The sequence below is a fragment of the Podarcis muralis genome, chromosome 11 (assembly GCF_964188315.1).
Source record: "Podarcis muralis chromosome 11, rPodMur119.hap1.1, whole genome shotgun sequence".
NCBI classification, from domain to species: domain Eukaryota; kingdom Metazoa; phylum Chordata; class Lepidosauria; order Squamata; family Lacertidae; genus Podarcis; species Podarcis muralis.
Window position 1 is genome coordinate 53,107,912 of NC_135665.1, and position 72,089 is coordinate 53,180,000.

Consider the following 72,089-nt stretch of genomic DNA (forward strand, 5'->3'; position numbering starts at 1 on the left):
ATGCAGCTGGAGTCTGCTGGGATTTCAACCAGACGCATGAACATGGTGCTCTACAGTGCCTCCACGGAACAACAGAGTTGGAACAGAGGCCATCCACATAGACACAATAAATCTGGGCCATTAACAATCAAAAGCAGAAAGGGGATGGGAAGATGGCAGGATCCAGCTCAAGCACACTTATGCCCCGCTGACTTCAGCAGGAATGCATTAAGCACATGATTTAAATCTCCAGTTGAGGTTAATGGATCTTAAAAGTACTCAGCTGTGGCTGGATCATGCCCAAAAATATAAAACATTTAGATATTTGCATTTCTGGACAATGTGTGCTGTTTGGTTTGAAGCCACGAATCCAGGATGGCTTGTAATTCATATTCTTTCCCCCTCCCCCCATTCTAGTCTTTCGTGGTACAATCACACAGAATTGATACATATGGTGTGTATGATGAAAAAAAAAACACAAATTCCATAAATAACTAGTTCACTGTTCTATTAGTCTAATCCTGCCCTGAAAATCTTGGCGTTACAGCCATTAACCAATTTGTTACTGGTGTCTGTGCAATATACTGGAGCTTACAGCGCAGAACACCTGGCTCCATTAATAACCCCATTCATTGAATGTTTCATTATTACCATTCCTGGTGTAAAAAGTGACCCCAAACTTACAGGTGTAGTTTAATGAGGCACATGTTGCAGCCAGATGTCCCACGGAGTAGATATCACATATACATCTTTGTCTGCACATAATCCTGAAATATTCATTAAAGGTATATTCATAAGATCAGACTCGTTACTGGAGTCCTTATATTGCACCTCGTTTGGAACATATGGGGGTGGGGGTGGGGGGAAACACACAAAACCATGGACAAATACATTTCACATTCTTGCTGTATTTTATTTTATTTTTTTAAATAATTACGTGATTATTATTTTTAATGCCAAATGCCAATTTTCAGTTTTCTTTCAATTCTCACCACTGGCAAAACTGTCGTTAACTTGGCAGCCATGCAACGCCATGGAGTGATGATGGAATTCATAAAAATGGCAGTGAGGCAAATGAATATTAACTCGAGCACGCAAGATTTAAGTACCGTCCAACCTCGTTAATTTACAACTGCAGTTTTATGCAATAATCATAACATACCATAAATTGCACATTAGGCGCCTTTTATATTGTGAATTTATTACTACAAAGGAATTTCAGAAATAGACTGGAAAGAGAAGCTGCTGAATTGCAAATCATTACCAAACTTAAAACCATGGAGACACCTGGACTGAATAAAGACATTGGATTCTTATCTCACTATACATGACAAAGCCATTTTTCACCTTCTCACCCCTTGCTTTTTCCTGTAAGACCTACTGCAGTCGTTAATAGTCGTCAACAGGCTCATCACAGCTATCTGCCAATCACCCATTCCCACCCCCCTCTGAGTAATACCCCTCCCCACCTTCTCACTATATAGAAGGATCTGGCAACTTCTGTTTCAGTGTATCTGAAGAAGTGTGCATGCACACGAAAGCTCATACCAAGAACTAACTTAGTTGGTCTTTAAGGTGCTACTGCAAGGAATTTTTTTTGTTATTGGAAAGCGTTCAGCATGTGATGAGAGAAGAACATGGAAAGCTCACTATGTTGTGTCAGATGCACCCACTCAGAACTTTGAACCATGTAAACAAAGGGCCTGCTTGCACCAAAAGATAAATATGTAGAATTTACAGTGAAATTTAAGCCTGCGGGGAGGGTAGTTGTGCCCAAACTGAAATGGAAAATCCAAACCCAAATCAGCTTCTCTGTGTGGTTCCAATGCTGGACTGAGACTTGCACATGCTTCATGCATTCATGTGCAGAGCATCAAATGCAGATATCATGTAATATGAGCACATAAAGTTTGCAAATTTGCATCCATGCACCTTAAACTGGGCCCATAAATGAACTGGTAACCAGTGTGGCTGTTTTCAAATAGGGGTTTGTGAAATATGAATGGAACCCCAGCCAGTAATCTGGCTGCTGCATTTGGGGCCGACTGAAGCTTCCAAGTCAAACCCAAGGGCAGCCCCACATCTTCCCAGGCAGAGGCAGGGTTCTAAGTCAGGTGGGGACGGAAGAGGAGTAGAAGCAGACAGTAAAGGGAATGGGGAGAGCGAAACTATCATACTATACTTGTTCCAGTACACACACGTCTCTCACTTATTAGCTCTCCCAGTTACCAGAAGAGTCCCAACACTCTCAGTCTAGGTGGGTGGTGCCTGGCCAGATTCTTGGCTGCTACACCACACCATCTTCTACCGGCAAGGCCCCCTCCCCAATGGCGATGTAATGGCCACTGTAAAAGTTTCTGAAAACAAAATGGGAGACTTAAAGCACAACACAGTCAGTCTTATGAGCAGATATGCTCACAATCTTCTTCAGCTATCTAATTTCAAATTATTTGTTACAAGCCAAAAAAAAGAATGTTGTTTTTTAACCTGAACATATAATCTTAGTAAATTGATCCAGCTCTAACTAAATATAATCATAATTACAACTAGTAATTCCTTTCACTGTTGTATTATTTGACTGCTTCAATTGTTTAATTGTTTCCTTGCTTAATTATTTATTCCTTGGTTATTGCTCTGGTATTTTTGAGGGGTTCTTTATTGCTACTTTTTGTTTTGGCCTTGAACAAATCACTCAATCCATTACGGTGTAATCAACAAAATCCCACCATGTATGGATTGGTAAAAGCACTGGGGTCCTGGACTTGTAACCATAATTGCTGTGATATATATTCAGACCCAAAAGTGCATCTGCAGCCCTTTGCACATCCAGGTCTTCTAGAGCTGGATCAAGGCCAGTTTGTTTATAGCATTCACCTGCACTATTGGTGCTGGCATTTGTTTTCTCCTGTTATTGCCGATTCCAAGCCACATAGGGATAGGCAGCTAGAAATTCTACAGTATGAAATACATCACTAGGCATCTTGGAGGATATTACAGAGCTGGGAAGAGTTTCAGAAAGACACAACCAAAATCTTCAAGGGGTTGGAGCATTTCCCTTACAAGAAGGGGATACACAATTTGGGGCTTTTTAGTTTTAGAAAGGGGGTGAGTAAGGGAGGACATGATATCAGTAGTGGCATGGGGGCCACCACTGCTCTCCTAGCTACTGAGCGCAGCAAGTCACTGGTGAAGGGGACACGGGTGGCGCTGTGGTCTAAACCACTGAGCCTCTTGGGCTCGCCGATCAGAAGGTCGGCAGTTCGAATCCCTGTGACGGGGTGAGTTCCTGTTGCTCTGCCCCAGCTCCTGCCAACCTAGCAGTTCGAAAGCATGCCAGTGCAAGTAGATAAATAGGTACCGCTGCGGCGGGAAGGTAAATGGTGTTTCCATGCACTCTGGTTTCCCTCACACTTTCCCATTGTGCTAGAAGTGGGTTTAGTCATGCTGGCCACATGACCCGGAAAGCTGTCTGTGGACAAACACTGGCTCCCTCAGCCTGAAAGCAAGATGAGCGCCACAACCCCATAGTCACCTTTGACTGGACTTAACCATCCAGGGGTCCTTTACCTTTTAGCTTTTTATTGGAAAGGGAGGAGCAAGGCATGGGGAATCATAGAAGAGTTGTAAAGCTGGAATGGACCCCATGGGTCATCTAGTCCAGTCCTCTGCAATACAGGAATCCTGCCCCCAGCTGTCCCTGGGTGGGCTCAAAGCACCAGCCTTCTGGTCAACAGCCAGACACACTGACCCATTGTGCCACCTGGAATGGAGCTCTGGTCTGCGGATTGCAGTGGAACCAATTATCTAAGTGCACATAAGGCCCCTGCACCTCCTCTCCCCCCCCCCCCCCGGTAAATGCCAGTGACACTAGAGCAGTGGTGCCCCACCTATACCAGTGCATGAGCTGCTACTGCCTGATAGAGATGCATGAGTTTGTGTGTGGTACGGAGATGGTAAATCAAAGTAACAGTCTTGCTCTATTCTCTGTTGGTCAGATCACACCTGGAATACTGTCTCCAGTTCTGGGCACCACGATTTAAGAAGGATATTGATAAGCTTGAATGTGTGCAGAGGAAGGTGGCCAAGATGACCAAGAGTCTGGAAACCAAGCTACATGAGGAATGGTTGAGGGAGTTGGATATGTTTAGCCTGAGAAAGGGGAGACTGAAAGGAGATATGACAGCCCTCTTCAAATATCTCAAGGGCTGTCACATGGAAGATGGCGCAAGCTTGTTCTCACCTGCTCCAGAGGCTAGGAACCAAACCAATGACTTAAAACTTTTTACAAGAAAGTAAATTCCGGCTCAATGTCAGGAAGAACTTTCTGACAGTAAGAGCTGTTTGACAGTGGGACGGTCTCCCTCAGGAGGTGGTGGACTCTTCTTCCTTGGAGGTTTTTAAGCCGAGGTTGGATCTGTTGTGGATACTTGAGATTCCTGCATTGCAGGTGGTTGGATAAGATGTTCCTTGGGACCCCTTACAATTCCACAGTTCTATGATTCTCCATCTGTCATAATACTACAGCTTGGGGCCAGTCAATAAAGGTGAATGCTAGAAGATCCAGGGCAGGCATAAGAAAGCCTCTTTTTCAAAGAGTTCATAGTTAAATTGTGGAATTGACTCTCACAAGATGCAGTGATGGCCACCAACTTACATGGATTTGGAAGATCAGACAAATTCATGGAGGATGAAGCCTGTCAGTGGCTACTAGCCTTAATGGCTATGTTCTACCTGCACTGTCAGAGCAGCGAATACCAGTTCTGGGAATCATAAGTGGAAAGAGCACTATTATGCTCAGGTTCTGCTTAAAGGCTTAGTATAAGTGTTATGTGGTTGACCACTATGAGAAATGGATACTGGACTAGAAGGATCTTTGACCTGACCCAGCAGGGCTTTTTTATGTTCTTAGGACATTTATTCTGTGATTCTTTCTTTCTTTTTCTTTTTATAGCCGAACTCTTCAGAATCGGCAGTTTAATTAAGCTGTGCATTTAATTACACCAAAAGAGAGGGGGAGGGGTTAGAGGTTCGTCAGCATTTTATTTTATTTTTTTTATCTTAGAAGGACAGGAGACTTATGAAATTTATGGACCTCATTTAACATGCTGCTTTGCTTTGAAGAGGCAGGAATTTACATGTGTTAAGTGCTCCTACAAATCTCCTTTACCCTTTCTTGGGAAAGGGCAACACAACAATAATGGTGAAATTTATGTGTCAAGACGTCTGTACTGTAGATCTGTGCAAATCCAAGAGAGAACGGAGTATGCTCAACTATCAGCATCTATCTCACATTTTATCCTTTAACTATCTCCCCTTAAAATGTCTGATTATCCCCGCTATCTCTCTAATGGAGTAACTGCTGGCACACATTCAACCTTCTGTTTCCGTGCCTGTTTACTATACCTGGCAAAGGGGCTTTGAAGTTCAGAAAGCTTGTATTCCTGTATTTTACACCAACCGAATTTAATTATGGAGCCAGCCCATAAAGATGGGGTCCTAACGAGCAGTATGCATAGAAGAGTGGGATAATAATAATGTTTTGCATGGGACTTCAGCTACACTGAGGCCCCATGTAAAGAAACATGTAAATAAAAAATGCATTTATGTGGGTTTCTCTCTGTGTGTATGTCTAACAATCCAGGAAGGATTTCTTTACAGAGACATTTCAACAGCTAGCTGAACATTCCGGTCTCGGGCAAAGTGAATGCAATACATTTAGACAAGCTCCATATATAGATTAGATGCCAAGAAAGAAAGAGGAGCCAGCTTATGTCCATCTTCTGGGTCTTTCCAAGCTCTGGGGTCATGGCCTTAAACACCGCACTCAGCAGGGCAGGCGTTCTGTAGATGACACCTTTATCTGTGCCATAATTTCATGCTTGGACCTTCTCAAAGAGTCCTTGCCTATCACCACTTTGCAAAGTTGCCTCAACATTCCATTCCAAGCAGTGTGAGAAGGCAGCTACTCTAAATAGTGGCTAAATGTTAAGGTTGGTGCTAATTGCTGTTTATTTACTTCTCTCCTTAGAGACCTTCAAGTGAACTACTTTGAACCCTGGAGTGATCTTTTATGATTTGATAACACAGTCCCCAAGAGTGATGAGTATCCAGGGAAAGAGACGGCTTGCGATCTTCTCCTGCACGCCTGCCGGCAGACAGCCTGGCCGAGCTTGTGTGTGTCTGTTGGAAGCACTGATAGCAGGAACAGACACGTTTTTGAGACCGACCCTGTCATGTTTTGCTTGTTTTAAGGGAAACTCTTCTTATTCCCACTCCACATTTGTATACAATGGCTATAAGCAGCCCCTTGCTTTCCCCCAAGTCGCAGGAAATGTCCTTGTGAGGAATGGGCAGATGTAATATCTGCGTATCTTGCAAATATAGAGCACCTGAATGCAGGCAGGTAGCGCAAGTCTTTGTACAGCTTTGTCAGTTCCTCCACAAGCAAGCAGCATACACCTGGATGGTCATATGTGTGAAGCCAGCGACATTTTAGCCAATTATGGGGTGACTGCAGGGAGAAAAGTGAGGCCACAGTAAGGGGTGGTTGGTGGCAAAGGCCCATGAGCAGGACCATGCTGAGGGCACTCTGAAGTACGGCACTAGCCCTCCTCTTCCCCACTTTCACTAATAAAATAAAATCATACTTTGTCTATAAGAGTTTCCCTCAAATTTTATCTCCCCTTTGATCATTTCTCCCTCAATCTCTTCTTTCTTTCTTCTTTCTTTCTTTTATTTTATTTCACAAAATTTATATCCTGCTTGATTGTAAAAATAAATAAATCTTCAAGGCGGTTTATGAGGGAATAATTGATGAAGAATGGTTTTTTAAAAGTGTGGATGAAGTTTTCAGCACAAGGCTAGTGAGTTCCATAAATTAATTGAGTGTTTGTGTGGAGAAATACTTTCTTTCATCCACTGCCAATCAACGTTATTGAGTAGCCAAACATATCTCTCTCTCTCTCTCTCTCTCTCTCTCTCTCTCTCTCTCTCTCTCTCTCTCTCACACACACACACACACACACACACACAAAGAGAGAGAGAGTGTGTGTGTGTGTGTGTGTGAGAGAGAGAGAGAGAGAGAGAGAGAGACCCTGTTGTCTGAAACAACATGATCTGAAGCAAGACTGAGCTTAATCTGTCTGGAGCATCTTCTCTCCAAATCGTTTTTTCAAATGGTGATTTTTCACAAGAGTGCAACTGCTGAGCTGTTTTCCCCATTGATTTCAGTGGGACTGACACAAGCGATGCTGGCAGAGGATGGTGCCCTTTTAAAAATTAAAAGCGAAAGGGACTGTCTTTCCAATTGCTAAGCAGCTTCTGTTAATCCCACATTTTGCATGGCAAACATCACTAAAGCCTAAAGGATTCCAATAACTACGATAAGTAACAAAGAAAGATACACCAGAGCCATTTAGAAGTTAGCATTTTGGCCTTATCTGAGTTTCCTGGCTGATAAGGTTTGAAGTTACAGTAGACTTTTGCCATCATTGCTAAATAAAAGGATTTACTATCTCCCTGTTAGGATTGCCTCCCCTTCTTCAATGCAGGCTATCAGGCATATAGACCCGTTCATGTGTTTGATAGGTTTCCTGTTACTTTGAAGAGAAAGCAGTCCTTGAATATCTCTCAGCGTATTATATGAGCACCCTAATCCAATGTCGGAGGCATTCCTGTTTCTCTGTTACATTCCTGGAATACCCCCCATTATATACAGAGATTTGCTTTGATTCAATCATGGAGTCTCAGGCTGCCATTCACTGACACTTACCTGGGAGTAGGCTGCATTGAATTCAATGGAATTGAATTTCTGAGCAGAGGTTTATCAGGATTTGTGTTCTTGATAACTAGTAGTCTTTGTGCATCAGGCCTACACACAACAAATGAAAAATGCTATAGGGTTGTATCCAACCAAGTTGTCTCCCTACCACAAGGACTTCCATCTAGGTAGCAGAACCTACTCTCCTCTATATTCATGCCCCCCACACTCTAGCCAAAGAGCTGGAGGGATCCCCAGAACAGATATGGGGACAGGAGACGTGCAGGGAGAGGAAAGAAAATCCCATTGGGCAGGTATGAGTTTTTGTGTGAATGGATTCCCTTGGCTACTTATAACCCATAATGCCTCAGTGTCTTAGTCCATGTGCTCAGAGAAATCTGGCAATGAGAAGTTTAGTAATGTCAGAGCAAGTGTCCCTGAAAGACTGCTTCCCCAACTTTGGCAGGTGTGTTGTGTGAAACCCTCCATATGTCAATCAAGTGATGTCACAAATAAATTCACAAATGAAGACTGCCCCTTGCATGCTGCTAAAATGAAGATGAAAACCTTTCTTTTAGCAGCACATTCCTGCTTGCAAGCTCCTTTGAAGTCCCGCCTTTGGGACTTCAAAGCACCAAATCACCTGAGGTCATCTGTAACATCACTTGAATGGTAGGTGGACAGCTTTGCTCCACCTGTTAGAGTTGGCCAGAAGGGCAGATCCTGGTATAAGGGGAAAATGTGTTGAAACAATGTCTTTATTAGGTAACAAGTGTATACATTAGGAGAAATTTGCACTAAAATGAGGACGTGTGTGTGTGTGTGTGTGTGTGTGTGTGTGTGTTTACAAAAATTACAAATTGATTTGAGAACATGGAGAACTGAAATTGAAGAGTGGAAAAATGAGAAACAAAAATTGTCAGATTCACCCATCCCTAGCTTCTGCACTGATCTCTGAAAAAAAAATATATATATATATCATTGCTAGTTGCATCTGAATGGATATGTGACTTCTTTGCAAGCCTGGCTGTCAAACCGATCCTTGGAGTCCTTCCTAGGCCCTCCCGCTGAGCTTCTGTCACAGAGCAGCCTGTCGTCAGATGGCAGAGAAGAAGCCCTTTAGATTTCTTTTATGTTGCACCAATATAATTAATTGCCCAACCATTTTAGGTGAATCAAAGCTATCATTTCGCAGATATAACTACCTCAAACTGTTACTAAAGGTTACATTTCCACTAGCCAACTCGTTCTTAAACTGCACCGTAGCACCATCTGCTAACATTAATACGTGGAATTTAAATCTGTGTTTCTGTGCCAAGAGCTCTTCCTCCCCCACACCCGAAATTGGATACCTTAATGAATCTGTGTCTGTAAAGGTGTCTGTAAAAATAATAATAATACTCGTTAGAATTTATGTAGCACATTCCAAGCATTCAATGCTCTTCCATGTACGTGATATCTAGAGTTGCCACATCGTTTTGCTAAATGTGGGAGGCAAATTTGGAGGTTCCAGTTTGGACAAAGTGTCTGTCGGCAGGGGCTGACAGGTGAACTGGGAACCTCTGGACCAGTTCCATATGCTCCCTATGAGGCAAACTACAGAACTGCAGTTCAGAGCATCTGGCTAAGCCAGAAATGTGGAACCTCCAGTCTATGAGCCAAGTCCGGCCACCAGGCCTTGTAGTCCAGTCCATTGGACTTCCCTCAGGCCACACCTCCTGTCTCCAGTCTGTGTTCCCCACTGGCTCCACTCCTCACAGGAAAAGAAGGGAAGAACAAAGTAGCTTCATTAGCCCCAAGCTTCCCTGATGCCAAATTCATCCAGCCCAGGGTAGAGATGATCCTTAAGATATCTCAGTCCCAGGAGTCAGAAGCTACTGACCACTGCCCAATGTGGTGAGCCTGACAACTTCAGCCATTCCTTAGCAAACCTTTTGTCAGTAACTGATGACTGCTGCCCCATGTGGTAAAATACATAACTGCACCTCCTCAGGGGAAACCCCTCCAGGTATAGAGTAGCTCCATCCATCTAAGCCAGAGTTTCCCAAATGTGGGTCTCTAGCTGTTTTTGGACCACAATTCCTATCATCCTGTTAGCTAGGGATGATGGGATTTGTAGTCTTAAAAACAGCTGGAGATTCAAGTTTGAGAACCCCTGGTCTAGGCTAATCACTGTATGACATAATGGTTCAAGTGTTGGAGACCAGGGTTTGAATCCCCACTCAGCCACGAAGCTCTGGCCTGTCACCATCTCTTAGCCTAACCTAAGGCACAGGTTGCTGTGAGGATGAAGATTGGGAGGAGGAGAAGAACCAGTCACACTGCCTTGACACCCTTGGAAGAAAAAAGTGGTATATAAGTGCAACAAACAAGGGGGGTCCTGTGTTTGCAATTTGGTACTGACTCCTGTTTGCACCTTGACTCACTCCGGACTGCTGCCCATGGTCTAGCACTGACCCCCTGGACCATTTACCATGCCGAGGACCAGCACTTTGGACTTGGACTGGGAACAAGTTGGTGTAATAATAATAATAATAATAATAATAATAATAATAATAATAATAATAATTTATTATTTGTATACCCCGCCCATCTGGCTGGGTTTCCCCAGCCACTCTGGGCAGTTTCCAACAAAAATTAAAAATACATCAAAATGTCACACATTAAAAACTTCCCTGAACAGGGCGGCCTTCAGATGTTTTCTAAATGTCAGGTAGTTGTTTTTCTCTTTGACATCTGATGGGAGGGCGTTCCACAGGGCGGGCGCCACTACCAAGAAGGCCCTCTGCCTGGTTCCCTGTAGCTTTGATTCTCGCAGTGAAGGAACTGCCAAAAGGCCCTCGGCGCTGGACCTCAGTGTTCGGGCAGAATGATGGGGGTGGAGACGCTCCTTCAGGTATACTGGAATAAGCCTACGTAGCTGCTTAATACTGACTCAGATTCCAGTTCCATCTTAGCTCAGTATTGCCTACACTGTCTGCCTGCAGCTCACCAAGGCTTCGGAGTGGACAATGCCAGGGACTGAACCTGGGACCTTCTGCATGCAGACCAGATGCCCTACCACTGAGCTCCATACATTATACTCCACCCAATGGAAGTTTCTGAACACTCTTTAAAAGCAGCTGCAAGTTGAGTGCACTACAGTAGTTCCTGTCTGGATTCTCCTAAGGCACAGATGGCCAGGGACAAACTTGTCTTCACCATCCTTCATCCCACCGCAGGCAGACATGGAATCAGCCAGCCAGGATATTACACATCCTTTCTTTTTTCCAGGTCATGTACAAAGCTGGTGGATCAGTGTGTGTTTGTGATGCATTCTTCCCTCAGAGTTGAGCTGTTGCGTCTTGGCATCATTCAGCTCCCCACCTCATTCCCACCCCACCCCCACCCACTCCTGGGCTGTTTTGTGGAGAACCCAAGCTCCAGCATTTAAAATCTATTACAGCTGCTCACTGTCAAACCCGCACGCAAGACTTCAACGACAATCCCCAGTATACAACTGCAATTGCAAATCTGTACAATCCAACCCTGGCTTCTGCCAAAATGAGCTCTCTCTCTCTCTCTCTCTCTCTCTCTCTCTCTCTCTCTCTTCCCTTTTTGGTCTTCCTGATTAATGCACAGAGCACTCACGTACTGAATGTGGCTGATGTTTATCGTCCTGTAAATCGTACACAAGCATTTGGCAGCATTTGGCGAAAGGAAGGCAACAAGTTGAGGGCCCAGGAGCAAATCATGTGTGTAATTAAAAGCTGGGCTTTCGTTTTGTTTTTTAATGACACATGGTCATACTTCTTACTCTATGGATCAAAATGTGTATTGTGTGCTGAGTTGTCTGGGATTAAGTCATGTGCCTGAAGTGAACTTCATGCGCTTAAGTGTTTTATTCAATAGGTGACAGATCCATGGTTGTCATCCATCTGCTTTGGGAGACCATGAAGGAATGCACCTTTGGGGGGTGAAGTCAAACTGTTAGAAGGTTGCGGCGCCTGCTGTGGCTGTAAAGACCAATAAGGGAGAGACATGTTTTGTTGCAGCTGGGGCAGATGAAGGCATCCTGTTGTGCTGATGCAGATGCACCATGGCTTTTCTTCTCTCTGCACTCCTCCCAATGGTCATTCCTCCTCTGTTCACCACTATGGATTCACCACCTGTCTGCCTCCAAACAGTTCAAGAAAATGTCTGCTTTCCCAAACCCACATTCCCAGCATGCTTGCACTCCTGTCTCAGCGACGTCTAGACTGGTTTGGTCATGTCCACAGAATGGAAGAGGGCAGGATCCCCAAGGACATGATCGATGGGGAGCTGTCAGGATGGATCTGTGAGATTGCTTGCTCCCCTCTGTTGTCTATGTTGAAGCCTGCCTCCAAACTGCAAACTTCATCACCCTGTCCTGTGCCTTCTTCTGCCTCTTTGTGATCCCTCAAGCTTTCTGCTTCTAGTACCTTCCAGCTTGTCCCCTCCTCTGAGGTGTGGCCAGTGTCCCACCACCACCAGGCACTAGGATCTAATTCTTCTTCTTCTGTGCCTTCCCTATGAAGCTCTTAGGAGGCCAGCTTCTACCACTCTCCCTCAGCCAGCCAGCCCCTGACATTGGGTATGTTTAGCTTGAAGAAGAGAAGACTGAGAGGAGATATGACAGTCATCTTCAAATAGCTAAAGGACTGTCACATGGAAGATGGAGCAAGCTTGTTTTCTGCTGTGCCAGAGGTAGGACCCGGAACCAATGGATTCAAATTACAAGAAAGGAAACCCTGACCAAACATTAGGAAGAGTGGACAACCTTGGAATGTGGTAGACTCTCCTTCATGGGAGTTTTTGAAACAGAGGATGGGCAACCATCTGTCAGAGATTCTTCAGTTGTGATTCCTGCATTGAAGGTGGTTCCAATACAAGACCCTTGGGATCCCTTCCAGCTCATATGAGTTGGACTTATATGATTCTATGCAATTTTGGGAGGAAGGGCAGAGCTAAGCACCTGTCTTCCCATCATCCCTGACCACTGACCAGACTAACAGAGAATGATAGGTATTGGAGGCAATCAACAGCTGAATGGCCATAGGTCTCCCATCTCTGACATATGGTGACATCCTGTTTGTCACAACAAAAACCAATGGAATTTGCCCTTAAGGACAAAGCAGAGCCATTTGGAAAGAGAGCGGCTCTTTGAGCAATTCTTTGTTCTGGAACCACAACAAATTCCATTGGTTTTTGTTGTTTTTGTTCTTGTTTTTTGGCATTACACATGTTAACACCATTCAAATCAAGAAAATCCTTCCCATGACGCTTGCAGGCACACCCTGTTTTGGTCCTCTCTTCCTCCGCCCCTTTGTGAGAACACGAGGACTGAAACCCCGGAGAAATGTGTCGGTCCCAGTAAGAGGAGAGGAAGAATACTCAATTCTTATCTAACCCATCGTTCTGTGGGTTAGCAACTGACACAGCTGAATCTGTTAAGTGCTCACTTGTGGTTTCTTCAGCCTGACCACAATGTAACTGAAATCAAATATTTTACAGACGCCTCACCCTGAGTGACCAGGCTCCATTTCTTTCAAGCGTACCACATCAACACCCTCGGCATGACACAAAGCTTCCTGTTTACTGCACAGCTTTAGCCTTTTGCCATTGTTCAGACTATTAGCATTGTGTCAAAGTCGGAGGGCAGAGTCCCAACTGTTCTATTACATATCACTTCCTCAGCGGAACAGCTATATGAAGCAAAGGTACAGTGCAAGAGGATCTAGGCTGGATCTGAATATCCTGTTTTGCTCTGCTTATCGGCTCTGAAAAAGAAGTCACATAGCTGAGAAAGAAAAAGCTTCCTTCAGGTGTCATGCCTCATCAGGGAATGCCAGCATGAGTAGGGGGCAGGGGGCACATGCTCCAGCCCCACCTCAGATGCCCCCATGTGCTCCATTTATTTTATTTATTTATTGGATTTATATACCGTCCTACACCTGGAGGTCTCAGGGCGGTTCACAGAAAATATTACAATATATAAATCAAAATAAGAACAATTACCCAATAACAGCCCCCCTCCAAAATGAGCCACATTTTAAAAGGGTAAACGATGTAGGACAGGGGCCAGTGTCTTCAGCGCAGATCGCACGGTGGGCCAGAGGGCGGGGGAGCGCATGCCCATACGAGTGCGCACACGCTATTTCCGGCGCACTTCCGGGTCGGAGGAGCACCAGAAATAGCTTGTGTGCATGTGCATGAGCCTCTCCGATCTGAATGTGCACCAGAAATAATGCTTGTGCATGCACACAAGCAATTTCCGGTGCTCTTCCAACCTGGAAGTGGGCAGCCATGCAGCGCAGCGCCGGTAAGAGCAGGCAGCGGCAGCAGGTGGCGGGGGTCATAGGCCTTATCTGGCACGTGGGCCATAGTTTGGGGACACCTGATGTCAATCCATTCAACCAAAGACCTGGTTAAAAAGGAACATTGTTGCCTGGCACCTAAAGATGTATAATGAAGGCGCCAGACGAACTTCCCTGGGGAGAGCATTCCACAGATGGGGATCCACTACAGAGAAGGCCTGTTCTCGTGTTGCCACCCTCCAGACTTCTCAAGGAGGAGGCACACAAAGGAGGGCCTCAGAAGATGATCTCAGAGTCCAGGTAGGTTTATATTGAAAGAGGCGGTCCTTGAGGTATTACGGTCCTGAGCTGTTTAAGGCTTTGTTTTACGTAAGGCGTGTATACCGACATTCGGTGGAGTGTTTCTTCACTATCACCCATCTGGATGCATCAGACTGGAACTTTCTATTCAAGAGAAATCGTACCATGGGGAGATTCTGGGCTCTTGTTGTCCAGTGCTGAGCTTAGTAATGAAGGGAAATACAATAATGCTAGAAAAATGCAATATCAATATACGTATCAAGGCTTTGAGATTAGACCACTGAAGAAGCCCTGAAAACTACCTTGGGAGTGTGCTACCTGCAAGCCCCAGTAAAAGGGCCCCATCAGGGGCAAACAGCGGCCTCTTGATTACTTGGACTGCCAGGGCTTCTTCAGTGGTCTAATCTCAAATGCATCCTGTCTACAACTTCATTAACATCCATCTACAACTTCACTAGCATCTCTCGGTACAGTGGTACTCAGGTTAAGTACTTAACCTGAAGCACCACTTTAGCTAATGGGGCCTCCCGCTGCTGCCACGCCACCAGAGCACGATTTCTGTTCTCATCCTGAAGCAAAGTTCTTAACCTGAGGTAATATTTCTGGGTTAGCAGAGTCTGTAACCTGAAGCGTATGTAACCTGAAGCGTATGTAACCCAAGGTACCACTGTATTGTGAACAACACCCAACTTAACCTTTTGTTGGTATCTTCATGAACTTACCTAAAAAGATAAACAAAAGACTGGGTTAAGCATTTGAGAAGTACAGTGGATGCTCGGGTTGCGAACGTGATCTGTGCGGGATGCATGTTCACAACCTGCAGTGTTTGCAACCCGCAGCAGCACGTATGCACAAGCGCGGGTTGCGATTCAGCACTTCTGCGCATGCATGACTGCTGAAACCCGGAAATAACCCGTTACGGTACTTCCAGGTTTCGGCGGTCCATAACCCGAAAAAATGCAACCTGAAGTGTCTGTAACCCAAGGTATGACTGTACCACAAAGAGGTATTGTTGTCAGCCATGCTTTCTCAGTACCATCTGTTTGTTAAAGCCCACAACTGGGGGAAGAGCAGGCAGCAGGCAGCCAGGAGGAGAGTGTGATGCAGCAACCTTTTGGCACTGCTGCCTTTTCAACTGCTACTGTTAATTTGCGCGGGTCTTTCAAGTGCAGCAAGTAAATCACATTATACATAGAAATATATGAAGAGGAGTGTTCTATGTATTGTGCTGGGTGCATATTAAAGTCTCTGTTTCCTCTTCCACCCATCCACTCTTCCCCTCCTGGGATTTCTCCCGCCCTCCCTCCAACACACACACACTCGCTTCTTTTTGGTCTGCCTGTTTATCTACAATCTGTCTATTTAAATTCCTTCTAAACAAGATGGGAATATCTTTATGCCTGTTTGTAAGAATATTCTGCCTCCATCTGTTATTTACATCATTCGTTTTCCTGAGGTGTCTCCAACAAATCCTGGCTGGATGCGCTGTATGTGTTATTAATAAAACAGCTGTAAAAATATTAACTGTATGGCCTAATTGTCAGCCCTGATTAAGAGCCAAATTTATCCCCGAACGGATGCTAAGGTGCAGAACATGGACTCTTACCCAGTTTTGACCCTTTGCGGCTCATTTTGCAACTTGAAGCGGATTCAGGCGATAATGATGATAAGCGGGAATACAGGAAGTGCAGCTCACCCTCACTTCCTGTGTTGGTGCACATTATGAACATTCGCTCTTACTGTTCTGTGAACAGTAACAACTGGGATGAGGAGCCTGTGGGCCTCGTATCACCCCTGACTATTGCCCATGCTGAGTTCATAGAATAGTAGAGTTGGAAGGAACCACCTGAAATGCAGGAATCTTTTGCCCAACATAGGGCTTGATTACAAGTCTCATGCTCTACTAACTGAGCTACCCACAGGGCCAGAGTCCCAACAGCATCTGGAGGGCCACAGGTTCCCCATTCCTCACTCATGGCATAGATCGAGCATATGCCTTCCCCACTTTCATATGCAAAAGGGACGCAGGTGGCGCTGTGGGTTAAACCACAAAGCCTAGGACTTGCCGATCAGAAGGTCGGCGGTTCGAATCCCCGTGACGGGGTGAGCTCCCGTTGCTCGGTCCCTGCTCCTGTAAACCTAGCAGTTCGAAAGCACGTCAAAGTGCAAGTAGATAAATAGGTACCGCTCCAGCAGGAAGGTAAACAGTGTTTCCGTGCACTGCTCTGGTTTGCCAGAAGTGGCTTAGTCATGCTGGCCACATGACCCAGAAGCTGTACGCTGGCTCCCTCGGCTAACAAAGCGAGATGAGCGCCGCAGCCCCAGAGTCGGTCACGACTGGACCTAATGGTCAGGGGTCCCTTTACCTTTAACTTACTTTCATATGCATTTTTGGTACGAATGGAGATATACTTATTTTAATGGAGTTTCTTGCCCAGGAGACTTCTTAGCCTAGAAGGTTCAGGTCCTTATGTGGCAGCTGGCCAGCAGAGATTCTTGTCCTGTTTCTGCAATTCAACACCACATGCAAACCCTTGAACCCAACTCCCAGATGGATTGGTTTCCCGGTAAGAATGATGGTAGTTTTATTGATATATACTCCCACCACCACATCCCTCTGCCTGGATTGTTGATGCTGCAAATACTCAGGTGAACAAAGCTGGGTACTGTCCTGTAATCTCCTCTTTTGTGTGTATGTGATGCATAAATAGGGATTGACGTATATGACCATTTCAGGTTTTCTCACTTTCTCATTTTCTCAGTCTAAAGTTCGGTTCACCACATCAGTTTCTGGTTCATTTTTATTTTTAAAAAAGAAGTCCTTGTGGAAATTCATCAGCATTTTAGTATGACATACCCCCCAACATTTCTCTCACAAAAATAGGGACATCCCATTCAATTAGTAGTAGTAGTAGTAGTAGTAGTAGTACCCTGCCCATCTGACTAGGTTGCCCCAGCCACTCTAGGTGGCTTCCAACATATATAACAACAACAAGAACAATAATTTTTTATTTGTAACCCGCCCTCCCAGGCCAAAGCCGGGCTCAGAGCGGCTAACAACAAGTAAAAATAGCACAGTGTACATAAAATCACACAGACAATTAATTAAAATACATTCTAAAATCAATTCAGAATCAAATTAATGGCAACCATTGGCTTAGAGTTCTATGAGGATTACAGAAGGAGAGAGGGAGTCAGACTATGCCTTGGCCAAAGGCCTGGCAGAACAGCTCCGACTTGCAGGCCCTGTAGAAAGATGTCAAGTCCCGCAGGGCCCTAGTCTCTTGTGACAGAGCATTCCACCCGATCGGGGCCACGGCCAAAAAAGCCCAGGCTCTGGTCAAGGCCAGCCTAACCTCCCTATGGCCTGGGATCTCCAAGATGTTTTTATTTGAAGACCATAAGGTCCTCCATGGGACATACCAGGAGAGGGGGTCCCGTAGGTACGAGGGTCCTAGGCCGTATAGGGTTTTTAAAGGTTAAAACCAGCACCTTAAAACTGATCCTGTATTCCACCAGGAGCCAGTGCAGCTGATATAGCACTGGTTGAATGTGATCCCACGACAAGGACCCTGTAAGACATTAAACAGTTTTAAAAACTTCCCCTTACAGGGCTGTCTTCAAAAGTCTTCTAAAGGTTGTATAGTAACCTATTTCCTTGGCTTGGGGGTTGCATATCTCCATACCCTCCAACATTTATTTGATGAAAATAAGAAAAGCTGGACATTCCAGGATCAAATCAGAAACCAAGACAGCTTCTGTAATTCTGGGACTGTCTCTGGAAAATAGGGACACTTGGAGGGTCTGGTATGACTTTCTCTGACTGTATGTTTGAATGAAATTTTCCTTAATATACGAAGTTTTGCAAAGCTAAAATGTTTATACCAACATATGTGCTTTTGTGGATGATTTACCCCAGCATATGCATTTCGGTACACCCGAGCTGCATTCCAAAAGTCAGAGAACTACGAATCACTATGGACGGTTGCATTTAAATCCCTGTATTGTTTTGGATTAGGCAAGTACGCCTTTAAACGTGAACAGAATTGAATTTCTCGCCGTCCCTTTTCATAAGTAGTGACCCCCAAACACTGCACAAGCCTCCTGGGCACAAGTGAGTGTGCTGCGAGAGTTTGACTAAATTCATCACAGAGCCTTTGTTCGCAGAAAGAGTTGAATGAATGGGCAGAGAAGTGGCCTTTTTCGGGTGTTGCCTGCTGGAAGGCTGCCTGCGAAAACAGTTCCTGTGTGCTGGTCAGTGAGCAACTGTGTTAGAGGGAACGCTTGTTGTCCCCGATGTATAGCAGCCCCCACCCTGTGAATATAAATAGCGGTTTCAGTCTGCAGGCCCAACCGGCGAGACCTAATCTCACATTTCCTGTACGAAGAGGAAAGAAAACAAAATTAGCACTGCCTCTCAATTTTGCATGCCCTGCGTGGTCCTCTTGATGAGGTGAGGCCCAGTTCTTGAATAGCTGAGTTGTTTTAGGGAATGCCACTCAGAACAGAGGTTGATTTATTAGAGCAGTATATATCGGAGTTTGTAAGGCACCTGCTAACATTTTGCCTACTTTCGCTCACAGCTGTTTCAACCGCTACTTAGTGTAAGATCAGGTTCCTAAATCTATATGCAATTAACCTGGAATGGAACCATTAATCCCTGACTAATGTGAGCAATATGTGAATCACAGACACGCAGGGCTGGTAGGGAACAGGAGTCCATTAAATGCAAACCCACTGCCCCAAGACAGCATTTTCCACACATCACAGCACCCTACTCCATCTCCCCCCCCCCCAAAAAAAAACCTGCCCACACTATCTACAAACCACAATGACCTCAAATGGAGAGCAAGATACATGGAAGGAGGGTTTGCTTTGGTTACTGCCCCACACAACTAGGGAAGGAAGGAAGCTGTGTGGCACCCCAGTGCAAGATGTCAGCATGCCCCTAAACTCCTCTGTGGCTCTTCCCAATGGGTCCTAGCCAGGCTATCTCCAGAATCAGAGACACCAGTATGCTTCTGAAAACCAGCCATTGGGAAACAGCAGCAGGAAAGGGCTACTGCCTTTGTGCCCTCTATGTTGGCTTCCTGGGAACATCTGGTTGGCCACTGTGGGCAACAGGATATTGGACTGGATAGACCTTTGGTCTAACTTAGTAAAGGTAAAGGTAAAGGGACCCCTGACTATTAGGTCCAGTCGTGACCGACTCTGGGGTTGCGGCGCTCATCTCGTTTTATTGGCTGAGGAAGCCAGCGTATAGCTTCCGGGTCATGTGGCCAGCATGACTAAGCCGCTTCTGGCGAACCAGAGCAGCACACGGAAATGCCGTTTACCTTCCCACCGGAGCGGTACCTATTTATCTACTTGTACTATGATGTGCTTTCGAATTGCTAGGTTGGCAGGAGCCTGGACCGAGCAACGGGAGCTCACTGCGTTGCAGGGATTTGAACCACCGACCTTCTGATCAGCAAGCCCTAGGCTCTGTTGTTTAACCCACAGCGCCACCCGCATGGGCTCTTCTTATGCTCTTGTGAGATCATACAGATTATGGAGCTGCCAGCCTAATTTGAACCGGGGGGGGGAGCCATAATGGAAATTTTCAAAGAATGTGAGTCAGTGGAGTATTGCAGCCTGGGTAGACACACCTCATGTGAGTTTATTGGAGGCCAGCTCTGAGCTGGAACCATAGTATGAACACATAATGAGATATCAGGAGATGTACACACAACATGTGAAACAGCACATAGATATGAGCATGAGATTTCAAGCTCCATAGGCCAGGGACCTGTTTGTTTGCGTGTGTGTGTGTGTGTGTGTGTGGATTTTGCTTTAAAGCACATATCTATGGCACCATAAAAATAATAAAGAGAGGTGCCATCACTCTTGCTCTACAAAAATCAGAAGAAAAGGATTTGAGAAAAGAGGGACCAGCAAGGATGATGAATCTGTCAATTTTGGTTTCTCTCAGTTTAGCAATTTTCTAACCTTAAGTTCAGTTCTCCACATTTCCATATCAGATTGCATTCTTTTAAAGAGTCCACATGAAAATGTATAAGCAAATTTCCCCTAAGATTGCATGTTTATATGCCATTTTGCCTAGCGTGCACATTTTTTGCAAAGACGTGTTTCCTCATATAATGTATTTTTAACACCATTTTCACTAGAATATTCATGTTTGTGCACCATTCATACTGGTACATGTATTTTTGTATGCATCAGGGCCATGTTGGCCAAAAAGACTCCTGCATTGCAAAGGCTTGGACCAGATGACCCTCATGGTCCCTTCCAACTCTTCAATTCTAGGATTACTTGGCCAAAGACTGCATTGCAATATTCAGATATTAGCGAATTTTGTAGGATGACTGCGTTTTCACTCTCATGTTGTTTCAGAAGGTGCAAATGAGGCAGGGTCACCCTTAAATTCAAACTGAATTAAATCCCCCAGGCCTGTCTGTAGCAAACTCCTACACCCTCTGCAAGAACCTTGAAAATACCAGGAGGAAAGAAGTGAGTACACACAACAGTTGTTGCAATCTATTAGTTATCATAATTTCACAGTGATAGGTTGATTTTTCAATGAATGAACAAACAAAAGAACAAGGCTGATGCTTGCTTCAGAGCCTTCCTTCATTTCCAGGGGGCTTCTATTAGGATTGCTAAATATCACCAAAAACAGACGGGGAGATTGAATAGATTGTTCACATATTTGAGGCTGCTTCGGACTTTGTTCTTGCCGCATGGTGTTTGTAACTGAACTCTCCCCCCGCCGTCCCTAAGGCTGTCTTGGAATCTCTCTCTCTCTCTTTGCCTGTTCCTCCCATCCTTTTGAAAGACTTGAAAGGGCCTGTAGCCTCTTATAAATCAATGTCTCTCTCCAAGATCTTATTTACTGGCTTCTTCTGCCTCTGCAGTCAGTGAAACCTATAATTGTTTCTTGGACAATTCTAAAAATACAGTGCATTATTAGAGAGCAAAACAACTCCTGCCTTAAAGAGAGCACTGTACATTCGAGAGAAGAATGATGCAGTTACTGTACCACAAATGCTAAAATGTTTCCTGTTACTAACAGCAAGCTCAAAATGCAGGACTGTGGACCTCTTTATCAAGTTCAGCCATTAGCTTCGGGATTGTTTGAGAATTGTCTTAATGGATCAAGCCAAAATATAATACTCTGTCTCCGAAGATGGCCAAACAGTTATCTGTGGGAAGTCCAGATGTTCCTGTTGTCTTCCCCAACATCTGTAATCAGGAGATCAGCCTCTGAAGGTGCAGAATTCCTTTGGATATCATGGCTTACGATAATGAGCTTTTAAACTTCTAAAAAGAAACCTAATTTCTGGAATTCACTGAGAAGGTAAATTCCGCAAATTAATTATACTTGGTTCATCTGATTTCCATGCAGCAGGAGTTAATCATAGGAACATATTAAAGCCGTTCTGGATCAGGCCAAAGGTCCATCTAGTCCAGCATCCTGTTCTCACAGAAGACAACCAAACTTTTATGAGAAACCCAGAAAGAGAGCCTGAGTGCAACAGAACTCACCACACTTGCTATTCCCAGAAAAGGTTATTCAGCAATGCTGTCTCCAACATAGGATTTGGGGGCTAGTTGGAATTCCTTGACTGGCCCTTACAACCCCTTCTTTTTTCACCTTCTGCACACTGCTGAGACTAATTCAACTGGCATCTGTGGAGTAGCATGGGTTGGTTGCTCCTGAATCACTGAGTACAGGCAGGTGATTAATTCGGGGAGAAAACCCTTAGGTATGAAAATGCATTATTAGGTTAAGGGGAGTCTTTAGGGATCTTCCAATGCTTTATACCTGGTGGGACTTCACAGGGAAGCCTTTGGGCCTGACATATGCATTTGGGGTGAACTCTGGGTGGCAGAGTTTATAACCAAGGCTCACCTAGTAAGGTGGAAGTCGTTTCCCCCCATCCTTTTGGAGAGAGCCACTGTCTGCTGTTCTATCACATGCCCACAGGGTTGGAGAGATGTTTTCTTGCCAGAGGCAGATAAAATCTTCTCCAGCCTGTACTTTCTGAATTTGGTTAATTTGCTTGCAGTTCCTCCGAGTTTAATAAATACAGCCATTTCCCCAAACGTAGGCCTCATTTGTCTTCCTTGCAGGTGTGCTTGTGAGCATCACCCCAAGAGGTGGGTGGTGAAAGGTCCATTTTGTGAGTACAATTTTTTAAAAATCATTTTTATTAATTACTGATGGGGTTTTTTATATGTTGTACTTAAAATATATGTATGCAACCCAGATAATGTTTACTGATGGCCAAATACAAAAATTTCATTAATAATAGCAATAATATTCACTCACGTGCTGTTTTAGTTTTTAGGATTTTTCAATATTTTCATCAATTCTGACTTTTCACATGTTATATGTTCTTGATAGATGCTTTGTTTTAGATAGAAAAGTAGAATAGAAATGACGAGATGAAGATATACATAACTAGATATACATAACTACATTCAAGGGTTAACAAGAACCCTGGGACCTCAAATAGAATGATACAGTCCACGCCAAAGAAAATATTCAAATTTCTTCAGATATGTATTACTGGTATATGGTTGCAATCCTATACTGGTTGCAATCCTATGCTCCCTGAGAGAATGTCATGGGGAACATAGGAGAGTGTAGCTCTCTCTGTCCTTGGACAGAAAGAGAGATCCACAGGCAGAGAAGGAGATCTGCCAATGGAGGCAGCCTACTTACAGATGCAGAAACTTTCATAGCTTATCATCTCCTCCATCATCATTTTTTTCATCATCGGGGACCAAAAGTCTTTTTCCGCCTTCCTAGCTTTTGCATTTCCCACCTTCCCCCCTGCTGGTGTGAGCTCAGTAGGGCTTTTGATGGGGTGGTTTGTCTACCTCCAGTTCCCCTTTCCCCCACTTTTGGATTGCTCTGACAATAAAATTAAAACATCCAAACTTTCCCAATGCAAGTTTATCTAAAAAGCGTTCCTGTTCCTCCAAGTCTATAAAAACAAAACTGTAGTTTTTTTAGATATTCCCTAAGGGCGTACATAATTTAGTCTACGGGATTATATAGAAGGAAGCAAAATCGGTCTGTCGAGAGGGCTGGAATACTACTGTTTTATGAGCCATGTCACTTGGTTTCATAAGCGAGAGGATCACCTCTTCTTCTTTTCCATAACTTTCAATACCGTTTAAATCTTGTTGAATTTAGAAATCAAAATTACCTCAGAGGTAAGTTTCTGCTTCGCTCACACTGGAGCTCTTGTTGTTGTTGTTGTTTAGTCGTTTAGTCGTGTCCGACTCTTCGTGACCCCATGGACCAGAGCACGCCAGGCACTCCTGTCTTCCACTGCCTCCCGCAGCTTGGTCAAACTCATGCTGGTAGCTTTGAGAACACTGTCCAACCATCTCGTTCTCTGTCGTTCCCTTCTCCTTGTGCCCTCCATCTTTCCCAACATCAGGGTCTTTTCCAGGGAGTCTTCTCTTCTCATGAGGTGGCCAAAGTATTGGAGCCTCAGCTTCACGATCTGTCCTTCCAGTGAGCACTCAGGGCTGATTTCCTTAAGAATGGATAGGTTTGATCTTCTTGCAGTCCATGGGACTCTCAAGAGTCTCCTCCAGCACCATAATTCAAAAGCATCAATTCTTCGGCGATCAGCCTTCTTTATGGTCCAGCTCTCACTTCCATACATCACTACTGGGGAAACCATGGCTTTAACTATGCGGACCTTTGTTGGTAAGGTGATGTCTCTGCTTTTTAAGATGCTGAGGGAGCTCTTCTAGAGGGGGTTTATTCTTGGAGGACGGCTGTTTGTGGCAATTTCTGTGTTACCATGGGGGTTGCTATAGTAACGATTCTCCCCTAGCCCTCTATTTATTAAGTTAGTTTGATGCAAAAGTAAAGGTAGGCCACAAATCCTCCGAAGACACAATAGCTTTGAAGGGATTCTGCCATTGAGGCAATCCGTGTCTTAATGTCCTGATGAAGCTGCCCCTGAGTGTCAGTTTAAAGGACAACATTTACAGATAATTCAATACAGTCAAAGAAATGAGATTCCTGCGAGACTGGAAAACAACAGCTGATCTATGTCATAACACATTATAACATTTGACAACGTAGCAATCCTTTTACACGGCTCCCCCAGGCAGCTCCCTGCATCCCATCTCCCCTTCCTGAAACAGGCCCCTTGCTTTACAAAGGGATTAAACAAGGTAGCGAAAAGAGCCACCTCCTCCCAAATGGCTACAAGAAATTAGCCAACTTGTCACAGATACCTTGAGGAACATCTGGGGAAAGTTAAACATCTGTGGTAAGCGTGTGTGTTTTTTAATGAATACTTTAAAAGGGGGGGGGGGAGAGGACCAACCTTACCCAGCCTATAACTTTCAAAGACTCTGTTGTTCAGACAAGCAGAAGGAATCTGCAATCCAGATGCAGCATTCTTGGGAATGGTAGCACGAGTACGAGCTATACATAACAACAAGAGAAACACCTTTCAACTTTGGTGGCATAAGAACAAGAGAAGAGCCTGCTGGATCAGGCCAATGGCCCATCGAGTCCAATGTCCAGATATCACAGTGGCCAACTACCGTATTTTTCACTCTATAAGATGCACCAGACCACAAGACGCATCTAGTTTTTGGAGGAGGAAAACAAGAAAAAAAAAATTCTGAATCTCAGAAGCCAGAACAGCAAGAGGGATCGCTGCGCAGCAAAAGCAGCGATCCCTCTTGCTGTTCTGGCTTCTGGGATAGCTGCACAGCCTGCATTTTCTCCATAAGACACACACACATTTCCCCTTATAGAGCAAAAAATACGGTAGATGCCTGTGGGAAACCTGCAAGCAGGACTTGAGCACGATAACACCCTCTCCTCCAGTGGTTTTCAGCAACTTATGTTCAGAAGTGTACTTCTACCAATAGTGGAGGTAGAACATAGGTATCATGGCTAGTAGTAGTAGTGGTGATAATAATAATAATAATAATAATAATAATAATAATAATAATAATAATTTATTATTTGTACTCTGCCCATCTGGCTGGGTTTCCCCAGCCACTCTGGGCAGCTTCCAACAAAGATTCAAAATACATTAAAATGTCACACATTAAAAACTTCCCTGAACAGGGCTGCCTTCAGATGTCTTCTAAATGTCAGGTAGTTGTTTATCTCTTTGACATCTGGTGGGAGGGCGTTCCACAGGGCGGGCGCCACTACCAAGAAGGCCCTCTGCCTGGTTCCCTGTAGCTTTGCTTCTTGCAATGAGGGAACCGCCAGAAGGCCCTCAGCGCTGGACCTCAGCGTCCGGGCAGAACGATGGGGGTGGAGACGCTCCTTTGGGTATACTGGGCCAAGGCCATTTAGGGCTTTAAAGGTCAGCACGAACACTTCAAATTGTACCCGGAAACATAATGGGAGCCAATGTAGGTCTTTCAAGACCAGTGTTATGTGGTCTCAGTGGCCGCCCCCAGTCACCAGTCTCGCTGCCGCATTCTGGATTAGTTGTAGTTTCCGGGTCACCTTCAAAGGTTGCCCCACGTAGAGCACATTGCGGGAGATAACTAGAGCATGCACCACTCTGGCGAGACAGTCCATGGGCAGGTAGGGTCTCAGCCTGCGTACCAGGTGGAGCTGGTAGACAGCTGCCCTGGATGCAGAATTGACCTGCGCCTCCATGGACAGCTGTGAGTCCAAAATGACTCCCTGGCTGCACACCTGGTAGCCATTGATAGCTTCATCCTCTAAGAATTTGTCTTCTAAAGCCATCCAAGTTAATGGTCATCATTGCCTTTGTGAGAGCAAATACCACAAACAGTGTGGATTTTCTTTCTTTTTAAAAAAGAAGGAACCACATTTTAAAAAATGCCCATTCAACCACTTTGAAGAGATCCTCTTGGAGTTCAGTCTCTTTTTGTTTTATTTTTGTTTTATGAAAAGTTTGGTGTCATCTACAAACTTGGACACCTCACTACTCACCCCTCACTACATATCACTTATTAAAAAGTTAAGATGTGCTGGTCACAATACAAAGTTTTGCATCCTTCCATTATGAAAACTGTCTATTTATTCCTACTTTCTGCTTTCTGTTCTTCAATAAGTTAACAATCCACAAGTGGACCTCTCCTTTCCTCTCAAATATCCCTAGTTAAGGCAGGAGTTTGTCACAAGTTTGTAAAAGTCTTAATACACAATGTCTACCAATGCATCCCTATCTATATGTTTGCTAACACTCTGAAAAGAGAACCAGTGTGGTGTAGTGGTTAAGAGCGGTGGACTCGTAATCTGGTGAACTGGGTTCGTGTCTCTGCTCCTCCACATGCAGCTGCTGGGTGACCTTGGGCTAGTCATACTTCTCTGAAGTGTCTCAGCCTCACTCACCTCACAGAGTGTTTGTTGTGGGGGAGGAAGGGAAAGGAGAATGTTAGCCGCTTTGAGACTCCTTAGGGTAGTGATACAGCAGGATATCAAATCCAAACTCTTCTTCTACTCTTCTTCTGAAAACACCAGTGAGGCAGGACTTACCTTTGCAGAAGCCATGTTGATTCTTCTTCAGCAAGACTTGTCCTTCTATACGTTTGGTCATTTTATTTTAATAATGCTTTTCACCAATTTACCTGTAACAGACATTGAGCTTACTGGTCTGTCATTCTTTGGATTTTTCACCCCACACTGATGTCGTCTCTTTTTTAATGGTGATGCATTCATCACTTTCTAGTCCTCAGGTACAGAAGCCGACATTAAAAACAAGCTACATATTTTTGTTACACTATCAGCCACTCTACACTTCAATTCTTCGAAAAGGGCTTGAGCAGTAGTCAGGTGATTATTAGACAAAGTTTTTGGAACCTACAGCAATATGGAATGGGCCTGTAGTAAACTCTGAAGGACCATTCCCCTCTGTACTCATGTTCACCAATTTTAATTAAGCTTTCCCTTGGCATGCAAGTTTGCTCTCTCAGTTGCTTCTTCCAAGGTCTCACAACACCACAAATAAACAAGGAGATTCTTTGCACTTCAGAGACCATCGCCGTATGGCTTCCCACTCTCACCCATGAATCTAGACTAAAAATGCAGGCAGACCACATGGATTTATGAACTCGCTGGATACAGCAAAATACCATCTCAGAGCTTAAACAATGCTCACATTGCACAAAGCTGGAACAATTAAAAAGCTATGGATTTGGAGGGACTAGGAGGTTTCATCGTACCATACCATTGCTTGATGGGAAAACAAAGGTAGAAATATAAAGAAAAACTACTGGAAAGTATTAAGCGCTTTTAAATGCCTGATTTTATTTTACAAGGTGTAAATATTACACATTGCAGTTACATAGTAAATACCGCATTACTAGGTAATTATGCTTAAACATGGCCAACTACAGTACCTGCAAAAATAATTGCTACACTAAGAGCCGTTATTCCGTCCCTTGATAACCCTATAGTTTAATAGTTGGGAGTGGGGGCAAATCATTTATTCCATCCACATATTTAAAAGAAAGAAACCCTGCCAGCCGTCCAAGGAACATGCACGATCAATAGAGGTTTATAAGGGGAGTGCTGTTGATGTAACCTAATAACCACAGCATTACAAAAGGCAATAAGTGGTTTATGATAAAATGAGATGCAAAAGGGTGTCTAGCAAATGTTGGAGCTGTTTGGGGGCCCCAGGGGGGTCTGCGAGTCACTTGCTTTTTAATGTGGCACAAAGTGACTGTGTCAAAACAGAACTCTGCATTTTAAAGTCATTAAAACTTCACACACACACACACACACACACCACCGCCTAACCCTCCACTGTAAGAAAACATTCAAATCCATCTCATAAGGCATCAGTACCAAAATGGCTGGTGTGGTAATGCAATTTCTATTTTGCTGGTTTCAGACTGCAAAAACCCCAAAACCCTTTTACAGTGGCACCTTGGTTTAAGAACAGCTTAGTTTATGAACAACTTGGATTAAGAACGGTGCAAACCCAGAAATAAATGTTTTGGTTTGTGAACTTGCCTTGGAAGCAGAACATGTTCCGCTTCCTGTTGAGTGTGTTCCATTTGTAAATTGAGTCCCCCACTGCTATGGGAAAGCACGCCTTGGTTTAAGAATGCTTTGCTTTAAGAACGGACTTCCGGAATGGATTAAGTTTGCAAACCAAAGTACCAATGTACAGTGGTACCTCAGGTTACAGAAGCTTAAGGTTACAGACTCCACTAACCCAGAAATAGTACCTTGGGTTAAGAACTTTGCTTCAGGATGAGAACAGAAATCGTGCTCCGGCAGCAAAGCAGCAGCAGGAGGCCCCATTAGCTAAAGTGGTACCTCAGGTTAAGAATGGTTTCAGGTTAAGAACGGACCTCCAGAACGAATTAAGTTCTTAACCCGAGGTACCACTGTATATTGATCTATTAAAGAGACACTAGGCTCTTCCACTTGAAGCTTTTGCTCTGCACTTTCTAGATACTGGTCCTGGCTTTCCAGGTCTGTGTCTAACAGCTTTCTCTCTCCACCCCCCCCCCCTTTCTCCAAGAAAATCTTGTGTTGGGGTGGGGGGGCATTATTTGGTTGTTTTTGTTTTTATTATTTATTTTGTACATATCAGAGACACTTGCATGCAAATAAATAAAAAAGCCAAAAATATATACAGGGGTTCCTTGGTTGTCAAACGGCTTGGCTCTCAAACAAATCGGCTCCCGAACGCCCCAAACCCGGAAGTGGGTTTTCTGGTTTGCAAATGTTTTTTGGAAGCCGAACGTCCAACGCGGCTTCCGTGGCTTTCAATTGAGTGTAGGAAGTTCCTGCAGCCAATCGGAAGCCACATTTTGGTTTTTGAACAGTGCCAGGAGTCGAATGGACTCCTGGAATGGATTAAGTTTGACAACCAAGGTAAAAAGGTAAAGGACCCCTGACAGTTCAGTCCAGTCGCAAACGACTCTGGGGTTGAGGCGCTCATCTCGCTTTACTGGCCAAGGGAGCCAGTGTTTGTCCACAGACAGTTTTGAACCGCTGATTGGCAAGCCCTAGGCACAGTGGTTTGGACCACAGCGCCACCCACTTCCCTGACAACTAAGGTAAAGCTAAAGGGTAAAGGGACCCCTGACTGTTAGGTCCAGTCGTGGCCGACTCTTGGGTTGCAGCACTCATCTCGCTTTATTGGCTGAGGAAGCCAGCGTACAGCTTCCGGGTCATGTGGCCAGCATGACTAAGCCGCTTCTGGCGAACCAGAGCAGCGCACGGAAACACAGTTTACCTTTCCGCTGGAGTGGTACCTATTTATCTACGTGCACTTCATGCTTTCGAACTGCTAGGTTGGCAGGAGCAGGGACTGAGCAATGGGAGCTCACCCCGTTGCGGGGATTCGAACCGCCAACCTTCCGATCAGCAAGCCCTAGGTTCTGTGGTTTAACCTACAGCGCCACCACTGTACAAATAAACAGCTATGCATCACTACTCAATCTTATTGCTATTTAATCCAGGGATAAGATTATACAGGGAAGTGGTTAACCAAAGAACATAGATTTTGCCTTAGGGTGCAATCCAACACCCCAAGCCCACGCCACCAATGGGGCTTTGCAGAGCTGTGGAGCCATTTCTGCCCCCACTGTCCGGCTGTACATGCAGTCCTGGAAGAAGAGAAAGGGGAAGATGACTGGGCATGAAGTTGAGCCTGTAAATTATATTTTTGTTTGCTTGTTTGCTAAGGAATTACAAAGCTGCAAAAAGAAGACCTTTTTTAAAAAAAGAAAATAACGGTATGTCCCTTTGTGAAGATACACAAGTCACCGAGAACCAAATGCTGTTCTGCATATTCTTCTGTAAACACAAGTATGTCACCAGCAGAACAAAAATTACTCCTTGGTGAAAGTTAACAGGGTCACAATGCAGCTGGGGAAACATGGAGGTGAAGGGATGAAAAAACCTGCGCTATCATATCTCCAAAGCTATATGGGGGGCAGGCGGGTTACTTAAAAAAATAAAATACAAAACCCAGTTTTTTTAATTCCATCCATGTCAAAGAGAAGAAAGAGCCCAAATTTCACATGCAGAAATGGGTCCTCCTGCAACAGAATGGCTCGACATTTTAAACAAGGTACAGTGGTACCTCGGGTTAAGTACTTAATTCGTTCCAGAGGTCCGTTCTTAACCTAAAACTGTTCTTAACCTGAAGCACCACTTTAGCTAATGGGACCTCCTGCTGCCGCTGCACTGCCAGAGCACAATTTCTGTTCTCATCCTGAAGCAAAGTTCTTAACCCGAGTTACTATTTCTGGGTTAGCGGAGTCTGTAACCTGAAGTGTATGTAACCTGAAGCGTATGTAACCCGAGGTAGCACTGCATACTGCTTCAGTGCTTAACGTGTTCAGTTTGAGAACTGGGGGTCCGAAATTCTGTTTCTGGAGCAAGCAAGCCATTTTGCCCAGGATATTTTCATTTGCCTACTAGTAAAAGGTAACCGCAGGTGACCTACCCAAGGTAAAGTTGCCCCCCCCCCAGGCATGATGTGGGAGAATTCACATTAGGGTGGTCATGTGACCTAAATTATAGAGATTAGTACTGTGGTACCTCAGGTTACAGACGCTTCAGGTTATAGACGCTTCAGGTTACAGACTCTGCTAACCCAGAAATAGTACCCTGGGTTAAGAACTTTGCTTCAGGATGAGAACAGAAATTGTGCAGCGGTGGCACAACAGCAGCAGGAGGCCCCATTAGCTAAAGTGGTACCTCAGGTTAAGAACGGTTTCAGGTTAAGAATGGACCCCCGGAACGAATTAAGTTCTTAATCCGAGGTACCACTGTACTCTGTTGGAAGTGCAGAAACAGGACAGAAGTCCTCTGTTTGAAGGCCTTTCCAGGCCAAGTCAAGCATAAAGAGCCCTAAGGAGAGGGATAGCAGGAGAGGTTTTGAGTTTCCCCACCAACAGTTAGCACCCGGAGAGCAGACCGAGCAGTTTCTTAAGAGTGCTAAGTGTTGTTAGAAGACCCTTCATCCCCTAAAAACATTGCAATTCCCATGGAGGTTTAACAACCAATTCCTCCTCCCAGGGAACTCTGGGAAATGTAGCTCCGTGAGGGGAATAAGGGTCTCAAAACACCTCTCAGCACCATTAACAAATTACAGTTTCCAGGATTCCCTGAGGGGGAGTGGAGCTGTGACTATTCAGAGTGGCATGATACTGCTTTAAATATATAGTGCAGATGGGGTCTAATACTAACCATATTTGCTTGGAAGATGAGTCCCAGTTCTGTCCTCCTCGCTTGATGTTACAGCAGGTTTGGGGAAAGATTCTGAAATAATATTTATTTAATCTAAGACTAGAAAGAGTAGTAGTTCCAACAAGGTTTTGCAAACCTTTAGGGGTTGGTAGAAGAATCATGTGACCAGGCTAAAGAAAAGAATACTATGGTGAAAGTTGCCCAGGCAGATATTTCATTATGCCTTACTTGCAGAATATTGTCTCAGAACTTGGGGCGGGGAGGGAGGGAGGGAGGGAGGGAGGGAGGGAGGGAGGGAGAGAGAGAGAGAGAGAGAGAGAGAGAGAACGAAAACTCCATTAGCTCTTCTCTTTGAAGGTGACATTTATTTTCAATTCTCCTTACAATAAGATGATGAAATTACATGAACTTTAAATCAAACTTTAGTACAGCAGGATAAATAAGTCTTGCAGCTGACGGCTCTGAGCCAGCTTCGAAACAATCGCGCAGACATTACAATTTTATCATCTTAACAAATGTTTGTTTTCCATTTGCATTTGACAATGGAATTAATAAACTATTTTGCCAATTTAAGATTTATGAAACGGCTACCCCACGCCTGCCCCCCATAGCTCCCGACACCCACTTTTTTTTCCAATTTAAAGAATTTGCATAAGGGCAAAAGAGGGGCCTCCTCCTTCCTCCCCACTGCACTGTTTCAAACACATTTTAATTTTCATGGTAATAATAAATGCCCCAGACAACAATGGCCCATTGATCCGCAGTCTGCCTACCTGCCCCAGAGCAAGAGAGCAATTGTTACATGCAAAAGATGTATACAAATGTGCACACACACCCCAAAACCCAGGTAGCAAAATATAGGCTTTAGCTGTTAATGCGTTCAATGATAATTAATATGCAGGGATAGCTAGTTGAGTCACACGCCGTTTTAGCCCCAGAATTGCATCTGTCAGTCCAAATACTCACTCCGTACGAAGCACCCAGGACTGAATCTAGTTAGACAGCTAAGTGAATTTAAACAAAAATCTGCAGATGCATGATAGATGCACAGGATGTTATGCCACACATGAATGACTCCTGAGCAGGCCAAATGACAGATGTGTTTCCTCCGACTGCAGGCCAGGCTCCAGCACAAACCACTCTTCATTTATCAATAATTGGGCCTTAATTTTATTTGGCAGTGGTGGAGCAGCGTGCTCAACTTCCTCTCCAATAGACTAACACTAATTAGGCTTTATTTTGGAGGGGGTGATTGAGGGAGGAAGCTCAGGAGAGGGTCTCCCTTTATTTTTTGAAATTTCAGATTGGGATGCTGAACTGCAAGTGCAGTTGAGATTTGATCTTTTCCAAAGAGCTGGTTTACGCTGCACCCATCAAGTGTGTTATTGGCAGTAGCGGGCTGTGGTGTGTGTGTTATTCTTTATATTGAAGAATGGAGAGGGGATCTCCATAGGGCCATCGGCTGCAGGTTCGTGTCTTCAGACTCACACAGCGTCCAGAACCATTGCCAGCTCTTTGGAACAAGTGCCCTGTTTTATGAATACTTGGTAGGGCCATAGCTCAGTGGTAGAGCGTCTGCTTTGCATGCAGAAGGTCCCACGTTCAATCCCATCTCTGGGGAGAGCAGGAAGAGACTGAATCGTTGGAGAGCCACTGTCAGTCATTGTAGACACTTGTCCCACACTTACCCAGACCAAGGATAGGCGACTGGAATTTTAGTTCTTTCTTAGCAAAAGCCTTCGGTTACATCAACTCCTAAGATACAAGTGATGTTCACACTAAAAAAGGTAAAGGGACCCCTGACCATTAGGTCCAGTCGTGGCCGACTCTGGGGTTGCGGTGCTCATCTCGCTTTATTGGCCGAGGGAGCCAGCGTACAGCTTTCGGGTCATGTGGCCAGCATGATTAAGCCGCTTCTGGCGAACCAGAGCAGCGCACAGAAACGCCGTTTACCTTCCCGCCGGAGCAGTACTTATTTATCTACTTGCACTTTGATGTGCTTTCAAACTGCTAGGTTGGCAGGAGCAGGGACCGAGCAACGGGAGCTCACCCCGTCATGGGGATTTGAACCACCGACCTGCATCCCTTCCCACTAATTAGTTGCCTAGGCAATCTACCTCTGCAGACCTGTGCTCTGTCTCAGACAGCTGGAGTACAGTAGTGGCCAAAATTGTGGAAACCTTTTGGAAAAAGTGTTTGATGGCTCATAACACCTGATTGGCTCCCTAAACACTCATGCTCATTGGCTACAATCACATGAAGGAAAGCTACTGCATATCAACCTAAGCAAGTTGTGCTTCCCTTTTTCTGGTTATTTGGCTATAACTTTTGACAGAATACAGATAATTGAACAAACTTTGTTGCATTGCATTCTTCATTAAATTATCTTTCCAATGATATATACTTTTATGGCAATACTCCTATAAATGTTGTGTTATGAGCCATCAAACCTTAGAAATACACTTTCCCCAAAAGGTTCCCACAATTTTGTCCACTAATGTACCAGCATAGCTATGTCACTTCCTGCTTTCTTAACGCCCTTCGTCTGAAGCTTCTGTCAGCTTCTCCTCACTCACAGCTCCAGCTGCTCCCATTTTTTCAAGTCCCTCCTTGCTCATGGAGACAGCGGAGGAGAGGATGGAGGGGATTCCACAAGCATGGCAATCTTTGGACCTATCACAGACGCCTTCTGCTCTTTTCCCACCTCCTTCCCCCTATGCCTCTGACTGCTTAGTCTCTTCCTCATGGCTCCCCTCTATTTCCACCCCTGGCAGCTGCCTCACAGGCAGCACAATTGTTGCTGTTGTTGGCATCCGTCTGTCTCGAGAGAGGATGGAGTGCGCCTCCAGGGTGAAGTCAAACTACTGGGGAATCACAGCGCCTGCTGAGGCTGCAGAGACCAGTAACTCGTAATTGCTGCCTCCTGCATTGTTTTTGCTACATTAGCAGCACCAGAGTGAGCTCTCTGAGGTTATCAGAAGTGAAATCCTGTCTAAGAGAGGCATTATCAGAGGAGCAACAAGGAAGCAGCTCAGGTGTGGACTAACCTGTAGCTGGTGGACATTTATCCTGGACTCTGCAACTCACGAGAGCCAAAAAGGCATGCATAGTGCTACAAAAGGGCCGTGTTCCCTTCTCACCTTTGGCAGAGTGATATAATCTCCGTGCTTAGCACAGCTGTGCCATGCTGGAGCTGGGCAAATCAGCAGTACGGAAGTGCCAACGGCTGCTGCTGCTGCACCACGGGCGTTTGGAGTGGGGTCGGGTCCCTAGATCAGCAGGAGAGGATGAGTTTCCGGCTCACGTTGGCACAGAGGTATTTCACAGGATCTTATCACTTTGATGCAGCTTCTCATAGGATCATGCCGTTGGCCTTCAAAAGGCGAGATTTGTTCAAACAGCAGTAGATGTCCTGCAGAGGGCTGCCTTTCAAAGGGACACATGAGCCAACTATTCCAGGAAGGCAGAAATGAACAAGTCACAGTGGGCTTCCCAAAGGGTCAAAAATTGCATAAAGGCCAACAGACAACAGACAATACAAAACAGCCTCTGCTGGACAGCTACCTGAGGATGCAATGGAGACAGAGAAGTGGGTCTTTTTTGCTGCCCTCACACAATGAGCACAATTATGTGGTCTCAGTTATGCTAGGTTGTCACTTGCACCTTAGTCATAGCCTAGCCCACGGGTAGGCAACCTAAGGCCTGGGGGCCAGATGGGGCCCAATGGCCTTCTCAATCCAGCCCGCAGATGGTCCGGGAATCAGAGTGTTTTTACATGAGTAGAATGTGTGCTTTTATTTAAAATGCATCTCTGGGTTATTTGTGGGGCATAGGAATTCATTCATTTTTTCCCCTTTCAAAATATATTCCAGCCCACCACATGGTCTGTGGGACGGTGGACCAGCCCACGGCTGAAAAAGGTTGCTGACCCCTGGCCTAGCCTGTTTGTGTAGTTTGAGTAATTTCTACATTTTCAGCAGGTCTTGTTTTTATCTGAAAGCTGACGTGAGTCCTATCAGGGGAAAAGTTGGAGTATATTATAGGTAGGTAGGAGACAGATAGATGATAGATACCATAGATGATGATAGATAGATGATAGATAGATAGATAGATGATAGATAGATAGATAGATAGATAGATAGATAGATAGATAGATAGATGATAGATAGATGATAGATAGATGATAGATGATAGATAGATAGATGATAGATAGATAGATAGATGATAGATAGATGATAGATAGATAGATAGATAGATAGATAGATAGATAGATAGATAGATAGATGATAGATGATAGATAGAAGATAGATAGATAGATAGATAGATAGATAGATAGATAGATAGATAGATAGATAGATAGATGATAGATAGATGATAGAGTGCTTTTTTCTTTAAAAAACGTTTAGGGGTACTCATTTTGACTCAAGAAAATCACCATTTTATAGTTCAAACTGGGGAAAATAAATACAGTAAATGGACAAAAGTACAAAGATTCACAAACTATTTAGGGGTATGTGTACCCCTGCATCCCCCCAGAAAAAAGCACTAGATAGATGATAGATAGACAGATAGATGATAGACGGACAGATACATAGATTTATAATAATGCAGACAAGAGTTTCACTCTGGAGCTAAAATCCCTTCTATGATTGTCTCAAATCAAATTTAGCTGACAGAAAGTTCAATGGTATAATCTGTGGCTAGTCCCCCCCTCCCGCTACCCATACTATGTTTTAAGCTTTAAGTCCTAAAATACAGCTACTATCAAATGATTCTTTGTCCAAACATGGTAACTTAGGTAACTGGCCCCCTTCGCAGAGAAGGATTTAGCCCCAGGTTAGCATTAAGCACTACTGATTTGCATGAGGAATCAGTGGGCACTTGAGTTCCCTTTGGTGTTTTTAGCACAAGGCAACACTGTGTGTGTTGGCATTGACTACATCACTGTAATGTTCCTGAGGGCTGATTGCTATGCCCAGATGATCAGTTGGAGCTTTCTGCCTGAGCCAATCTATGGTATAATTGAAGAGGAAGGAAGAGGAACAAAATTCAACCTGGTTTCACCCCACTAGTGACGCCAAATTCAACAGAGAGCTTTCCATATGGTTCGGCACAAGTTAGGTAATTTGTATATATGATGCTGTAATAAACTGAATCTCCTCAGTTTCAGTAGCTAGTTCATCCTGCCATCTCATCGCAAATGGAGCAAAAAGTGGCAGCAGGATGAGCAACCGTGAAACCATTTTAGTTTGGCTGGGTAAATCTGGGCCTACAAGCTAAAGAGCAGGTTTCCATATGGGATTCAACTTAGCTTTCAAAAAAAGCAACAGCTTCCTCGTTTGATTTCACATCCCTCTTGTAGTTTGCCGAGACGTAGTTTCCCTCAAAAAGCACACACCTTGATTGGATTTTGTATAGGGTTGTTGCAGCCCCTCTTCAACCCAAGAAGTTCAAACTCCTGTGTTAGTTTAGCACACAGAGGCAATGCTGTGCCCCCAACTGTTGTGCCCTTCAGTTCCTATTAGGCTCAGCCAGCATGGCTATGGTCAGGGATCATCACTTCTGACGATGGCAACTATCCTCCAAAACGTTGGAAGGTCAATCTATTGCCTACCCTTGGTTTAGGAGTCATTTTTAAGACTGCCAGTACTTCCACATTAGAGTAGCAGGGAGGCAATGCACTCTATCCTAAGAAAGTGAGTTTAGAGGAGAGGGGTGAATTCTCCACTCAGCAAATGCCCATTGATGTAAACCCACACTCTTTGCTAAAGGTAAAGGTAAAGGGACCCCTGACCATTAAGTACAGTTGTGACCGACTCTGGGGTTGCAGCGCTCATCTCGCTTTATTGGCTGAGGGAGCTGGCATACAGCTTCCAGGTCATGTGGCCAGCATGACTAAGCTGCTTCTGGCGAACCAGAGCAGCACACGGAAACGCCATTTACCTTCCCACCAGAGTGGTACCTATTTATCTACTTGCACTCTGACGTGCTTTCGAACAGCTAGCTTGGTGGGAGCTGGGACCGAGCAACAGGAGCTCACCCCATCGCGGGGATTCGAACCACCGAACTTCTGATCGGCAAGTCCTAGGCTCTGTGGTTTAGCCCACAGCGCCACCCGTGTCCCACACTCTTTGCTAGCTACGATCTAATTTAGAAGGAACAAGCAGGTCCCAACAACAGAAAGTTGCAGAGTATCCTTGGTGGGCATATGTTACCTGAGCCTGTGGATGAGAAAGTTGAAAACATAAATGTTAACCTCAAATTCAGGTCTTACTCCATGTGCAAATGGTCTATTTTGGCCTTGCATCATGCACAATTCATTTTTTTTGCTGGCTGGCTGGTTCTGGGACTTTTAAAAGTGCAACCAGTCTGCTTGTAAGTCAATGGAGTATTCTAAATTTAACAGAGTACTTTGTTTTTGCTACATTCATTCTGCTTCATAATAGCATTCGTTGTATCTGGGGAGAGCAATCCAAGCCGCAGATTGAATGGAATGTTAAACTATGGGAGTTCCAAACCATCCTCAGATTAAGGGATTTGCAGTGGCAGCTAGGAACGTGTGTAGGACAAGCCACTCACATATATCTGTGTGAAATCAATATGCGCCCCATCATGGCTGATTAACTGCAGACCAAAAAACAGGTTGGACATACAGATGCAATGGAAACATGACAAACCAAATACATTTTTAATGTATATGTTATAAGAGCTGGTGCTCAATGTATTTGACTAGAATGTAGAAGGCTGGGTTCCCTGTGGCAGCCTAGACATGAGCATCAGTTATTAGCTCCCCCATCAATAAAAATAGAATAAGAATAAGAATAAGAATAAGAATAAGAATAAGAATAAGAATAAGAATAAGAATAAGAATAAGAATATTATAATGGCCATTGTACAGGCAAGCAGAATAACTGCTGCTGGAGATGGACAAATCTATTTCAATTTTTGTTTTCTCAGTTTCTCATTTTTCCAAACTTAAGTTATCCAAATCTCTACATGAGTTTACTTTTTATTAAAAAAGCTCTCATGAAAATTTAGTGCAAATTTCTCATAATGTACCCATTTTCCTATGCAATTTTGCCTGACATATCCATTTTTTTGCAAGCAGCTTTCCCCATAATATATTGCATGTTTGTATCTTATTTTCACTGATGTGTGCATTTTTATGTACAATTCTCCTAATGAGCACATTTTTATGCAAGTTTTTTGCCTGGAGAGCTGCACCACAAGTTTCAGACAAGTGAGAATTAGGTAAGTCCACAATAAAACCCGGACCAAACCGAGTTTCTCCTCCGTCCCTGAAGGCAGTAAAACATATTGTAAATAATGATGCCACAGTGGGGAATAAAAAGAACAATATTTCCCCACTAAGCATAGAAAAAAGATATATGATGAAAACTTTTTTCAGCTCAAGAGAAAGTGTGACGATGTTCATGTCAAGCACAGCCTGAGAAGGAAAGCCTTGCAGTCCTGATTCTCCTGGAATTTTGTTCAGTGCCCTGGATGGTCTCTACTCCGTGCAATACTGGCAACATCTTCGCGATTGCCAGCAGATTTTTGCCCTTCGGGTTTGCTGTGTTATAAACTGCCTTTGAATGCAGCACGGTGCTTGGAGGATGTGTTAACCATTCTGTTAGCTCTGCTCTGAGCTGCAGTTTACAGCTACGCTGGCAGCGATCCTTGGAGGCCTTGCTCCTTTCACTGGTACAGTTCTCCAAACTGAAGCAGAACATGGCGACGGATTGGAAGGGGAAAGAGGAAGCGAGCAGGGAGTAAGCCTTGTGTCTCAATGCTGAAAACCATGATCGTCCTTCCCAGGTGGGCACCTGCTTTTGAACTGTGCCACTTCTAGCTATAACAAGGGGAGGAGCACTTATGACCCTGCAACAGAGCAAAATGCAACTCCAAGCTGTGATAGCTACACTCTGGCTCCATGTTCAGATGCAGTAATACTTATGCATACCAGTTGCTGGAAACCACAGGTGAGGTTTTGTGCTCATGTGCTCATGTCCTGCTTGCAGGCTTCCCACAGGTATCTAGCTGGCCGCTGTGAGAACAGGATGCTGGTCTAGAGGGGCCATTGGCCTGATCCTGCAGGACTCTTGCATTCCTGCTCTCATAAATATACCTAACTGCTTAGGACCAAGGCTAGAGTTTAGACCTTTGTCCTTGATGTATTCATTTTCCACAAGGAGAAAGGTTGTGCGCCTATATGTCTGCTTTTGTTAGAGGGAGCAATCAAATATTTGATGAACCACCTGTCATTTGAAATGGTGAACTCCAGGAAGAGAACATCATGCATGGGTGCAATCATGTAGCTTGGCCTCAATCCTCATTCACTGTGGAGGAAATCAAAGAGCCCCTTTCAGATGTTCAATGGCTTCAGTTTTGAAATGTGGCCACCCAGTCCCAAGGCCATAGCATTGTCCCACCACTGGGATGGCAGATGCTTAATGCAGAAGTGCACAGTTTGTGAACCACCAAGTAGCTTAGCAGCCACAGATTGAAACCTACTAAGTGCTTGATAGCCTCCACCACTGCCACCCTATGTTTTTTAGCCCCATACAACAAGTGAAGATAGAATCTCTGGTGGACCATCATCTGATAAAAAGTCCATGCCTTAGAGTGTCATGACTTGTGCAGGCCCAGTTTAAATTAGAGCTGTGCGGAAGTGCCCATTGGAAATACTCCACCCTACTTGTGGGCAAAGAAATTGGGGAGGGGGACACACATAATATCCCCAAGTTTCTCCAGGAGAAGAGAAATTATACAACAGTTTCTTGGAAGTGGGGGTCACCATTAGCACAGTTGCTTTTCTTTTTTTCTGAAGGTTTTATGTTTCTGCTGCTGAAACTGTCAGAAGGAACAACTGTGTTAGCAGCCTGGGTGCCATACTGTATCTGCCACAAGGCCCCAGGCCTTTGCCATATTAACACCATACATTTAAAGTGCTATGATGCTGCTTTGAACTGTCCCTGCTTTCCTCCAAAGAATTCCGGGAGCTCTAGTTTGTTAATTGTGCCGAGAGTTGCTAGGGAGATCACAAATCCCCTCTCAGAGCTCCAGTTCCTAGAGTGGTTTAACAACCAATCCCTCTTCACAGGGAACTCTGGGAACTCTCAGCACTCTTAACACACTATAGTTCCCAGGGTTCTTGCGGTGAAGACATGGGTATATGTATGCTGTGAATGTGGCCCAACTGGTGGGCCATTAGTGGTGGTAGGTGGTGATGGGGGAATGGCATATATATATATATATATATATATATTTGCTTTCGTAGATTTTCACGGGTATAGGTATGCAGGTTTTGGTGTCCTCGGGTGTCTTCCCGTGTAAAAGTTGGGGTGTCTAGGCGACGTTTCGACGAGGTCTCACTCGTCATCTTCAGGCTGGTGCTTTCGGCTTCTTGTTACTGGAACAGAGCAGGATCTCAGTGTTTGAGTTCCTATAAATACTGTTGAGGGGTGTGGTGTATAGCCTCCAATGTTCTGGGCCGAGAGGAAGTTCCCAGGCTAGTGTGCCTTTTCTTCTTTTGTTCCTTAGTTGCTTGAGGGATATCTTGAGTGATTTCTTGAGTGATATCCTGAGTACCACTTAGGTGGGTCATTAGGTGTGGATTAGTTGCTAAAGCCTTTGTGTCTTGACCTCTTGAACTTTGTGAAGAGTTTTTCTGAGAAGATGGCTGTAGTTGTGCTCTGGCTTGGCTTCGTGTATAGGGGCGAGCTGTGGTTTTGTGGCCTGTGCCAGCCAGATCTGTGTAGGGATTGCAGGGGGGTGCAGCATCCGGAGGTGCCATCATGGTTTGGCTACTGGATGGTGTCTGTAATTTATCTGTGGAGAGGGTCTGGGTTTGGGTCTGGTGTGGTTGATTGGTGATGGCGTTCTGTGTGCCTCTGGATCTGGTGTCAGTTTTTGTGGGGAGGGCTAATTTCCAGATGTCTGGCAAGCGGGATGTGTCGTCACGCTTGTTCATGTTGTGAGGGTGTTTCTCTATCTCGATGGCTTCCATGATTATTCTCTTGTGGTGATGTTCCATGTTAGAGAGCAATTTGGAATCTGCAAAATTAATTTCGTGTCCTGTTTCTTTCATGTGTTGGAAAAGAGAGGAAGTTTTTTCTTCTTTTTTGACGGCATTCTTGTGTTCTGCGATGCGTGCATTTATTCGTCTGTTTGTTTGTCCAATGTACGTGGCTGGGCAGACTTTGCAGGGTATTTCATAGACCCCTTGGTCCAGTTTTTCCTTCCCGTGTGGCCAAATTACAAAGGTGTCGTCAACATATCTGAGCCAAAGTTTGGGTTTGTGTTCTGACTTGTCTAAAGCATTGGTTTCAAAGTGTTCCATGTACAGGTTTGCGATGACCGGTGAGAGGGGTGATCCCATAGGTGCTCCTTCTATCTGTTTGTATCTTTGTCCATTGTGGACAATGTGCACTTTGAAACCAATGCTTTAGACAAGTCAGAACACAAACCCAAACTTTGGCTCAGATATGTTGACGACACCTTTGTAATTTGGCCACACGGGAAGGAAAAACTGGACAGCTTCCTCACACATCTCAACAGCCTACACCCCAAAATACAATTCACTATGGAAATAGAAGCCAACAACCAACTTCCCTTCCTTGACGTCCTAATCTACAAAAAACCTGATGGCTCCCTAGGACACACTATCTACCGGAAAAAAACACACACCAACCGCTACTTACATGCACAATCACACCACCACCCTGCACAAATAAACTCCGTAGCCAAGACTCTCATCTCCAGAACCAAACGCCTGGCTGACAAAGACCACTTGACAACTGAGTTACAGAATCTCTCAAATGTGTTAATTGCCAATGGATACCAGCAAAACAGGGTTACGAAGCTAATCCAAAAAGAAACACCCCCCAAAAACCAAGACACAGAAGAAAACAATGGCATGGCCCTCCTTCCTTATATCAAGGGCACTACAGATAAAATTAGCAAAATCCTCCATAAACACAATATCAAAACAGCCTTTTGCGCCAACCAAAAGATAGCCAATATCCTCAGAAACCCCAAGGATAAAATCCAGTTGGAAAACCAAGGGGTCTATGAAATACCCTGCAAAGTCTGCCCAGCCACGTACATTGGACAAACAAACAGACGAATAAATGCACGTATCGCAGAACACAAGAATGCCGTCAAAAAAGAAGAAAAAACTTCCTCTCTTTTCCAACACATGAAAGAAACAGGACACGAAATTAATTTTGCAGATTCCAAATTGCTCTCTAACATGGAACATCACCACAAGAGAATAATCATGGAAGCCATCGAGATAGAGAAACACCCTCACAACATGAACAAGCGTGACGACACATCCCGCTTGCCAGACATCTGGAAATTAGCCCTCCCCACAAAAACTGACACCAGATCCAGAGGCACACAGAACGCCATCACCAATCAACCACACCAGACCCAAACCCAGACCCTCTCCACAGATAAATTACAGACACCATCCAGTAGCCAAACCATGATGGCACCTCCGGATGCTGCACCCCCCTGCAATCCCTACACAGATCTGGCTGGCACAGGCCACAAAACCACAGCTCGCCCCTATACACGAAGCCAAGCCAGAGCACAACTACAGCCATCTTCTCAGAAAAACTCTTCACAAAGTTCAAGAGGTCAAGACACAAAGGCTTTAGCAACTAATCCACACCTAATGACCCACCTAAGTGGTACTCAGGATATCACTCAAGAAATCACTCAAGATATCCCTCAAGCAACTAAGGAACAAAAGAAGAAAAGGCACACTAGCCTGGGAACTTCCTCTCGGCCCAGAACATTGGAGGCTATACACCACACCCCTCAACAGTATTTATAGGAACTCAAACACTGAGATCCTGCTCTGTTCCAGTAACAAGAAGCCGAAAGCACCAGCCTGAAGATGACGAGTGAGACCTCGTCGAAACGTCGCCTAGACACCCCAACTTTTACACGGGAAGACACCCGAGGACACCAAAACCTGCATACCTATACCCGTGAAAATCTATGAAAGCAAATATATATATATATATATATATATATATATATATATATATATATATAAAATCACACACACACTAATTAGGGAGAATATATTGGGGAAATGTTGGTGTTCTTCTTGTAGTAGGGTAAGAAAAAGAAAACCTTGGAAATTCTCTCAGAGAAAGGTCTTCTGAGAACTTTCGGCTTTCGCTTACTTGCTGAGCAAAATGCTGAAACGCACCTTGGAAGCTTGTGTATTGTGCATGCCCTGTGGAAATGTGGAACAGAATGCAGGAATGGACATCCTCGTCAATATAGATTCTGCATTTGCGATACAAAGCGATTCAAGCAAAAATTGATTTAAACCTCAAGCGTGAAAAAAGCCTTAGGCCATCTAAACCCAAGCCAAAGCATCTAACCAGAAACATCACACTCCAGTACCTTTTGAGCCACCATGTACAGACTCCTCTTCGATTTCCAGACTGTTCTTTGTCTGTTACCATAGCAATTTTTTGCCTCATTAGGGTCCTTATGAACTTGTTTACCATCCCAATGATAACACTTTCAAATCCAAGCTGAATATCAGAGCTCTGTGCTGCCCATCTGTGCTTGATCTGATCGGCACTTCCAAAATAATACATTGGCAGGCCATCTCAACTCTGTCTCTCCCCGAATTTAAGCATGGTTTAGTCATTCTTAATTTCCCAGAACAAAATGGATAGTAGTTTGGGACAGAGTCACTCCCTCGGGCCTTTCATGGACATAATGCAATGGGGGTACAGGTGCTGTTCATTTGTTGTGTGAGATCTGGGCATCATCCTTCAAGTAAGTGTTCCTTTTTTCAGGGATGTCACAGCACTCAAACTCAGAACAGAATTTTGCTTGAAACATTTTCTCTCTCTCCATATTTGGTCAAAGAGACATTTGAGGCAAAGCATTTGCAGAAATTTCAAGGGACGCTCGACAAGTTTCAACAGGATTTGCAAAAATTGTCAGGGAGGTGTTAGCTCATCTCTAGATTAAACAGTGCATGTGATCCATGCTCCAAAAATCAAAACTAAATCTGCACCACATTAACCAAACTTTGGTGACAAGAAAAGCTGAATTCTGCAATCACCTGGTTTCTGAGCACCTCCTGTCTAAACAGACTCCATCAAGAACATTGTCTTTGGAATTATATGAAATTTGTATCCATGCCATTGATTCTATGGTTCATGATCCATGGTGAATCATTCAGGGATTCAAAGCCCCTTTCACCAGGGATTTATGAATTAGTCCATTTATTGTTTCACTCATTTTTTTTCCAGTTCAGTTCATGTAATTTCTACATCAGTTTGATATTTTTTTTTAAGTCCTTGTGAAAATTCATCAAGGTACTAGAGCACATTTCTCACAATCTACCGGTACTTAATTCTGCAGGCAGCTTTCTCAAATCTACAGTTTTCACTAATACATATGCATTTTTGAGCACAAATTGCCACAACATCAATATTTTTCAACACATTTTTGGACTGGGGAACTGCCCTACAAAATTCACTACAAAATGTGAACTTTGAAGCATGGCGGTATTCCAGTTTGTGGACTGATTCGGGAAGTAAAGATTAGCTCACTTCATGTTAAAAAGTTAACAAAACTGAACTTCTTCCCCATCTTCTTCCGCCCTTCATGCAAGTGCTCACACATAGCATTCTCCACTGGACATCATAGACAGAGAGCCAGGGTGGTGCAGTGGTTAGAGTGTTGCACTATGACCTGGGAGACCAGAGTTTGGATCCCCACTCAGCCATGAAACTCACTGTGTGACCTTGGACTGGTCACTGCCTCCCAGCCTAACTTACCTCACAGGTTGTGGAGGGGATTAAATGAGGAGGGGGAAAACTGTGTGTGCCACCTTGAGCTCCTTGCAGGAAAAGGTGGGATATGAATGCAATAAATAAGCAAACAGACATGGGGGTGGGCAGTTTGTTTTATGCCAGGGGCCTGACTGCACTCCCAGTAATTGCATCAACCGCCCCTTCATGCTAGCAATGCACCAGGGGGGTATAATCACTTGACATGTGCATGGATGAGGAGGAGGACTAAACTCTTGCCATAGCAATGGGGTGGATGGCGGCAGAGAATTTGTCAGTGGGAAGCACAGGCTTTTATAGAAGTGTTCCACGGCATTTTGTGAAATCCTGTAATTATAGTCGGTGGCGTTTTCATCCTTCTTACAATATTCCGAATGAATTAGCATTATTGATCCAGAAATTTCAATCGGTGATCAGGAAATGTATAGTGTTAATCTGTCATCCCTGTTATTTTATTTTATTTTTGTTTTTAATTGGATTCTATATTCAGACAGAGCATTTGGAGGGGGGGGAGAAAATTCCAACGTAACCTGAACTACAGCAGGTGTGCCCAGGCTCCTGATATACTAATTATATGGTGAGTGCTATCTTTCCTCTCTGCGCACATCTTACATGTGCCAACCTGATATTAATAGATAGTAATTGTTTGCAGTGCACAGCCTGGGCCAAGAAAATTGATTTTACACTTGCTTAAATGTTGGAAGTAAAAAGTTTTTCCAAATGGTTACTGGGAAAGCTTAAAATTCATTCGAGAACATCTTTTATAGCTGTCAAGTTCAGAGCCACTCTAGGAAATTTGTATGCCGTGCATACTTCCAGCACCATCCTGAATTTATACTTTCCAGCTGCTGCCACTGGAGGAGAAAAGAAAAGGTGGCCGAGGCAGATTGGATGCCAAAAGTCGGGGAAAGCATCAGCCTTTTTTATTCTTCTTTTTTAAATAGTGCCCCTGTTGACTGGGCTACCTTAAAGCTCTTAGGAAGGTCATTTTTCTACAAGCCTAAACTAAATTGCAGGACTGGAGTGAGGATAACCCTATGTAAACCCTTCTGTAAAAGAGTGTTCACAAGGTCACTTGGTGATCTGTGCTTAAGGGGGTGAGGGATCAAAACTCTGTTCCAACTTAACGAAAATTCCACAAGAAAAGCTAGATTCTGCAAACTGTATAAGTCATGCACAAAAAACAACCCGTCTTCTAGCAATTATAGGGAAGGACAAGGCTACTAAAAATCCTCATCAGCCAATCCCCTGACTTCTGATACTTGTCCAAGCATTGCTCACATAATGTCAAGTATTAGGGTTGCCATACATCTGGAATTTCCCGGACATGGCTGGTACTCGCCCCTTGTAAACAGCATCCGGGCGGAAAATCACTCCGTGTCTGGGAAAATCTGGACATCTTGCAGCCCAAGTTGGAAGGGGGGGCTCCAAAAGGCCCCCCAAAAACAAAACTCAGTGACTTTGCCAAACAACTTTGCTCAACAACTTTTTTGTCTGGATTTTCACTTTTTGAAATATTGAATTGAAATAATTGAAATACTTTATTGTCACTTGTACAACTTGTATACAGTGAGATTACACGAGCACCCCCCACTCAGCTCTCTTAGTCTTAATTGCCCTCGTTTACTAACGCACACCCACCACACCCGAAAGTCAGTTGCCCTATTGTTATCTTTTCATTCAGCAGCCTAACAGCCCACGGATAGAAGCTGTTCTTTACCCTGTTGGTGCGACTAATCATGCTTCTATATCTTCTGCCCGAGGGCAGGAGATCAAGAAAGTGCTGGCCAGGGTGTGAATCATCCCTGAGAATTTTCCTCACTCTCCTGAGGCAATGTTCTTCCACGATGTCATCCAGTGGATTCACAGGACAGCCCATAATATCTTGTGCTGTATTCACCACCCTCTGTAGGCACTTCCTATCAGTTGATGTCAAACCAGCGTAACACACCATGATGCAGTATGAAAGGACACTTTCTATTGTTGACCGGTAGAAGGAGATCATCAAATGTTGATAGACATCTGTCAGGGGTTCAGGAGCAGAGGCAAGGGCAAGGAAGGAAACAGAGAGCGAAGGGGAGGAGGCAGAAGAAAGGATGAGCGATGACGACGACCCGAGATCTCCGAGTCTCTCCAGTGAGTCGGAGGATTCACAGAAAGGAGCACCAGTGGCCAAGGCAAGGGGGGAGTTTAGGGGGGCACCCCAGGGAGATAGAGCCAGAGGGGAATCAGAGGAGAGCAGTTGGAGATCGGGTCCAGCGTCACCGCCAGAGAACAGGGAAGAGGAAAGGAGCCAGGGGGCAAGCGCTGGCAGCTCACAGCAGGAGGGAGGGCACGAGTCAGGGGTGGCCACACCTCCATCTGGGAGCGAAGAAACGGTTAGACGGAAGGTGGAAGGTTGGGCGCGCGCGCCAAGTTCAAATGCACAGGAAGGAGGCGCAGTAGGCAGCCCGGAAAGAGAGCCGGGTCCTAAAGCCCGGCGCAAGGAGACAGGAGAGTCCGGGGGGTCAGCGTCCGAAGAATCCCGGAAGGAAGAGACCCAGGGGGGCAGAGGGACCCAGAGAAGAACAGTCAGGCGGAAAAGGTGGAGCAGGGCTAGGATATTAAGTTGGTGTACGAGGGGCGGAGATTCAGACGGAGCTTCGCCGATCTAGCTACTAGACGTAGGGTTGCACGCAGCAGCTTGAGAATGGAAACTGTAACTCAATAAAGACTTTTACTTAATGACCGTTGGCTAGCGTGATCCTCTGTGAGCTAGGATCTTGAAGCAACCCTGACAGTAAGCTCCGTCTCACGTATTGTGGGCATCTACAGCCTCGAGGAGAGGAGAGAAGCAGGTGCCTACTAGTGAGCTCACGAACGGCAGCCGACATGACGGCTGAACAGCAGATAGCGGAACTCAGAGAAGCAGTGTCACAGCTGAATGCCGAGGCTCTCGCATCCAGGAAGAGAGAGGAGGACGCAGCTGCCGCCTACAGGGATCTCCAGGTCAGGTTGGAAGTGCTTACGAAGCAAGGGCAACAGACACCCAAACCAGAGGGGATTGGGTTGGGGAGACGCACAGGCGGTCTGGTCTCTCACTTCGATGGGAACCTGCAACAGTATCCCAATTTTAAAGCAGACGTACTGTGTGCACTGCAACTGCTGAGTAAAGATTTTAGAGATGAGCAAGAGAAAGTGGGGTTCATCATGTCTTATTTGCATGGGGATGCCAGAGCATGGCTGCGCAATTTATGGAGGGATAACGATCCGGCGCTCCAAAATGCGAATGCCTTTATTAAAGCGATGGATGCGTGTTTTTTATCAAGCATTGACGTGGATCTTGCTCGGCAACAGATTCATGGACTGAAGCAGGGAAGGGCCAGCGTACGGCAGTACCATGCCCGCTTTTTCGCCTTGGCCAGTGCCCTAGAATGGGACAGAGATGCGACCCCTGTAAGAGACCTTTTCTGGGAGGGACTAAACAGCTCTGTAAAAGATGAGATTGCGAGGGGGGAGAGACCCCGGACCACCCAGGAGGTCGTGCAGAGGGCGCTGGCAGTGGGGGTACGGCTGGAAGGACGTCCGTGGAGCAGGGACGAAGGGCGTGGAGGGCGCGAACCAGCCAGGGGCTCCTCCTTCTTTCCCAGAGAAGCAGCACGTACGCAATCCACGCCTCCGCCAGGGGGAGGAGCTGAACCGATGGAGGTTGGAGGTGCCAGGGCTCAGTCAGCAACCAGAGCCCTAGCACCAGCAGCAGTGAAAGCGAAGCCTCCTAGAGGGAACAGGAAGTGTTACGTCTGTGAGGAGCCAGGGCATATGGCGAAAGAGTGTCCCCAGAGGCTCCACAAGCTCACTGCAGCCTCAGCAATGGCGACTGCAGCAACGCAGCAAGGAGAACCACAGCAGGGAAACGACGCTGTCTGGCTGGAGGAAGAGGCACTGGGGCCCAGCCAGACGTATTAATGATGCAGTCCCCAGAGATTTTACAGCCCGTGAACCCCCTCCCGCCCAAACCAGTGGTGAGGCTCACCGCGTCGCTCCAGCTGCCCAATGGCATCACCATGGACGTGCCAATCACCATTGACTCAGGCAGCAATGCGGACTTTATGGGGCAGGACTTTGTCAACCAGCATGCTATACAGTTGCTGCCGGCCACACTGCCCCTGCAGGTGGTCACGGTGGATGGCAGGGAGCTGCTAGGAGGGCAAGTGGTGCAGCAGACGCCACCGATGGTGATGCGACTTGGGAATCACCAAGAAGTCATCAGCTTCAACGTCACTCAATTGTCGGACACGCCCATTGTGTTGGGCATGAGTTGGCTGGACAAACACAGCCCAACGCTGGCTTGGTACCAGAGGCAGCTGACCTTCGGCTCTTCCTTTTGTGCTGAACACTGCATCGTGCCCAGGCAGGAAGGAGAGGAAGAGGAGTCACAGCTACTGCTAGGCACGCTGCAAGCGATTCCCCACAAGTACGCAGAATTTTTGGAAGTTTTCTGCGAGAAGGAGGCAGACAGGCTACCCCCTCACAGGCCATATGACTGCAAGATTGACCTGCTGCCAGGGGCGGCGCTGCCTAAGGGGAAACTGTATTCCATGTCAGAGGACGAGCTGCAAGAACTCAAGGAGTTCATAGATCATAATTTGGAGCGCGGTTTCATCCGAGAGTCCAAGGCGGTGGGAGGAAGCCCGGTGTTCTTCGTTAAGAAGCGGGATACGCCCCAAAAGAGGCTCGTAGTGGATTACAGGATCTTGAACAGTGTGACTAAGCCGTCGGACTTCCCCATGCCCCGAATTGACGACCTCCTCGCAAAGGTGCGGAAGGGCAGAGTGTTCACCAAATTGGATCTGCGAGGTGCGTACAACCTCATTCGCATGCGGGAGGGAGACGAGTGGAAAACAGCCATGTTCACGCCACTGGGGACCTACGAATATAGAGTTATGCCTTTTGGATTGCAAAATGGCTCCCACGTTTTTCAAGCATTCATGCATCACGTGTTGGCAGGACTTCTCTACAAGACGTGCGTCTGTTTCTTAGATGACATCCTGATCTTTTCGGAGTCGCAACAGGAGCATGACAAACACGTCAAGGAAGTACTGAACAGGCTGAAGCACCATAGGCTCTACGCCAAGCTGGAGAAGTGCCAATTTGACGTGACGGAGGTGGATTTTCTGGGCTACAAGCTGTCTGACAAGGGGCTCGCCATGGACAGCGCCAAGGTTCGAGCGGTGTTGGATTGGAAGAGCCCGCGCAACCGGAAGGAGGTCCAACGGTTTGTCGGCTTTGCGAACTTCTATCGCAAGTTTATCAAGGGCTTCGCTATGCAGACGGCGGCCATCACTGACACGCTTAGCTCCAAGAAAAAGAAGTTCATTTGGACAGAGCAGGCGGAACAGTCCTTTCAGGCACTCAAGCGTCTCTTCGCGTCGGAAGAGCAGCTGCTTCATGTCAACCCCAGCAAGCCGATGAGGGTGGAGACTGACGCCTCGGACAGAGCCGTGGGGGCGGTCCTGCTGCAGAAAGACCCGCAGGGGGTGTGGCGACCGGGAGCGTTTTACTCCAGGAAGCTCAGCAAGTCCGAGCAGAACTACACCATATGGGACAGGGAGTTGCTGGCCATTCATGCAGCGTTCAAGGCGTGGAGGCACTTTCTGATCGGCGCCAAGCACACGGTGCAGGTTTGCACGGACCACAAGAACCTAGAGCACTGGCGCACGGCACAGTTCCTGAACCAAAGGCAGATACGTTGGGCTGAGTTCTTTGCGAACTTCGACTTCCGAATAGAGTATGTCCCGGGGGACACCAACATCATGGCGGACGCTCTCTCCCGCAAGCCACAGTATCTGGAGGAAGCAACGCCAGCGGCCGCCATGCACATCTTCGCACCAACAGTGTGGGCGTGCGCCGCGGCAACCGTGGATCTGGAGGCGGTGCGACGAGCGTTGCAGGGGGACTCCTTCGCGCAAGCAAAGATCTCAGAGGTGCAAAGGGGCAAAGCAGCGGCCGACGGTTTCCAGCTAAGAGAGGGATTGCTCATCCGTAAAGGGGCCATCTACGTGCCGGGAGACGAACTTCGCGCCAAGGTGCTGCAGCAGATGCACGACGCGCCCACTGCAGGGCACTTCGGCAAGGAGAAGACGGTGGAACTAGTAGCCAGGGATTTCTGGTGGCCTGGAATGAGAAGGGAGGTCGCGGACTACGTGGCGAGGTGTGACACCTGCCAGAGGGCGAAGCCAGTACTTAGACCGCCGGCCGGACTGTTGGAACCGCTGCAAACTCCGGCCGAACCTTGGGAGAGGGTGGCCCTGGACTTTGTCACGGATCTGCCCAGCTCGAGGGGCAAGACGGCAGTGCTGGTGGTGGTGGACTTGTTCTCCAAGATGGCACATTTCATTCCGTGTGCGAAGGTGGCCACGGCGGAACACACCGCCAAACTGTTCATAGACCACGTGTTCAAGGTTCACGGTCTGCCACGGTCTATTCTGTCCGACCGGGGGCGGCAGTTCATCTCAAATTTCTGGCAGCGGCTGATGGGCTTCCTGAACGTCAAGATCAACCTGGCGTCGGCGAGACACCCGCAAACCAACGGGCAAGCAGAGCGGGTCAATGCCATCATGCAGCAGTACTTGAGGTGTTATGCAAATCAACAGCCTGCGACATGGGTGGATTACCTGCCGCTCGCCGAGTTCGCTTACAACAACACGAAGCACGTGTCCACGGGGGTCACACCGTTCTTCGCCAACAACGGGAGGCACCCCAGAACCTTCCCGGGACTGGAAAGGCTGGGGGAAGGGGAGCCGCAGACGGCAGATGCGTTCGCGTCGGAACTGCAGGAAGTCCACGATCAGCTGAGGCGCCACCTGGAACTGGCCAAGCACGCATACAAGGTACAAGCGGACAAACGCAGAAGGGTTGGCGAAGAGCTACACGTGGGGGACTGGGTCTGGTTAGCAGCCCACGCAGTGCCGGCCAGGTCGTTGGCCAAGAAGAAACTAGGGCATAAGCAACTGGGGCCCTATCAAGTCGAAGAGCAGGTCAACCCGGTGGCCTTCAGGCTGGCGCTTCCGGAGGGTTCCAGAATGCATCCGGTATTCCACAGATCGGTGCTCACTCCCTACAAGGCACCGCACAGGTTTCAGGAACCCGGAACGGCGCAGAGTCCGGCCAGAGACAGAACAGGGCACGCAGGAGTGGCACAGAAGGAGCGCATCAACGAAGTCACAGAGATTTTGGATTCCAGATGGGGGGAAGAAGGGGTAGAATACTTTCTCGCCAGGGAGGGCACCCCGGCCAGTGCGTACAGTTGGGTGCCGGACTACGCCTTGGACGAACCTCTGCTCAAAGACGAGTTTCATGCCCTCTTCCCACATAGACCGATGCCAGCAGACTTTTTCGACGACTGGCTTTTCACACCCACGCTTTCGGGCAGCACGTTCCGGGGGTTCGACTCGGACGAGGACCCGATACGAGACGTCCGTTCCCCGGAGGGGTCGCCCTCGGGATCTGCCTCAGAACCCTCGTATTGGTGGGACGACAAACCAGAGGAACAGTGGCGCAGGAAGTGGCAAGAAGGTCCAGGCCGAGCAACGCCGCCTGGAGGAAGCGAGGGAGAGACGGACATGGACATTTTCGGGGACGATCCAGGTTTCGAGCACGGCGGCACAGAGATGGAAGCAGAGGTGACCGTCGTCGACGAGAGAAGGGAGGAAGAACCGGAAGACTTCGGAGGGAGGCCCGCTACGGGAACCGAACGGTACCCGACATTCGTCTCCTTGACGCAGCAGCACCCAGCTCCAGCACCGGAAGGAGGGGAAGGGGGAGTGGGGGGCTTCGAGGGGGGGATGGATGTCGGGGGTTCAGGAGCAGAGGCAAGGGCAAGGAAGGAAACAGAGAGCGAAGGGGAGGAGGCAGAAGAAAGGATGAGCGATGACGACGACCCGAGATCTCCGAGTCTCTCCAGTGAGTCGGAGGATTCACAGAAAGGAGCACCAGTGGCCAAGGCAAGGGGGGAGTTTAGGGGGGCACCCCAGGGAGATAGAGCCAGAGGGGAATCAGAGGAGAGCAGTTGGAGATCGGGTCCAGCGTCACCGCCAGAGAACAGGGAAGAGGAAAGGAGCCAGGGGGCAAGCGCTGGCAGCTCACAGCAGGAGGGAGGGCACGAGTCAGGGGTGGCCACACCTCCATCTGGGAGCGAAGAAACGGTTAGACGGAAGGTGGAAGGTTGGGCGCGCGCGCCAAGTTCAAATGCACAGGAAGGAGGCGCAGTAGGCAGCCCGGAAAGAGAGCCGGGTCCTATAGCCCGGCGCAAGGAGACAGGAGAGTCCGGGGGGTCAGCGTCCGAAGAATCCCGGAAGGAAGAGACCCAGGGGGCAGAGGGACCCAGAGAAGAACAGTCAGGCGGAAAAGGTGGAGCAGGGCTAGGATATTAAGTTGGTGTACGAGGGGCGGAGATTCAGACGGAGCTTCGCCGATCTAGCTACTAGACGTAGGGTTGCACGCAGCAGCTTGAGAATGGAAACTGTAACTCAATAAAGACTTTTACTTAATGACCGTTGGCTAGCGTGATCCTCTGTGAGCTAGGATCTTGAAGCAACCCTGACAACATCATTCTTTCGCAATACTCTGAGGAGATGGAGTCTCTGTTGGGCTTTCTTAACCACCTGGGTTGATTAAGAATATGGCAACCCTAGTATGGTTCACACCCATGGGAGTGTGCCTATTGGTGCCCCCCTTTTTTAAAAGGAAACGGCGAGTCTGAATTCTACCGCATTCTGTAGCTTCCTTTTGTGCTTCTGCAGAATCATGGAATACACATTGCACTGTATATACTGCTCTGAGCTGATGCAGAAGGATAGGATACAACATTCACAAATAAATAAAATTATGGAGACGATCTAGCCATGCTACGTCTAGCCACACCTTCTGCTCCCCCTGTGCTTCTTCGTGAACTATGGTTTCTTACTACTAACCTTAGTAAGCCCAAGATGCTTGACAGCCTCTGAATAATTCCCAGTCTCAAGTTTGGTTCCCCACTTCTGCACCAATTTGCAATTTATTTATTTTTAAATCCTCAAGAAAACTCCTCAGCATATGCATATTTTTGGCAAGCCTTTCCTCACCCCACCCCCAATATAATGCATTTCACTAATATACAAGTTTATACACGCTTTCTCCTAGTATACACATTTTTGTACATATTGTTTGGTTGGAGAACTTTATAGCTCAGTAGGGAGAGTTGAAGAGTGGGAGAGTGGACATGGGTTCAAGCCCCTTGTTGGGCAAGAGATTTCTGCAGGGGGTTAGACTAGATGAGGTCCAGTGCCGAGGACCTTCTGGTGGTTCCCTCACTGCGAGAAGCCAAGTTACAGGGAACCAGGCAGAGGGCCTTCTCGGTAGTGGCACCCACCCTGTGGAACGCCCTCCCACCTGATGTCAAAGAGAACAACAACTACCAAACTTTTAGAAGACATCTGAAGGCAGCCCTGTTTAGGGAAGCTTTTAATGTTTGATGTATTACTGTATTTTAATATTTGGTTGGAAGCTGCCCAGAGTGGCTGGGGAAGCCCAGCCAGATGGGCAGGGTATAAATAAATAAATTATTATTATTATTATTATTATTATTATTATTATTATTATTATTATTATTTGACACTTGTTGTCCCTTCCAATTCTACAATTCTATGACTCTATGATCACAAAATTAATAGAAGTGCAAATTTGGAAGGATAGCTAGGTTTTGGTTTGCTTATTGTTTCAGAGGCTGCAAATTTGGTATGTGAATCTTTGCATGTGAACGGAATCAAATTTGTCCCCCATCCTTAATCCTGGCTCATTACATTTCCCTCTGCAGTCTGTTTCTCTCCCCCGCCCCCCCCTCCCAAAAAACCTCCTTCCCTTCCTCTCCCCACCCTCTCTCTTTCTAGCTCTGTGCTCACAAATATTACCACTCCCCAGTCAACTGGCAGTAATGAGAAATCAAATCACAGCTGTTTCCAACTCGGAGGCACTCTGGGGCCTCTGGTTCTCCTTATGATAGAGCGGACAGCTTCATCTTTTAGCTCTTGTTCCAGCTCGTGCTGGGTAGCAGCCCCTCTCAGACCGCCATGTTGGGCTGCTGTTGGCCGTGCCTCCTCGCGATGGGCCTTGCTGGCTTAGCCCTCGTGCAAATCATCTGATTGATTGGCTTCTGCGTGCCGGAAAATATTGTGCAAGCTCAGCAGCATTTTACAGCAACTGGCACAGAAGGGAAATTCCTCCAGCAAATGGACGTTTTGCTGGACAATAACGCAGCCCTGGCTATTTAACTGCCTTATGCCCTCCTTCCGTTCTTGCCAGGGCTTTCTACCTTTTACTGCAATTCTTCTAATTTATCTGACAAGGTGTTGCGAGGGATTCCAGGGAATCTCTTAGCAGCGCACAGATTCCCCCCCCCACACACACACACAAATACACCTTGCATGCACTAGGCTCCCTGCCCATTTGGCTCCAAGCAAAGGACTTAGATTGGTATTTCACAGGTGCAGAACAGAACCTGGTCAGATATTATTAATTTTACTCTAACATGGTTGGGTGACTAGAATGTCAGAGTGGAGAGGCCAACACAAAATTCTGATTCACTCTCATCTGGAATACCGGAATAACAACAACAACAACAACAACAACAACAACAACAACAATATTGATAAAAGTCATGAATATTATTTGTAGGACTGTCAACTGATTAATAGCCATGGTTTTCCCAGTAGTGATGTATGGAAGTGAGAGCTGGACCATAAAGAAGGCTGATCGCCGAAGAATTGATGCTTTTGAATTATGGTGCTAGAGGAGACTCTTGAGAGTCCCATGGACTGCAAGAAGATCAAACCTATCCATTCTGAAGGAAATCAGCCCTGAGTGCTCACTGGAAGGACAGATCCTGAAGCTGAGGCTCCAATACTCTGGCCACCTCATGAGAAGAGAAGACTCCCTGGAAAAGACCCTGATGTTGGGGAAGATGGAGGGCACAAGGAGAAGGGGACGACAGAGGACAAGATAGTTGGACAGTGTTCTCGAAGCTACCAGCATGAGTTTGACCAAACTGCGGGAGGCAGTGGAAGACAGGAGTGCCTGGCATCCTCTGGTCCATGGGGTCACGAAGAGTCAGACAAGACTAAACGACTAAACAACAGCAAAATTCTTGGTTTGCTTGCTTGCGTGCGTGCGTGCTTGTTTATAAAATCCACCCCCTTGGACTCTATCAATAGCACATAACTCCTGGTCTGAAAGAGCTGCGCTCGCTGCCAGTATGCTACCACGCCACGTTTAAGGTCTTGCCATTAACAAATAAAGCCCTGGACAACTTGTGACGAGTGATCTCCAGGAACGCCTTGCCTTGCATACCCCTGTCTGTTCACAGAGATTCTCAGGAGAGAGACTGTTAGTAGAGCCGGCTAAAACCAGGGTCTTTTATTTGGTGGCACCTACCCTTTTGAATACTGGGACACAGGTGGCGCTGTGGGTTAAACCACAGAGCCTAGGACTTGCTGATCAGAAGGTCGCGGTTCGAATCCCCGCGACGGGGTGAGCTCCCGTTGCTCGGTCCCTGCTCCTGCCAACCTAGCAGTTCGAAAGCACCTCAAAGTGCAAGTAGATAAATAGGTACCGCTCCAGCGGGAAGGTAAATGGCATTTCCGTGCGCTGCTCTGGTTCACAAGAAGTGGCTTAGTCATGCTGGCCACATGACCCGGAAGCTGTACACTGGCTCCCTCGGCCAGTAAAGCGGGATGAGCACTGCAACCCCAGAGTCGTCCACGACTGGACCTAACGGTCAGGGGTCCCTTTACCTTCACCCTTTTGAATACACTCCAGCTGAACTCCAGTCAGGCACCTACAATATTGGCCTTTGGGTACCAAAATCCTTTGGTTCACCCAAGCTTTCACCGATGGATGTTCCAAGTGGGACAATGTATTAAAGCTGATCTATTGATTTGCAATGTGTTTCTCACTTGTTTTATGAATCGCTGCTTTTATGCTGCTCACTGCCTTGACTCCCCCTCCCCCCCCGCCCCACTTAATGTTGGTGGTATAGACATTTTTGCAAACAAATATGGCTGCTGAAATATCTGTATGGGGGGCTGAGGGGGGGGCACTGCAGCAGATGGAGAACTACCTCTCCTTCCCTTCCTGACCCCCCTCCAGCCAGAGGATATGGAGGTTACTGATTAATCTAGCTCTGTGCTTAATCAATTAAATTTAAACAAATTTAAAATTAAAATATTACCTCATTGCAGCTTCTTTATTTGAGAGACTGAAGAAGGTATAAAATAGCCCTTGTTTAATCAGTTGTGAACAACCACTCATTATTAAGGCTAATATTTAATATATTATTATTCCTCCCCCCCCCCTTCCCTTATTACAGTCATGTTCCAGGACCAAAATAATCTCAAATAATAAACAAGAATCCCCTTAACTCACAGTCCCACTAATTTTATACTGGCCCTCGGCAATTAGATTTGGCCCCCACTGATTAATTAACAGTTAGTGCAGATCCATTTATTACCATTATTATATAATTACTCACTAATTTTAAGCACTGGAGATCAAGAAGACCAGAAATGTTAGGCCATCCATATTGCAATTTAATTTCAAAATACCAACCAAGAGAAAACAAGTAGTTTATTGAAATCAGTCATGCTAAATATGTTACTGATTAAACTTTCAGAGCAACTCACCTATTTTTATTGGTTTATTATGATCAGCTGCCATTATAGATTAGCAGCTGGTGCTACTTTGAAACAGTAGTGAAAGTGCCTATAGATGAGGCAGGGAGGGGGGACGGCTGAGGATATTTTAGGCGTATGGTTAATTTAATATTCACACCTTGACAGCTCCGCAGAAGCGATGCAAAAATAAAAATAAAAAGTTTGAATGCATTTTAATTAAAGCTCAGAATTAATACAGATACAAATAAACACATCAGTAAAATATGGAGGAATGACAGCTTTTTTTAAAAAAAAAAGCGATAATTTTAATTTTGCATGTAAACATTATCTCAGAAATTATGGGTGTTCAGAAGCTATTGTGCCACCTATCTGAAGTCACCAGACAAGAAATGCACACATATAATCGGATGCCAGCAACAGGCAGGAAAACCGTCATAGGAAAGGGCAGCATGGAAAGTAATTTGCTCTGCAAGCTTCAATCTTTGGCATCTCCAGGTGGGGCTGCAAAAGACCCCTGGGAAGCTGCTCCCAGGCAGGTGAGAAAATACTAAGCAAGGTGAATCATTTGTCTCTCTGATTCTGCATAAGGAACAAGAACACAGAGAAACAGAGGGAGGTGCCTTATACTGTCATTGTTCTGTCTATCTCAGTATTGTCTACTCAGGCTAGCAGTGCTTTCCCATCGGGAACCCTGGAGAGCTGCTTCCCGTCAGTGGTGGCATTACTGAAGTAAATGGGCCAATGGTCTCCCTTGGTGGTGAAAGCTTCCTATGTCCCTCTGCTCCTACTAGTAGTAGTAGTGGTCCAGATTATGAGATTCTCAGTGTATAATTTTGCACCACACTTTCTGTTATGTACTGAAGTTCTCACCCTGGGCCAGCAGGGGGATACTGTAGATAGTTATGCAAATAAGGGATCGAAAGTGACGTTCACTGATTGGATAGTTTTAGAAAATTGTTACAGTTACATTGTACTGGAGCTCTATATAAGCAGGCTGACTGAACCCTCCAGTTCAGTTCTGTCCTGGCCTGTGAATAAACAAGAGCTGTTTGAAGAATCGCTGTGTCGTCTGATATGTTCACCCACAACTTAACACTTTCCCCTTGTAGTATCGGGGTCACGGTGGAATTAACTACTTCAGGAGCTAAAGGAGATTCCAACTAAACGCAAGGAAGGGCTTTCTGATAGCGAGAGATGTTTGACAGTGGAACAGACTCCCACAAGAAGTGATGAACTCTCCTTCCATGGAGGTTTTAAAGCAGAGTTTGGGTGGCCATCTGCCATGTACAATCTCGTGCGGTGTGGGGGCCCTTGCTGCACAACTGTATTTGCAGCTAAACCTCCCTGAAAAAGAGTATCAACTTTCCATTCAGCCATGGCCATATTAAAATTATGCAATTGCAGCAGGGCCCATGCAAGTGAGGACATTTGGATTTCGATATTTTATTTTATTTTACAAGCTTCTAACCTTCTGATTAAACTCTAGTACCCAAGAATCTAAAGGGGGAAATCTGGCACTCTGGAATCTGGGAGGTCCCTGTTCTCCCACTGACCCATAACACTACTTTACTTTTAGAAGTAAAAAGTATTTTTATCATCTTCAAAACACAAGCAGATCTCTGCTGTCCCCTACCCGCAGGGTAAAGGCCTAAGATAACTCCTCTTAGGAATCAATCACCTGTGCACCCTAACCTGGGAGTAAGCTCATTTGAACACAAGTGGATCTTAGGCATTTGAAACACACAGTTGTCAGGCCATATTAAGATTGGTTGAAGCCTTGGATATGTACTAATTTTCGTGGTGGGGGGAAGAGGAAGGAAAGGCTTGGCCCTTTATAGTACAGTTTAAAATGTGAAATTGCAAATACTCACAGTGTTTTCTTTCTATTGTCAAGGTTGGCAAAATATACATTGTTTGTGTTTTGTTGAAAATTGTGAAACTGCATGTGTTCAGAGTATTTTATTATTATCATCGCAGTACACAAAAGCTTGTGCAATAATAAATTTGTTAGTATTTAAGTTACCACAGAACTTACTTTGTGGTACCTTATTTCATGCACTCCTTTTTTGTGGGGGAAGGGGGTTCTATTTTGTGAACTAGATCAGGGCCTCAAAGCCCCCTTAATCCGGTTTTACGTTATTTTTAAAATTAAATTTGTTAGCTGTTTTATCAGAGCAATCCAAAGCGACTTACAACCAAACAGGCAGAAAAATAAAAACAACAACCCCACTTGTTGTTGTTTAGTCGTTCAGTCGTGTCCGACTCTTTGTGACCCCATGGACCAGAGCACGCCAGGCACTCCTGTCTTCCACTGCCTCCCGCAGTTTGGTCAAACTCATCTTCGTAGCTTCAAGAACACTGTCCAACCATCTCGTCCTCTGTCGTCCCCTTCTCCTTGTGCCCTCAATCTTTCCCAACATCAGGGTCTTTTCCAGGGAGTCTTCTCTTCTCATGGCAACCCCACTTAGATCCATTAAAACCAAGAGGGGGGAAAGTGCATTTAAAGACAGCCGCAGGATAACATCCTAGGTTGCACATTCAATTGATGCAAGATAATAGCAAGGGATGAAAGTCCAGCCAGTGGCCTGTGTATGGTGAAAGTCCAATCTAGAACCCTTAACAAAATGCAGAGTTTCTGTAACAGATGTACAGCAGCTCATTGACGGATAATTAAAGGAGAGAGCTCTCTCTGAAGACAGGAAAATTTAAAGCCACTTATTTACATCATACTAACATAAAGTGCTGGTCGGAGGAGGACATTGATTAGCATTTTCTGCCATGATTAAAACCAGTCAGAAGAGAACAAAGGTGCAGTGCTTTGAAAAGGGCTCGGGGTTTTTTGGAGTTTTCGGCAGATCATATTTCCACTTACCGCAAAGAATATTAGCATCCACCTTTCATGTAGTTTTACAATGGCAAGTGGTTCGTTTTTTTTTTATTTTTAAAAGAAACCAATAGGGTTGATAAAACCCAGAAGGTGAAGCTAACAGCTAATAACAGATCCAAACGGTTATTCAGACAGTGAGTGATCTTAAGAGAAAATGTGAAAGAGCTTGGGAGTGGGGGGGGGGGGTTGTTCCATGGCTTGTACGATTTTATGAGGTGGGGACAAAGTTATATTGCTTTAGAAGTTACACCTGTCTTAACCTTTGCAGAAAAGATTTAAGGGCTGGGAGAAGGAGGGAAGACAGATGAAGGACAGGTCTTGCCCACAGTATAAGTCAGTAACCGAAACACTAAGCTGTTTTCCAAGTCTCAATTATCTTTTCATATATTTATATTATTTATATTTAGAGAGCTAGAGAGAGAGAGATTTATTAGTTTTTTTAACATATCATTTTTGAACAATAATTAATGATCAAGTGGCGGTTAGGCATTGGTATTGTTCTGCAGATGGGAGGTAGCGCCATCACCTGCCCTGCATATTGAAGGGTAGTCCGATAAAGGATTCCGGGGGGGGGGGGCGTGGCCCTGTCCGAAGCCTGGGGAGGTGAGAGCCAAAGGCACGCCCCCAATCGGTGACCCCGGGGGAGTTCTTAGTTGATGTGCATCAGCAGGACTCCCCCTACTGGTGGTTAACCCTTCCAGTGTGGTGTAGTGGTTAAAAGTGGTAGACTCATAATCTGGTGAACCGGGTTCGCGTCTCCGCTCCTCCACATGCAGCTGCTGGGTGACATTGGCTAGTCACACTTCTCTGAAGTCTCTCAGCCCCACTCACCTCACAGAGTGTTTGTTGTGGGGGAGGAAGGGAAAGGAGATTGTTGGCCGCTTTGAGACTCCTTAGGATAGTGAAAAACCAGGATATCAAATCCAAACTCCTCTTCTTCTCTTCTTCCAGGACTTCAAGCGTCATGTGTCATTATTGCCACTGGGGAGGCAGGAACTCGCCACGCAATGTGCTGTGAATCCCTGCTTGCAGCTAGCATGATGCACTTCAATCAGGCCACCCGATGCTCACCTGTTGCTCGCCCATTCCATCCCTCTGCAGCCCAGACAGACAGACAGCACCTTCATTTCTTTCTCTGGCAGTGCAAGCACTGGCAGGCTACCTCCTCCCTCCGTTGCTCCTCTCACCCAGTGGAATGGTGGCTCCCTGTAGCCATCACTTGCATGGTGAAAGACTATCGTTGGGGCTGCAAGCTGCAGCTGGTGGTTCCAGGGAGACAGCAGCTCCACAGTGCCATGTCCTGCTGACGCACTCGTCCAACCTTGCCAGGAAGAGGCAGAAGCTGCGTGTAGTGATGCTAATGGTCTGCATGGCCAGCAACTGCCTTCTCCCTCCCCGCTTTCTTTCCTCCATATACTTCCATATCAAGAAGTTTAGCTGGCAATACATGACAATGTTGGAAAGCAGATATTGCCCAGACCTGGTTGTCTTCTCCGCTCCTAGTTGAAAGAAGACCACCAGACTTCCCCTGGAACTCCCTGATTTTTAATATTATGTAGGCACCTTCATTGTACTGTTTCCAATGCCCACTAAAACCTCTTCTTTGGTTTAGGCAAATCTACCCAGAAAAGTGGGGACGCGGGTGGCACTGTGGGTTAAACCACAGAGCCTAGGACTTGCCGATCAGAAGGTCGGCGGTTCAAATCCCCGCGACAGGATGAGCTTCCATTGCTCGGTCCCTGCTCCTGCCAAACTAGCAGTTCAAAAGCACGTCAAAGTGCAAGTAGATAAATAGGTACCGCTCTGGTGAGAAGGTAACCGGCGTTTCCGTGCGCTGCTCTGGTTCACCAGAAGCGGCTTAGTCATGCTGGCCACATGACCCGGAAGCTGTATGCCGGCTCCCTCAGCCAGTAAAGCGAGATGAGCGCCACAACCCCAGAGTCGTCCGCGACTGGACCTAATGGTCAGGGGTCCTTTTACCTTTACCCAGACAAGTACATTGACATGCAATTTTATTATGCATATTTGCTTCTTAAAACAGTTGGTTTCATCCATTTTTGATAGTTTTGTCTGCTGTTTCTAATGCCTGATCATTTTGATGAATGTTTTTATACACTGCTGTAAACAGCTTAGAGATACGGTCAGCAAAGCAGTATATAAATCTTGCTGAATAAAAAATAAGTAAAGCTGTCCACAGAAATCAGTGTGTTAACTGGAACAGGCATTTCATATCTGCAATAACTTCAAATAAATGCCAAGCACACACAAATTACTTAACCCAGCTGGAAATATTAGACACCTAAAGGAGACTAATTTTAGTCTATTTTGCATAGACGTCTTAATAGACGAGGGAATATGAAATGCAGTGACACAGGCAGCATTTATACTCATAACAAAAACGTACCTTCTGCCTAAAATATTCATACCTTAGTTTGCAGGCTGACATGTGTAACACTTTAAAAACATAACATTCCTGAGGGCTTCAGCAGTGCAATTTTAGCTTTTGCCGGGAATTGCCCATTGAATAATAAAATTCCATGAATTATTGAAAGGCTTTGCATGTAAGGCAATGGAATACAATTCCCACCTTGGCGCATGTTTTTAAGTACATAACGATATTACGACTTCAGAAAGGTGATCTTGCACCTTGCTTGTCGCAGCACGCTTTGGAGTATTATTCACACTAGCCTCTCTGGAAGAGTGCTGACATTTCTCTTTTTCTTCCCCTCACCCTCGCATCCGTATCTGAGGTCACCGGTTCAAATCCCGGTGGAGGCCAGGTGGAGGCTCCCTTCACCATCTGTGAATCCAAGATGAAATATTTTTGCTGCTTTTGTAAAATGTGCAAGCTGGTGTTTGGTAACCAAGAATGCATCTGAATGTCTTTGCAGGAGTTTTTTTTTGTCCTTTTCCATGTTAGAGCAATTGCTTGGGTATTTAAATATCTCTAAGACATGGGCATAAGTACTACTACAGTGCTATTCCAACTATAGTTTGTAAATATAATGATGATGATGATGACGACAACAACAACAACAACAACAACAACAACAACAACAACAACAACATGGTTCTCCCCTCACAACAACCCTGTGGCATGACTACCTCAAGTGAGTTTGAATTTGTACTCTGGTCACGCAGGTCCTAGTCCAACTCTCTAACCACGGCGCCACACAGGGTCTGCATAACCTCTATGTCAGAATTGCCACCAAATTTCTCACATTCCCATGGCCGACTGAAACACCATTGAAATATACTCAGAGTCCTACAGTGATTTCATGCTCTTTATTGCAGCTTGTAAAACAGTGATTGAATTGCCCCCCAAACCTTAGGCTTTTGTATATATTATTTACACAATGAGTCCCTTCTGACTGGCTGATTCTGCTTCCCTCCTGGAGCCTGATTGGTGTTCTCCTGCAGGCCAATCAGTTGTTGCATTCTAGGATCCTACCTGCCTACTGTTCTAGGATCCAAGCTTAGTACATAACACCCATGAATCTCATCCTGGAAGGTGCAGCCTTGGCATAGTTATAGCCAGTGGTGTAGCACAGGGCCGGTTGTCCCAGGTGCAAAATTATTAGGTGTGCAAAATTTGAACACCCAGTGCTGCATCAATACAGCTGTATGCTTCCATCACTGGGCTTTGTTGAAAACAGCTTCTCCATGTGACTCTGGAAGTGACCTCTCCAGACAACGGAACGCCTCTTCTTTTCTTATCTCTGTGGCTGTGATCTCCTGGGTGACGCGGGTGCCTTTAGGCAGATGAATACCCATGCGTACTCCATCCATTTCCCTCCCTCCCACCCCACACTGCATGGCCCCGGCCTCTAGCAACCCACACTACACCACTGGTTAAGTCATCTATGTGCTTGCTAAAAAATGTTTTGATACTTCTGTCAAAAACAGTGGACCTGTAATGCTAGTTATGTTTTTTCTTTCTTTCTTATTTTGGAGTATTTACTTTACAGAGAGAGGGGGGGGGATTCCTGCAGACACTCATGAAAGCTCAGACTTCCTTCTTCCTGTTTCTTGGGATATCACAGGAACATAGGAATCGGCCTTATACTGAGTAAAGACCATTGGTCTGTCTAGCTGACTGGCAGTGGCTTTCCAGAGTTTTAGATAGGAAGTATTTCCCAGCCCTATGTGAAGAAGAAGAGAAGAAGAGTTTGGATTTGATATCCCGCTTTATCACTACCCGAAGGAGTCTCAAAGCGGCTAACAATCTCCTTTCCCTTCCTCCCCCACAACAAACACTCTGTGAGGTGAATGAGGCTGAGAGACTTCAGAGAAGTGTGACTGGCCCAAGGTCACCCAGCAGCTGCATGTGGAGGAGCAGGGAATCGAACCGGGTTCACCAGATTACAAGTCCACTGCTCTTAACCACTACACCACGCTGGCTATGTGGCTATGTGGATTGAACCTGTGACATTTTGCATGTGAAGCGTGTACTGTACCACTGAGCCATGTGATTGTGTGTGTGTGCATGCATGAAAATATACAGGGGCGCTGCTTTTTTTAAAAAAATTAAAAACACACCTTACAAATGTTTTGTTTTGTTTTAAATCACATGATAACAATTCCCTGCAAAAGCAGATTGTATAAACTGACCCTCGACTGGTTCTTGAACTTACTTGGGGCTTTCACATATCAAATCTGGCACTTATCACAAGGAAACCCAAGTGAAAAAGCAATCATGCTAAATTCTTTGAAGACTGGATATTTGTGGAGATATCCCCCCCAGGATTTGTTATCGACACTTATAGTTTATCTTGCTAATGTAATCTATAGCCAACCCTATCACAAGCGCCGAAGGTAGGTAACAGTATAATAGGTTTTCTTTTGCGTAGGTAGGGAAAATTCCCCTGGTAGTAAATGAGAGCTGTGCTTCTTCACACTCTTAGCAAAATTAAACCAATGTATCATTTACATAGTTATAACATGTAACCAGAAGGGTTTTTTCCCCAGTTGTCTGAAGCATAATGTTGTCCTAATTGAAGAACTTTTTTTTTTATCTCATCATAAAGAGCAATAGAACAAGAGGATTAGGGAAAACTCTTTGGAAGAAGAAAAAAACCAGAGCCCTTGTTATTGCTTCTAGATGGACTAACAATTCAGAACTAATTGATCACAGCATTAATTATACATAATCTCTACGTACTAGGGTAGCCTTGTGGGACATTTCTAATCAAATTAGAACTAATTCAAAGCAGCCTGGGATTACGGAAAGCTTTGTCTCTATTTTAGAATTGAGTTGAGGGATAGATGATGGATGTTACATCTTGATCTAAGATCATGCAGGGTAAAAAATTGCCTTAAATACCTCACGGCCTCCCTGTAGAACAGTCATTCTGAATGTGGTAGCCACAGTATCCATCCATTGGTACATTCTCCAAACCAAGGCCCATTGGGATTATTGGGAGCTGATACCTTCGGGTGAGTTTCTTCCATGCTTGAATTGCAGAAGGTGATTCCTTCTTTGATAATGCCTCACATTATCTTTAGCCCTTTGCCCAGAGTGATACAGACTGTTCCTTTGGAGGAAGAGCTCCTTCTCTTTGTGCCGCTACATCAATTTCCAAATAATAGTAAAAAAATAAAACAGGGAGATGCAAGGAAGTAAAGTAACTTGTTGCTATTCTGTGCAACAGCTGGAATGAATTCCCTCTATGGGAACCATTTCAGAATTCAGTAAGAGGAGCAAAATTGGACCAGTGTATCATTTGGGTAATTGTAACATACAAGCAGAAGGGCCTGTATTGGAAATAAATAAAAGAAATTTCCATTTCTTTACTCAGCAAAGGTACACAATAAAGTTTACTCAAGACCCATTTTTGTATAGATTCAGGGTTAAATTGCAAAAAATAAAAACACAAAACCAGTGGTTTATATAAGCATTTGGTGTTATTGGCTTTTTTATACCACAAATACAGTGGTACCTCGGGTTACATACGCTTCAGGTTACATACGCTTCGGGTTACAGACTCCGCTAACCCAGAAATAGTGCTTCGGGTTAAGAACTTTGCTTCAGGGTGAGAACAGAAATCGTGCTCCGGCAGCGCAGCAGCAGCAGGAGGCCCCATTAGCTAAAGTGGTCTTCAGGTTAAGAACAGTTTCAGGTTAAGTACGGACTTCTGGAATGAATTAAGTACTTAACCTGAGGTACCACTGTAGCATAGGTTTTTTAATACCCCCAATCAAGGGGAATTGATTGGTTATTTCAAATGTATCACCTGCCCTTCCTTCCCAAAGGGAGTCCAGGGCAGTTCACAATAACAATGTTGCATGAAAATGATGTAAATCAGCACATTGTTACAGTGGTACCTCGGGTTAAGAACTTAATTCATTCCAGAGGTCTGTTCTTGACCTGAAACTGTTCTTAACCTTAACCACCACTTTAGCTAATGGGGCCTCCTGCTGCCGCCGTGTTTCTGTTCTCATCCTGAAGCAAAGTTCTTAACCCGAGGTACTATTTCTGGGTTAGCGGAGTCCGTAACCAGAAGCATCTGTAACCCGAGGTACCACTGTATTATCGTTGTTGTTGATGATGATGACATACCGCTTTTCATCAGGAAAAAAATGACTGCATTTAAAGGAGCCGTCCATAAGAGGGAGGACTAAAGGAGGATGAACTGCCTTTGCGCATGCTCTGCCGGACTTGAATGGGCAGGGTGGAAGCTGTCTCTTCCTGCTTTGAGCAAGGAGCAAAACAGTCTCACTTGAGGGTATATTGGGAGAAGCTATGGATCCGCAGGGATGCCTCCTGCTCACCTTCTCCAATGACAGAACTCCAAAGGCAGAGCGGAACAAGACGCGTAGCTTTCTGTAGCAGCTTCGTGGGGGAAGAATCTGGCAAAGGAGATTCTCTTCTCTCTTCATAATCCTGAGATACCCTCCCTAGGACCATAGGATATCAGCCTCTCCCTTCGTCCCACCATGGACACACACACACACACACACACACACACACACACACACACAACCTTTATTGCAGAAACAGAATAAAATGGAATTACATTGTAGCCAACGGCATGGTTAGGATGGCCTCACTCATCTAACCTCTGGGCGCTTGTGTGAGTTAGGGGGTTGGGGTGGGAAGTGGTGTGCCATTACCAACACAACCAGTGGAGCCAGTGGCAAAGCAAGGTTGGGTGGTACCCGGTGCAGAAAATGTCTTGCCACCCCCCCCCCCACACACACATTGTTAGGATATTCCGTTCCACCTTAAGTACAGGCATGTCTGTTGTGTGTCACATGCCTGTTTACATTCCAGCACAGCTTGCTGGAAACTTCCATTTGTCTATAGCTATTTCTTATGCTGCTTGCTTGGACACAAAGGAGAGAAGACATGTTTTCCTCTTGTCCTGATGTAGGCTGAATAAACTGCTCGTAAATATGCTCATCGCAGCCTCTCCCTGCCACTTCTGTTGCATAGCGTTTATTCTGCTGATTAAAGCTTGCTCCAGCTTCTGAAGCTGGGGTCGCTGACACTGCACCAAGGACTGGAGATCGCCCGGCACACCAGCCAATGGGCTGGGGCCAGCAGGGGGCTTGCCAATTGCCCCCGTTTCCTTGGCTGCATCCCAACAGGGAAGTGGTGTGCCATTGCCAACACAGCCAGTGGAGCAGGTGGCAAAGCAAGGTTGGGTGTTACCTGGTGCAGAAAATTTCTTGCCAACCCCACACACACATTGAAATCTATGGTTTGACTTAATTCATTGGGTGTGGGGGGGAGCCAAAGTTGTTGAGCTTTTTGAGGGAAGCCAAAGCTCTTCAGCTTCTTTGGCGGAGATTGCGTGCCTTACGACGAGGAGGCTGCTGACAGGGACCATTCTGACAGCGGGAAGCCTGTGCGCGCCAAACCCACAGCGTCGATCACAGGTGTTGACTGCCACACATTTTGTCACCCCCCTCAGAGGTGGAACCACCCACCTTGCTCCGCCCCTGAGTGGAGCCGATCCAGTGCTCCCGCTAGTGCATTTACACCTTGTCGACCTCGCTGCCACCTCATCCTTCTCGCAGCATTGTGGGCCAATTGGAAGACAGGGGAGCGCCACAACCGCATCCACCACTGGAAATATGGGTAAAAACATGCAAAGCTGACACGGTCCAGAAGTAGTTTTGTCTATCCCTGTCACAAAGCGTCTGAAGCTTTCTATATGGTTGCTGAGGGAACGGCTGGCTTTTGGTGTTTTGGCAGCATGATAGATGATGGAGTTTTGGCAAGGGAACGTGAAAGGTCAGGGTTCTTCCTGCGTAACAGCACCCGCCAGTTTTGTGCCCTCCACATGTTCGGACTACAACTCCCATCACCAGTCCCCATCAATTCCAGTCTAAAACATCTGGAAGACACCCGGTTAGGGAAGCTTGCTGTATAATATTCACGACAGGCCGGCAGCTTCTGAAAGCTGCCCTTTTTTCCTGGTCTGCTCACAGATGGTGTTGTTGAGCTTTCAAGACCAGAGTTTCCCCTTTGACCTATACCTGCTAGGAAGTCTTTGAACATTGTGAGCAATGCAACTCACTATATGTTTAGAATAATAGAACACTTTGGAAACTTCAATAAAAGTGATTTATTGATTCTAATTAAATCTCCCTCTTCTTCTTTTTTCCTAAGCATTATAGCAGATACCGGTCCTAGTTAACTTTAATTTTGGTCTGACATTTACTTGCCAGCTAAGAAGTGGGAATTTGGGCTGGACAATTCATTTTAATTTTGGTGAAAAATATCATTTAAATGTCAGAAAACTGCATATTTAACATTTGCAGTAATTAAGTGGCTTTAATTTAATAATAAATCTCCCTGCTTTCATTTTATTTACACTTGTTCTACCCTGTCCTGGTTTGGCAACCTTCTATGGCAATTCAACTACAACTAATTGCTTCTTTACTTGAGTAAATACATTTTAATGCATTTTCCTGCCCAATTGGCACGTTTACTGTTTAATTGATAGAAACTTGTTTCAAGGATTTTGCTCCCCTCCCCCTTCAGTTGAAGGCTGCTGTCGTGTGATCAAAGTTCTATGATTACACCTTGAAATAGATCACATCTCAGTCTGAAGAAAATTGTATGCAAAGTTTGGAATGTGCCAATCCTGTAGATCAGGTTTGGGCAAAAGGTAGATTTGAATCTGCTTAATTTCTCTGATGTTCAGACTGTGTTTCTCTGATGTTCAGACTGTTTAACGTCAACATATTTTTATTCCACACCTAAATTAAGCAACTGAAATGAAGAAGGCTAACTAGGAGTGGCTTTTGGTTGGGAAAGACTTTGAGTTGAGTTCAGTTTACATACTGAAAACAAATCCATAGACCTCAGAGGTACCCTGTTTTTCAAATTTAGCACTGGCTCTTGTTAGATTCTGGGGGTAAAATTCAATGTAGTGTTAAATGGGGGCAGTGCTATTTTTCTAGAAAAATAGGTGCTGGAACTCACCATGAACACCTCCCTCATTCTCTTAGAATGCCAATGGTGCCCACCAGAGAGGTGCCAGAACTGAGTTCCTGTGAGTTCCCCTTGGGGGGAAAGCCCTTTGTCTGGGGAATGAGGTCCACTTGTACAGTGGGGCTTTCCTCCTCTCTCCCCCATGTGCTCCTTAAACGTGTTCTGGGGATCTCCAAATGCTCCACAGCAGATTTTAGAGGGCACAAGGGGAAGGAGATGGCGGAAAGTCTGGTTGCATGAGTGACCCTCATTCCATACACCCTGCCCTGCGGTTCTAGTAAAAAAAAAACCAAAAGAAATCAGAAAAGCCTAACATCTGTCCACCCACAATGAAGTTGCTGTTGTTTCATCACCTATGCTGCAGCATTTAGGAGATTTACAGCATACAATATGGGACGCGAGTGGCGCTGTGGTCTAAACCACTGAGCCTAGGGCTTGCTGATCAGAAAGTTGGTGGTTCAAATCCCCGCGGCGGGGTGAGCTCCTGTTGCTCATTCCCAGCTCCTGCCAACCTAGCAGTTCAAAAGCACCTCAAAGTGCAAGTAGATAAATAGGTACCACTCCGGCGGGAAGGTAAATGGTGTTTCCGTGAGCTGCTCTGGTTTCTCCAGAAGCAGCTTAGTCATGCTGGCCACATGACCTGGAAAAACTGTCTGCAGACAAATGTCGGCTCCCAAGGCCAGTAAAGCAAGATGAGTGGACTTAACTGTCAGTGGTCCTTTACCTTTACAGTATACAAAATAAAAGTAGTCTGTGAGCTAGAAGCTCTGGTAGATTTAGTTCAACTCCATCAATACAGAGGTGCTACTGGAGAATAATCTCTGGAGAATAAGCTCTGATGACCAACTGACAATCACGTATTGGAAAGTGCTGCACATCTGGCTTCACAAGCTCCAATAATTAGCAGATCACGAGGTCTTGCAAACCACAATTCTAAGGCCTAGAGAATTGTGTCTGATCACAATTGTGTGTGATCACAATCACAACAATGCAGGACTGGGAGGAGGTGCTGATTTCTCCTTTCTCTTTATGGCTGCATACTTGATAGCACTGTAAGGCCCTGAGTGCACTGTGGATTTAAAGCAATATCGTGCCACTGGAAACAATCATGCCACACACACGCCCAAAAACCCTGTGAGCTGTAGTTTGAAAATGGTATTTAGAGTTGCCAGGACACCCCTATTCCCCTCACAAAGCTACAGTTTTCAGGAAAGAGGGATTTACTGTTAATCCACTCTGGGAACTGTAACTCGGTGTGGATTTGACACACACCCTCCCAACAGTTTTGAACAGAAGATAGGTACATTACTTCCCTCCATGAGCAAGTAATGTAGAAGACTTTTTCTCACTGATGGAGGGGGCAGGGAGGGGACATGCCTGCCCCATTTTGTGGCTTTGTGTCTTTCCCCACAGTGTTCAGTATGGCAGCCATTTTGTGTCATGCCACACACCCACAACAGGAGCCATTTTGTGAATGGCGCCCACTCTCTCATAGTTCTAAATGTACTGTACTGGCCCAAAAAAGTTTGGCGACCCCTGCTAACAAGCCAGCAAACAACGCAAGATCTGCTAGCGTAGCATGTGCTACAGAGTTGGTCTCCACGATACAGTCAGAGTAACTTTTCTGCTGACCTTCTCGCTGGTTCTGGACTGATGCAGCAGTCTTTCATCTTCTCATTTGCTC